General features: G+C 40.5%; 1 long non-coding RNA gene across 1 annotated transcript; it reads left to right on the top strand.

The window, feature by feature from the left end:
- Nucleotides 1–15,537: 15,537 nt before the first annotated feature.
- On the top strand, nt 15,538–41,165 carry LOC149319503 (uncharacterized). The gene is made up of 3 exons (XR_016279870.1): nt 15,538–15,612; nt 21,743–21,862; nt 41,104–41,165. It is a non-coding gene; the product is annotated as an uncharacterized LOC149319503 (long non-coding RNA).
- Nucleotides 41,166–72,089: the final 30,924 nt, after the last annotated feature.

Genomic DNA, 72,089 nt, shown 5'->3' with positions numbered 1-72,089 from the left:
CTATTAAAGTGTTCCTCTGAAAATGATGCACAAATATATGAATGGGATTCTTTTAGTATTACCACCCACACCAAATGCCCCAAGAAGAAGGTGTAGGGTGGATTTAGAAGTGGGGAAAGGAAGAAGCAGATGGAAATATATTTGACATCTCTGCTGATCCTTAGTTAACAGCTTGTGTCCAGGTGTGAATGTAAGCTGGGACTGTTTGAGGAAATGAATGAGAACAGGAGTCTCCACTAAGGTTTCTGGATAACAAACTATGGCTCCTGGGCAGTAGTGTCTAGGGCTTCCATATTACAGGTTTGCACTAAATCTGTTCTGGGGTCCCGCTCCCTAACTGTAAAGGTGCTGGACCAATTGGGTAGATAAATTTAGCACTTTGGATCATTCCCTGAATGTCCAGAATAAAACATAGACAGTAGTACATTCAATGCACTCGTGACATGAAAAGTAATCGCCTACCACTCCTCCCATATAAACATTTCTAACGTAGCAGGAGAGAATAAGCTGATGGATCTCCTTGTCCTGCTTCTTCCTCAGACTCCTACCATACCCAGCAGCCTCCCAAAACTTAAGCAGGACTCCAGTTCCCCGCATTACAGATAAGGGAGACAAAGGATTGCTGGAAAGGCAGGGTTGAGCAGAGCCTGCAATGGCTGCAGTGTGTCCTATTATCTCAGGGGTGAACTCTAAACCTAAGATAATTATTTTGTTTCATTTTTCTAGATGGATAATATTTAACTTTAAAAATGAACAATCAAAGAAGCACACACAGAGTTTAGTTGCTTCAACAATGTATGCATTCTTCAAATACTTCTTAGAGCTTCTTCAGTTTTTCAGCCTGAGGTGAAAATTGCAAGTGTGTCCTCAGCCTCACTTCCATTCTACATAGCAAAAACCAACAAGATGGACAGATGAAGTTTACTCAACATGGGCAACAAGAGAGCATCCCTCACCACCACAGAGGGTATTGGGTACACTCAGGCATTTATCAGACAAGGGAAATTGGAAGTATAATCCAATGGCAATCTGAACGCAATCATGGGGTTTAACGTTATTGCATGATGGACTACCACATGCAATGGCAAGCTATTTTCGGGCAATGGGAAGTCAGTTCGAACACAATTCGAATTCACGTAAATTCGCTGAACTAGCTAATTCACGTGAATGCGTTCTGGCCCCACTTTCTTTTCATTCAAAATTAAGAGAAATTCCTCCGGTGTGATAAACTCCTTAGAGTATGCAGAAAAGGACTTGTCACATTCACAGCTCTTTCCTTCCAAAACCTTATTGATGCTCCTGGTCTCCCAGCTTCTGCTGCCTAATGGCAGGACCAGTCCTCCTTAGTCTACATTCTAATTAACATTCTTCTGCTCACATCTTTAAAGCATGCTTAGATAAATGAGTGTTTTGATAAACTAACTTATTGGTTATGTGTATCAGAACCAAGGCTGTTTTCCAACAATGATCCATAAACGTTTTCCCTTGGCATTTTGAATATGCATCAGAATCATAATTTAAGAGATTGGTGCATGGTTTTTGAAGTGCCTTATCCCTGATGGGATAGAGGCACATTTAATTTAAAGCAGGTTTATTGCATTCACCCATGGCTGGTTGAATACAGCCTGTGTACACCCCAGATGCCAGCAAATGCAGCCTGTATACAGCTTGGAGGCCAGTCGGGCTTATTCTGCAGCTTTTCAAAAACAGATATTTCCCTGTATACAGTCTTCATTCTCCTGGCCATGGTGAATGTGATGAAACCAGTTTGTAACTTTAAATGTGCTTCTATCCCATTAGGAATAAGGTACTTTAAAAAGAGTGCTCTAATCTCCTTAGAAAAACTACTTTTTGTACTATAATTCCCAGAAACTATGCTGTTTCGGGGATTTAGAGGGTTAGAGTCCCAAGGAGGAATTTTTCAAAGACCTGAATTAGCCCTTGCAGAAAAGCAATGATAAAATCAGGATTAGATCTGATGGGGAGGGTATATTCCATCTAGGAATAGCTGATGTTCTCTGCTGCACCTCTTAATTCAAAAAGGAAAAAAAGGCAGGGAGTTCTCATTAATCAATCTTCACAAGTACTACTGGCAGCTTAATTTTCCAGGCACAGTGATTGTAAACAGTACCTGTGCTCACAGATGAAGGAAGGCAACAGAAGCAAATTAATGGTTTCCATGTGTAAGAGCAACTAGTCAGAATGTGATAGAGATGGCAAGTACCTTGAAAAAACATTTTAAAAACTCCTTGATAAGAATAATTAGTAGCTTCCCTTAAGAACAGCTTACTTTTTCAGAAAATCTTGCAAGTATCCCCTGTATGAGTATATGTATGTATATGTGTGTTCTGATCACTGAACATTAGAAGTCTTATTTGTGATTCCCTTTCTCAACAGCACGGAATCCACAGACCTAGACCTGCATTGAAATGGGACAATGATGCCTCCATTATTATCTTGGTTGTTCTCCTTTTTATCTTTCCTTATTAATTTCCTACACGTGTTGTTGTTGTTGTTGTTGTTGTTGTTGTTGTTGTATCAACCTGTACATATCCCTGTGGGTATAGATCAGATAAAACAAACAAACAGCTTCATTTCTATACTGCTTCATACCCAACTAGAAGTGTCTAATCTAATCAAATCCTCACAAGTAACAGTTCTGCCTGGCCTAATGTTCTGAACCCACCATTTGGCTTTAAGTAAATGATTTAGTACTGGCTTGGCTAAAACAAAAGAAAATGGGAAATGGTCCACTGTCGACTCACGTAGCTCTCAAGCAGGCAGGCAAAGGGCTTTACCACATGAGTCCTGTTCTCATACCAATTATGACAGTTAAAAAAAGAAGAATAAGGCCTGTTACAGACTGCCAAAATAAAGCTGCTTCGGGTCTCTTTGGAGGTATGCTGTTTAAATGATGCATGCATCCTAAGAATCCGAAAGCTGCACCAAAACAGCACTCCAGTGCTTAGGAATGGAGTGTGGCTTTGGCGCGACCTCCGGAGTCTTAGGACCCATGCATCATTTAAATAGCATACCTCCAAAGAGACCCGAAGCAGCTTTATTTTGGCAGCCTGTAACAGGCTGAAGAAAAGAAATATACTGTATTCAGAGCCCCAATATTGTACATCCAGTATCATGCAACTGGGGCTGTTGCCACCATTGCACTCTCTTCTTAACTCTCCTTTAACCGTGCCTCCCTGCCTTATGCCTATCCAGCGTGCCTTTTGGGATTTTTGTTTCATTTCCTCCCTTAAAAATAGGTACTTTTTGTTAAACAGCAAGCTAGGTAACGTAATATAGGTAGTTTACCTAGATAAGGTAAATTGCTGGAGCTTTCTAGGGACAGCAATTCATCCACCTTTTTGAGGATGAATGACTGCAGAACGTCCTTGACAGGCTATACTTGCTCACCTGTGTTCTAAATGGTCATATTCCAAATTAAATGTGAATTACTAGAAGACTATGGGGCACATATATGATCTATGGAGATCTTCTACACATCTCCATAAGTGTGCTTAATCCAGTGGAGGTTTGGATGCGTGAGTAAATGCAAATATGTCTGTTTAAACATGTAATTCTCTCTCTCTCTCTCTCTCTCTGTGTGTGTGTGTGTGTGAGAGAGAGAGAGAGAGAGAGAGAGAGAGAGAGAGAGAGAGAGTATGAAGCAGAGAAGAAAGGAAGATGGGAGGGAGGGTGTTGGTTGGTTGTGGGTGTTTGTGTAGGTGTTCTATCATTTACAGCATGTGATGGACCACTGTGCTACATTACATCTAATCAATAAGAGCTGATAGTGGTTGGTGGCATTCATGGCCCTAAACCTGTTCTGGGCTTTAATATGAACTTTAAAGGAGATCCAAAGTGCTAAATCCTAATCCAAAGAAGTTCTGCACTTGGGATCAACCCTTTTAACGTTCAGAAAAACCCTCAGAGTGGATTCACCACTCCACTGGCATGGGAACCAGTGGCTGCCACTTATAACAACTGTAGTCTTCATAGTTATCTCAGGCATCTTCCACATAAGCCCTGTCATCACAAAAATCACACTAGTAAAAATAAAATGAAAACACACTGCTTTTAAGATAGCATCATTGCACTTCCTCTCAACTCTGCAACTGGGCCTCCTGCCCCCACCATGCTCTCTTCTTGACCTTTTCCTTAATCCTGTCTCCCTGCCTTATGCCCTACCCAGCTTGCCTTTAGGGGCTGTTTGTTTTTTTGGTTTGGTTTTGATTTGTTTTTGTTTGTTTTCTGTGCAATTCTGGAGCTCTAATGCTGTGACTGAAGTCTTAAAAAGTAAATGGAGGAGGAGGAGCAGTAGAAGGAGAAGGAAAAAGAAAGAAAGGTAAATAGGATACTTTGATATATTGAGGGGGAGATGGGACAGGGGAAGGAGAGGACAGTCATCCAAGTGACTGGCAATTGCACAACTGCCCCAGGAGTGACTTTCACACTTGAGAACTTCCACAATTTCCAGATCAGTAATGGGTTTCCCTCATCAATGAAAAGGGATGGGTCAGGGAAAGGGCAGCTATGGGTCAGAGGTGGTGATGTGTGATCAATATTGTTAAAGCCACTTCTTTCCCAGTGTATTAGAAGTTTCAGAAGCTGCCTGCAGTAATATGCTAAGAGCAGAAAATATAGTGACAGCACATCACGGAGTTGAAGAGGGAAACAGGAACATGCAGCTGTTCTCCCATGGTCACTCCTTTGCTGTCTTGTCTGCTGATACAGTTTGTTGTTTGGCTAAACCTTTAAGGGATGCAGCATGTTCTGCGCATGTTCTCATTTCCCTAGGGTTGCCATAATTCTCTACTAAAGACTGGGACAAAATGTAGGACAAAATTTAGACAAAAATATAGGACAATTGTAGGATAAAATTTAGCCCAAAATGTAGGACATTTAAGGTCCTCCTTTTTTCTTAAATGTCCTACATTTTGGGCTAAATTTTATCCTACAATTGTCCTATATTTTGGTCTAAATTTTGTCCTACGTTTTGTCCCGGTTTTTAGTAGAGAATTATGGCAACCCTACCAAGAGTATGAAATTACAGTTCCCAGGATGAGTGCTTGAAAAACTCCCAAATCTTTCCACCCCTCCACTGTTGGATGAATATGGGATGGGTTGTTTTCAGTGTCTTGCTGCCCCTGAATTTATAAGTTTGTCTCTCACCACAGTGCTTCCAGTTAGGATTCAACAGAGAGCATGGGAAAGTGCCCTGCAGATATGCTAGGAGAGCAGGCTGATCAGACACTGTTAGATAAAGAAAGCCTTGATGTTTAGAGGCCTCTGCCCAGGGTTTCCATTCTGGCTGTGAACTTCCAAAAGCCCTTGGCCAGCTGCTGAACGAGATGGACATTCATGTTCTAAATTGCACTTTCTGTTCTCCTGGGATTTTCTCTTTGGGATTATTTTTAAAATTAGAACTAGAAATAGCCAGATATCATTTAGTCTAGCTCAGTGTCTATTCATTATCATTTACAGAAGCTTGCTGATTATTTACAAAGGAGGAAACTTGCCTCCTTCATGTATTACAAAAATGGATATCCTGCCTTACTTCCTTGCCAGAGGCAACAGTTCTCAGTTGCAAAGAATAACTACAAGATCTCTCAATGTTTTGAGTAAGAGGGCCAGATTCAAGCTTTTGGGCAGGTAGCCAGGAAAAAGGGAATTCCACAGCTATGAAACAGCTGAAAAATCAAAATTCTTTTTCTATGGGCTGTCTGAACAGCAGGTGTACAGTCAATGAAGTCATCAAAGGGAAACACTGCATAGATCTGAGAGACAGCAAACCACACAGGAGAGGAAATGCTCTAACCTAGTTATTATACCTTTTATGCAAACAGGTAGCTATGAAAAGTGCTGTGGGAACTGGCTCTGAAGCACAGTGTCACAGCAGCATACAGCTAAGCTGGAAGGTATCCTGTAGTCCACGTAGTGCAGCCCCTGATGGATGCAGGAAATCTAGAGCTGGACTATCCCCAGCACATGACTGGCAACTTAAATGCCACATGCAAACTATAGACCTTTATTTTTCAAAGTTACTGGTTTTATTGTCAAACTGAACTTCCAGTTAAAAAAAGAAAAAAACAGCTCTCAGCTCCTTCTGTAATGGAAATATGTTTGATCCAGGTCTATGGCAGAAGAAACCAGGTCTTTTCTCATTTCTTGCCCGCAGATATTTTTTTCCCCTGATGTGGTTGTGGTTTTGTGTGCTTTACTTACATTTGTTTTATATTGCCATCTATTGTTTGTTAGGTAAAATGGATGTGGTGGCTTAGTGGCTAAAATGCCAGTTATGAGATCAGTTGGCAGTTTGAGGCCCGAGTGCTGCATGGTGGGGTGAGCTCCTGTCACTAGTCCCAGCTTCTGCCAACCTAGCAGTTTGAAAGCATGCAAATGCAGGTAGATAAATAGGTACCACTTTGGTGGGAAGGTAACAGCATTCAATGAAGTCATGCCGGCCACATGAACATCAGCTTGCTGTTCGGACAATGCTGGCTCTTTGGCTTAATAACAGAGATGAGCACCACCCCCTACAGTCAGTTACAACTATACATTCATGTCTAGGGACTATATTTACCTTTACCTATATTGTTTGTTAGCTACCTTTGGTGTTATTTTTTGACAGAAAGCCAGGAAATACACACACACACACACACACACACACACAAACAGCTCTTCAGCTATTTGAAGAGTTTTTTCATTTTCTTCTCAGTCTTCTCCAAGCTAAACCCAGTGCCTTCACCCTTTCCTTGCAGGCCTTGTTTTCTATACCACTGGCCTGTATTCATTGCTCTTCTCTTAACTGATTCTAGTTTTACTACATGAGGAGTGGGAAACATCTGACATATAGGCTGCATTCATCACCCTGTGACTCCCAGGTTTCCACAGATTGCCCAAACATTTTAATGGGTGCATGTTAAAATGCCCCCAAAATGTAAATTGCTAATCCCATAGGTCTCCAGGAGCAGCAGTTTTCCTTAAAACAGCCCCCCAAATTCTCAACTCCCTCCCTCCAAAATAAAAAAGTGCCTGTAAACCTACAGTGAAAACTAGAAATAAAAATAGCACCATGTGGGACAAAATTTGGCCCTGGTGGCATTACTGCCCTGTTCACTAAGTTCACTGCCCAGAACTGGATATACCATCTGTTAGGTCTAAATAAAGTGGAACTGTTATTTTTCATGACTTGGGACTTTATCACACCAGGCTGCTATCTCACTGCAATCACATTGGTTTAGGGAAATGGAAACATTCTAGTCGGAGAATATTCATTATCACACCTCTTTGCAATAGCACTAAGGTGTTGCTTTGGTGAGCTCTGGTCCCATGCTCTCTCTTCCACATGGCTTACATAACCCCACCTTCCTACCCTATGCCCTACCTAGCATGCATTTTTGTTTTTATTTTTACAGCAATTATGGTAATGTGATGAAATCAAAAAGTAAAGCAGAAAATAAATAGAAAAGAATAGAAAAACAGGCTGATTGAGAATAGCCAGAGGAAGTGGGAAGAGGGGAAAAAGAGGAGAATCAAGCCCACTGATGCCACATGACTGACAGCATATCAGAACTTCAGTGGAATAGACTTATTATACAAAAAACAGTGATACTATGATGGGTTTTACCCATCAGTGAAAAGGTGCACTTCACCAACAAATGGAATGCAAAGCAGTAGAAGGACAAGCATGATGTCATGTGATAAGTACTGGTCAAAAATGCTTTTAACCTGCTGAAATTGTGCTTTGATAGCCTCATGTGATAAAGTCTTTAGAAACTACCATTCTATTATGCAGTCTAGAATCGCTAAGTTCATTCTTGATTAATTTGGGGAAAATACATGCTATTTTCAACCAATTGCTATGTTACTGTCAAGAGGTTCACATACTGATTCCTTTATGTTATAATATCTGATACTGATACTATGATACTGATAATGAAATCCTGATACTGAAATCAGGTTTACCAGTAAGAGAAAACACAGGCATAACACTAAGGTATGTAACCTGGAATTCTACAACTCTCATTCTACCTTCTTTTATTTCCCCTCTCAATCACTCATGGCCTCTATCATAAAGCTGTTCATCTAAAGAAATATGATAACACTAGAGGGCTTGGAAACTTGACTTTCTGGAATTCAGTGCCCAGAATCTCTGCCAACAAGATCAGTGGCCATGTGGCCGTTTATGGGCACGTTTATGGGCACTGCAATCCAAAAGTGAAGAACCTGACAAAAGATTTGAGTTCTGCCTAAAGAACAGGGAGCAAAGCTTTGGGGAAGCATGGGATGTCTTCCCCTATAGATTAAATGCATTTCACCATCACAATAACCTGTGATGCACTCTTGCTCAGCCTTGCACTGACTAGTAGTGGCTGGTATCTTCTGAGTCAGTGGATTCCAGATATGCCCCAGGTTTCAGTCCAGACTTTACAAAACTATCAAGGCACCGATCTCTAGGCCCCAAAACAGGTTTGGCACTTGAAAGCTTAAACTAAAACCCAATCCAAATTCACTAGCACTCCCACATGGAAGTCACCAGCTACCAAGGAGACTGCCTTACACTGCACATTACAAGCAAAAGAAGAAGGAAACTGAGGCATAACATTCAACCAACTCATAAAGCATATGGGAAGAGACTACAACACTGAAAGAAGCACCAAGTAAGGCTTTGAATGGTAGGGGGTGTGAGTTCAGAAGGAATGGCTGAGAGACTGTCACTGTTGATCCTATCCCAGGGTCTACTCCTTCAGGTTGTTGGCTAATAGTAGAGTTCACCCAGTCAGCAAGGAAAGGGACTGATGCAGCCAAAGAAGTAGTCAAGTAATTGCTAGTAATTGCCACTGCTAGCAAGTGCCAGAAAAGTGCTCTTTCGTGAGTCTAGCAGTCTGGTGGTTCTTATGAATAGGGCTTCAGAAGATGACCTCTGAGTATGGGCAGGATGAACTGGGGAAAGCAATTATGTGAAAATATATGCAGAAGGGAATATCACTCCTATGACATTTGGGCATTAAATTTGGGGGGCATAAGAACAACAACTCTAAGAAGGCAACATTATGTGTCCTGTCCAAGTTGATGCCAGACCCTTCTCCCAGTGTGGAGAATGGAGAAACTGTAAAATTTCACAGCACATCCTTTTGTGCAACTCCCTTTTTGAGCCTGAACAGATTGCCCTGACATTCTCTGAGTGTTCACGTCAGCAGAGCATTCACCGAGGCAATGAAGTGGAGACAGAAAAGCTATAAGTTAAGCAGCAGTTAAAATGGGACCATTAGACCTGCAACCATCACGTCAGCTAAGACGGTGTACTTGAGCTTCCCTAATTGCCTTACAGTCTTTGGAACAAAAATAGATCCATGTAGACCAGTCACTTCTGAATCAAAAATAAAGCATAAGGCTAACTCAGCTGAAATCAGTTATTTTGTTTTCACTGAATCAGAGTTTAATGATGTTACTATAGTGAACCCTTGTTATACGCTGGGGTTTGGTTCCAAGATTCCCTGTGGATAACAAAATCCGTGGATGCTCAAGTCCCATTAAATATAATGACATAGCAAAATGGTGTCCCTTAAAAAAAATGGAAAATCAAGGTTTCATATTTGAAATTTATACTTTTTTTTAACATTTTCAAACCGTGGAAGCTTGAATCCATGTAGAAAAAAATCAGTGTATAAAAAGGGCCGACTGTATTATTTTTTATTGGGTTCTTGGACTTGTTCAACAAAACTAACATTGCCAGTCTCTGCACTTAATGCTACAGGACTGAGTGTTGTATTCTTAGCCTTTGATATTCAAACAAGTTCTTCCAGTTGCTTTGTTCATTCCACCAAGGTATGAAATCCAAATAATAAATTAATTTCAAGTACTGCACAGGTTACTTTTCTGACATTTTGTGTTCTTAGGAAAGTTATGCATGCTGTTGTTAATGTGTCCATGCGTGCTACACTAAGAGGTCAGTCCACTGTTTGAGAAGCTGTCCAAAGTCCAATTTAAAGACAAAGAAGAGAGATCAGGAAGCTTTCTCATTAACACTTAACACATGGAGTTCTTTCACACTCTAAAGTGATAGTGCTAGAATTCCAGTATCCTATGGTTTATGGGGTTTGTAGTTTGGTGAGGCACTGATTAGAGAAGCATAGCTAAGAATCTGAAATGCTCCCACACCCCTAACCCCAATTAACAAGATTCCATAGGATAGAACCATGGCAGTTAAATTGGAATTATAGTGCTGTAACTGTGTAGTGAAATGGTATCCTGGATATCAGGCTGGGCAGGCACACAAGTCACCTGGTCATTGTCCTCCCTACTATAATGAGCTATAGTGTACTTCTATTTATATTACAGTAAATTGAAATATGTATGTGCATTTGTATGCATATATGTTTAAGATACGTGTGAATCTGTGAAACAATTATACTTACAAATTTAAATATGGAAGTGCCCAGCATAGCTCTGACTACTTTCACCCACTTTGGTGGAGGGATGCATTTCTTCTTGGGGGGAATGATGTCTTTAGCAGCTGCAAAATCAACAAAATCTTCATGATGCATCTTTTAAAGGGAAGAGTGTTATTATGCTGTTGTATAAAGAATGTTAAAACTACATGTTTTCAAGGGACATCAAAAAGAAAAATGACAATATCTTGATAAAATTTATTTTTATGAACTTTAAAATAGCTGATTTTGCAAATTTTCTCAGTATTATATACTCTTTGTATGGAATTTGTATATTGCCACTGCGGTGGAATAAAACTTAATAAAGATTAAAAAACAAAAACAAAATAACTACAACATTTATGTAGCAATTAAGATTCATGAAGGAAAAGGACTGTATGGTGTTATGACCCTTGTAAAACTGCCCATATATCAAAAGTGAAACAAAGTATCTGTTAATCTGTGTACAATTTATTTTTGTTGACCTTTTTAAAATTTGCCTTGCAGAAACCATCTCACATCAGCAGTTGATACTTGGATGGTGAACACTAGCTGTGCCAGGACAAGGCCATCCAGCTTGTTTTTTTCTGTTCGCTGCCAGCTGCTGAGATGACTTCTTTATCCAACCTGAGTTCATCCTTCTTCCATGAATGGTAGTAGTGGTGGTTTAAGGTTGCTTTCATTTTATTCTCACAATATCATTGTAAGATCAGGTTGACTGTGAAGTGGTGACTTGCTCAAAGCTACCTAGTAAATTTTATTATTGAGCATATTTTTGAAACTGAAAACGGTACATGGAAATCCTTCCAGTGTACCTCTTTATACCATTAGCATTATCCAGGTTCAAATGTGAAAGTGGAATGAACTAAGAATATATTTTGGTATTGTGAGGAGGAGGGGGGACAGGTATTTTCATCAACTAGCCTCACTAAAATGGCCATGATTATTACATTAAATATTTATAATTTTTATGGGGCAATAGAAATAATTATACACATCTCATGTATCAGGACTAGTCTCAGTTTCATAGTGCTTTTGCTGCTTAGTATAAATACTTATTATAGGACTGGAAATTATTCATAACCTCTTAATGCAAATGGGACACTTTCCAAGATTGACTGTAATTCACTGACTTCCTATTCTAAAAATTCTGATTTTATTTTCAGATTTTGGCTTTTGGGACTGGTGAAAATAGCTTGGGTGAAGGTAGATACGATTAATTATTATTTATTTAAGACCTTCCAAAACAAATTTCTCTAGGTATTATAGAATATGGGGGGTGGGGGGGGGAGTCTATCCAAAGCCCTAACTCACCCATTTTTGCTATCATGAGTTGGTTCTAAAGGTGGTGTTCCATATGAGGAAAAACAGAGGTGGGCAACACCTGGATCCTCCAGATGTATTTGGATTGTGGCTTCCATCATCCCTTGTAGCCTGGGAGGTGCAGTCGAGCAACTTCCAGAAGCTATCCAAATCCATACAAACTTGTTCCATGACAAATGTGAAATTAAATCAAGGAAGTTTTCTCATCATTTTCAAGAGCTTACACACAAGCAGAAGCATGAGAACTGCTGGGAACCCAACCAATTCTAGCAACACATGAACTTGTAGACCAATATAAGTGCAACATCACAAACAGCAGTTTTCATGCCATTCAGAATTCAATGCATACAACCTCCAGATGCCTACATTTCTTCTTGCTTATTTCGATCCATCTATTCATTCTGTATGATTTATTTGTTTATGCATTTGCTAAAACAAGTTTTTTTTTTAAAAAAAAAAAGTCAGGGGAACATGTGTATTTATTATCACTGATAAGAGCCAAAGGAAGTGTTTGTTTGTTTGTTTTTTGCAGGTGACTGTCATATATACTTTTGTGAGTGTAAATGAATAACACAAGCCAATGTCCTCCACATTTTCCAACACTTCTGTCACTCCAGCTATTATGATAAAGCTCCAAGCTATAACAAGACAGAAAACATTACCATGCAGACTGCCCTATATATGTCCCTGGGTGTCCCTCTCCTGTTGCAGGTGCATGATAGAAATAGCCTATATTTGATCCCAGCAGACTTCTTGCCACCTGATATTCTTGTGTCTCTGGACCAAATTCCTAAACTTGATCTGTGTTGTTGGGCTATGCAGGGTAACTGATTTTAGGACACAATGACAGCCAATTCTCCAAGGATCTGGAATGAGGCCTAAGTCTATTTCCAGCACCTTGGGATGAGTTAAGTTCTTTAACACGTTGACTATAGGTCATGAATTAATTAATGTTTTGTGAATTTATTTTTAAGCAGTTTTCCAGTGGGAAAAAATGGCAAAGGTGACCTTGGACAACAAGAACCATAAACAGAATACAAAGACCACAAAATAATTTAATGAAGAGTAAATTGACAATAGCAGATAAAGTTTACCATTGTAGATCAGCTAAAAATGTAAACAGTTTCATAACCAACAGCATTACAAAAGCATCAGGGGAATGGAAGCAAGAACTGATGAGTTTTTAAAGTCCAGTATTATTATTTATTTATTTATTTATTTTATGTCCCATCTTCTTCCCGATGTTGGGATACAGTGGCTCAAACATTAAAATATCTCGATAATACAGATTATAAAACAGACTAAGTTATAAATATTAAATTATGCATTAATTTAAACCATCAGTGAAACTGTCTTAAAGCTCCATATTAATAAAAAAGTTAAAATATTGAACCTCCATATGGCTATTGTTTGAAGGCTTGTTTAGATAGAAAGGCCTTAGCCTATTGCAGAGGGATAACAGGGAAGGGGATAGCCTAATCTCCATCAGAGAAGCATTTTGCAGTTTAGGTGCAGCCACTGAAAAAGCACTCTCCTACATTTCCACCAAATGTGATGGGAGGACCCACCTTATAGATTTCAAAATCTGGACAGGTTCAAATGAAGGTGCTATATGGGATGATGTTGTCCTTCAGATCACCTGATTTGAGCAGTACAGAGGATTATAGATATAACCACCACACTGAATTGTGCCTGCAAATGGGCCTTTCATGTCTCAGTGCATACTTAATTCTATGAATATCAGACTACTACCGAAAATGCATTCACTCTCATTATTGACTCCATAACTGGTCTTAATGATGTACACATGACTCCCAGCCCTGAAAGTAAGTCGAGATATAAGCAAAATACGTATATGTATGTATATATGTATAAGGAAGCATCTGATGCTGATCTCATTTCATGGGCATGTCCATACAGATGAAGTCAGTCTTTAAAATAACCTGCTTCCAAATCATTCAGGTCTTTAAAAAATTAAAACCATCTCTTTAAAAAATTGGACACAAATGTTATAGCAACCAGTGCAGCTAGTGGTATATAGGTGTGATTTGTGCCATTCCTCTAGTTACTACCAATATCTGAGTAGTAGCATTTTGTACCAGTATTTAAAAACAGCCTTACCAAGAGACCGTTCCAGTAGCCATTTCTAGTGTAGGGCTAGGGATGATGGCAATTCTACTCAGACACATTTGAAGGGTACCTGTAGAAGTATACAGTCAGCCCTTCTTATACACTAATTTTTTTATACATGGATTCAAGCATCCACGATTTGAAAATGTTCAAAAAAAAGTATAAATTTCAAATATCAAACCTTGATTTTCCATTTTTTATAAGGGACACCATTTTGCTATGTCATTATATTTAATGGGACTTGAGCATCCACAGATTTTATTATCCACGGGGGATCTTGGAACCAAACCCCAGCATATAACAAGGGTCCACTGTAATACATAACACATCCATTATTTCAGTCTTTCAGTACATTTGTACTCTCATCCACAGGCAAGAAAGAATGATCCAGCCTCTCTTTTACTATGATGAACATTTAATGCAAGCACTGCATACTCAACAACAAACTGAAGTTATAGTACTTAGTGTGCCATTTTTCACATAGCTATTTAGTGAACTAATTAAGTTGGTCTTCAAGCACACAGTTGACCAGAGAAGAAAATTTGTGCTGAAGTAACCCTGGAAAACATTTTTAAGGAGGAAAAAATAGAGTTGATTTAGTTTTAGTATGGTAGTCAGAAAGATAACATTAAATAGCACAATGAATAGCCATGTCAAAGTACCATGCCAAACTATGGCCAATAAGCGGCATACCAGGGCCGATTCTAGGGTTAAGGACCGTGCAGCAACCACACGGTCCTTAACCCTAGAACATAATGGAGGCATAACAATGGCGGCACCCTGTGTACATGGGCCGCCATTGTTACGTAAGCACCATGCAGCATCCGCACATTGCCACACAGAGATTACATAACGAGTGTGCCAGTAGCACACTGGTTATGCTGCCCCTGCAACTTTAAAAGAGACCACTTTTTGTGGGTAGTTTTTCTGCCGGAGGGAAGCCGTGCAGTTTGGTGGCTGCGGCTTCCCTCCAGAGGAAAAGCAGGCGCCAGCAGGCCGCCGTTTTCTGGCAGTCAGTACTGCGCCTATATAAACATTCTTGGTTTTTTTTAAACCACCTTGTCCAGCTTCCATTCATAAAGGTTACACAAAGAATGATGATTTATATTTTAATGATAGTTATACTCATTTGTGTTTTTTAAATGCTCCAAAGCTTCAGGATGTAGAGGGATAAGATGTACTGCACCAGGTCCCATACAAGGAGAAAGGCGAGATATAAATGAATAAATATTCAAGTGACTAGCTGTTTCTTATTTGACTACTTATTTTGACACCTCCACAGTTTCTTGCTGCTGTGTCATGTTGCTATCAGTTGCTTTAACAAATTTAGAAACTTTAGTTATTTCATTATTACTTTGCTGTATTGTGACACTTCGAACACCACAGAGTTCTTGGATCTATACCAGCATCTTGATAAAAGGCAGATGCAGGTAAATATTAATTAGATTGCCCCATATATTTTAGTTTTGTTTGTTCGGTATACTCTAAAACTCTGATCATTATCTACCCTGTGTTGCAAAACCTAACCAGTAAAGAAAGCAAACCTGTACTGAAGTGTCTATAAAATGTTATTGTGTTTTATGTTCAAAAGAGAAGCAACAAGGAGCAGAAAACCATGCATCTCTGAAATTTATTGTGTTTTTCTTATTTCATGAGAGATCTGAAAGCAGAGGTGGGCAACACTTGGATCTGAAAGATTACCTTGCAGGAGCAAGATCTATCACTGAAGGTGAACAAGTATTAAAATTCTGATGCATTTCCATAGTCTCCTGCTGTATGAAGAATCTTTTTAATTCTCTAAATGTTTGCAAGTTGTCTCAAAAATAGTGCCAAGTTTATACAGTCTTGTCATAAACCTTTACTATTTGTGAAGTCTACAGCTCCCATCATCCCCAACTTGTCAAGCGACATGTACTGGGAATATTTAACATGTGAATCTTAGTGAAGTAGCTGAGGACTGCATATGTGGTCATCATGGATTCACTAGATATTCATTTCAGTAAGGCTTGTATTTTTCTGTTATAGCACAAACCTGTCTTGTATTGTTATAGACATTTAACCGGTATATGTACTATTTTATGTTGTTACTGTTGTGCACCTTCAGGTCATTTCTGACTTATGACATCCCTAAGGTGAAACTATCATGGGGTTTTCTTGGCAAGTTTCTTTAGAAGGGGTTTGTCATTGCCATACTCTGAGGCTGAGAGTGTGTGACTCGTCTAAGGTCACCCAGTGGGTTTCCATGGCTGAGCAGAGATTCTAACCCTCGTCTCCAGAGTCACAGTCCAGCACTCAAATCACTACACCACACTGGCTCTTTACTATTTCATACTAATGTCATTTAGTTAATTGGACTGTTGTAAAAAAGTGCATGGCTTGGACTGGCCATGTTGGTTGAAGGATTCTGGGAGTCATAGTCCAAAAAATAACATTTCCAATCTTCTGATTTACTGCCAGAAGTTGGAAAAGGATTACTTTCTTATGTGCCAAAAGAACATGGCTGCTTTTAGTACTACAGTCAGCCCTTCTTATACCCGGATTTTTTATGCACGGATTTAAGTATACACGGTTTGAAAAGGTTCCAAAAAAGTATAAATTTACCTTGATTTTCCATTTTTTATAAGGGACACCATTTTGCTATGTCATTATATGTAATGGGACTTGAGCATACACAGATTTTGTTATACACGGGGGATCTTGGAACCAAACCCCAGCATATAACAAGGCTCCACTGTATGCACTTTTACCTGGGTCACTGGGGAGGAAGTGTGGTGGGGAGGGCAACATTGCTGATTTGTATGAGACAGTAAGAAGTCATAAGCTGACACTGCTAGTCTTTCTGACAAGGCTCTTTGAATTTTGGAGTGGGTTAAAAGTTCATTTGAAGAATGCTCAAGCATGGTATCTTCACAGTAGTAGTCTCCAGTGTATTGCCTTCCATATGTGTTCAACTACAGCTGCCATCATCCCCTACACATGGCAATGGAGTTGTGAGCAGTATAATCCATCATACGTGAAGAGTACCAGGTTGTTAGGGGGAGGCATTTTAAAATTATGAGTTGTCCTTCAACTTTCCAAACCAATGGATTCTTATAGGATAATTTGGGACTGTTTTGGCAAGGTTGGGGTGAGCATTCCAGACTTATCCTTTGGCAGATAAATTAGACAAATGGCTTAACATGTGCATGCCGAAAGGAGCAGTCACCCTGGGCAAAAATAAAACAGCAGCTGGCATGAATTGTCTGCTTGCATTTGCCATGTGTAATTTAAGAATTTGCTGTCTTTGCATTGTAAATCTTACATTTCATATGATGTTATGGTGTTATGTACATTTGTAGTTGTAATAACAGTTCTGACTAGTACTTCTTTAATTTGAATAATCTATTACATCCAGATTATTATGTCCCCATGAACAGGCATATTTTCAGCATGGCACATTGTTATTCTGCTCATTGTCGTATTTGTCATAATAAAGCAGGCATCTTGATATTCTTTAAACAGTCAGTTGTTGCTCCAGCCCCTCCCTTTCACACCTATACATCAGGGTCGGCCCCTCAATCTGGCACCCTCCAGATTTTTTGGACTACAACCTCCATTATCCCTGACCATTGACCATGTGAGGTGGGGACGATGCTAGTTATAGTCCAACAGATCTGGAAGGCATGTAGAGGAAGGCTGCTAAATGCTAAATCCCAATTTGCCACAGTGTGTAATGGGGAGGGCAGGGGGTGGAAGTTTTTCCTGAAATTGTGAAACTAGCTGAACCCAGAATGTTGTGCAGCCATAGTATTCCAGATGTGTGACAGGATGGTCAATGAAAATCATTGACTGTTCCCTAGGGGTACTAGGCTAGTTATTTGCTTTGCCATGATTGTATTTTTACTATGGAGATAAAAAATAGAAGGGCTTGACTGGTGAAATCTTCTCTTAGACCTGCCTCTAAGACAGTGATTCCTAAATTCTGGTCCTCCAAGTGTCTTGAACTTCAGCTGCCGGAAGCCTTGGCCAATGATCTTGGATTCTGGAAGCTGAAATCCAAAACATCTGGAAGGCTAAAGTTTGGGAATCACTGCTCTAGGATATTCTGGCTGATTTAAGGAAGGCTGCTAGAATCCTAAAGGGTGAGAATTAAGTAGCCCTTCTGATGTTGCTGTATTTCAACACCAAGCATTCCTCAACATTGTCTATGCCAGCTAGGGCTACTGGGATCTGCACCCCAAAACTTCTGGTGTGCCACATGATTCCCATCCCAGCCCTAAATAACAGCTATGCTTAATATTTTGGCATGATTACTCACAAGTAAATAATTGGGTTCAATGGCACTTGTTCCCATATAAGTATTATAGTAGGCTTCCACTGACTACTGTCCTTCATATGCATGGTTTACAACTACAATCATCACCAGCCAACACAGCCACATTGTATAGCCTTCAGCTGTTCACAGGCTGCATTCTTAGCCAATTTTTCTCCATTTCTAACAAAAGAGCACTGGGATATGAAATTTTAGATTGATTGATTGATTGATTACCTAGGGTTCTATCCTGTCTTATACACCAGGACATTATGTGTCTGATATGAATTGTGAGGCAAGCTTAATATGAACACATTGCTAGAAATATGAGAAATTCATACAACTCTGATAAGAAAGAATAACAAATTATTTAACAGAAAAACAATCAGCATTTTAATGAATACTGAAATCATCCTTAGATACATCCGAACAGGAGAAGGACTTTGCCTCTTGTATAAAAGGAGGAATATGTGACACTTATGAGCTTTGTAGGGCCTGTTCTGATAATCAGACTGTGAGGGCAAAGACACAGCTTCATAACCCATCTTGCAAAATCAAATATTACCTGTGGGGGGCTCTCTCTCTTGTACAGGTAGATAGTGGGGTCAGGAGGTCAGAGGCAGTCTGGCTGAAATTGCAGAGGTATAAATGGAGTTGAGTAACACATTCCAGAGCTTATCTCAGACACATGGAAACTGCAAATTGCCACATAAGAGCTGTCGCTGGGTGGCCTTGCAGATATATAATTGCTTTCCACTGAAAGACAAAAGTTGTATGCCTTCCTTGTTCTCTTTTTTCCCTTGTTGCACTTTGAATTTTTTTTTGCACACTAAATTATCCATGACCTCCTTTCACACTGGAGGACCCATTGCCTGCTTCTTTTATTTCCATAATATTTCTTTTGTTAGCTTCCTTGGTTAGCTTTGTGTTTACCCCTCCCTCTTTCTTCTTTTCTAGCTTCAGCATCTTCTCAGTCATTTTATTCACTATCTTTTTCATGGCCTTCCTTCAAGTGCAAGGTAATGCTTAAGAGTATGAATGACAGATGCCTCAGATCTTCCAGGGACGTAGCCAAGGGGGGGGGGGGGTTCTTGGGGTCCAGACCCCTCCCCCCATTAGAAAAATGAATGGTGTGTGCTGCTGCGCCGCTGCACCCAAGCCCCATTATAATGGTGGCACTTAGTCTGGACCCACCCTCCCTTCCTAAAATCCTAGCTACGTCCCTGGATCTTCACTTTGTTATGAACTCCATCACTGGCTTTTAGCAAGATTCCCCTCACCTTTGCTCATCACCTGTAATTTGCGCATATACAAGCAGTGATGTAGTGCAGCCTTGATTTCCAGGGTCAAGGCACAGGGACTTTTCATTAGTAGGAACAATGGCATTTTTTTCCTTCCTCCATCTTCCCTCTTCCCTATGATCATAGTTGTGATCCTTATAATAGCATGTAGGAGAAGGAGGGGTGAAATTCCTTCCTTCCTTCCTTCCTTCCTTCCTTCCTTCTTTCCTTTCTTTCTTTCTTTCTTTCCTTCCTTCTTTATTTTTCTTGCTTCTTTCTTTCTTCCCATCCTCCTTTCTTCCTTTCCCTGCCCCCTCCCTCCCTTCTTTATTTCCTAGCTTCTCTTTTCTCCCTTCCTCCTTTCTTCCTTTCCCTGCTTCCTTCTTCCTCCCTCCCTCCCCTCTTTTTCTTTCTTTTCTTCCTTCTTTATGCCCACCGTATTGTCCTCATCTGCCAAGCCGTTCGTCTTTGAGCAGCAAGGCTGCCTGCCTGGCAAAAACCCCAGGCCACTCAAATGACATGGCAGAGAACGAGGAGGACAATGTGGTGGATGAGATGCCTTGTCTCTACCCCCCTCCTCTGCCAAGACACTCACCTTTGAGCGGCCGTGCCCCTTACCTTAATGAGCCAAACCCCTGCCCTCTCTTGCTCTTTTGATCTCTCTCTGCCCTCCCAGCTCTATTCTGCCACTTGCCCTGCAAAAAGCTCCTCCCTCTAGGCCTCAATCCCTCTGGGGTGAGAGGAGCTGTAAGCCTGCCCCCAGCAAAAGCTCTCCTGGGAAGTCTGGAAGAAGAGTCCATTGCTCCCATCCTCCAAAGCCCTGTGTGATCAGGGAGGACTCTGGGAGCCAGGACATCCTCCTCCTCCTATCTGGCCCTGGGCCTCCAGAAATCCTTTGGCAGGCCACATGCAGCCCTCGAGCCACAATTTGTGCACCCCTATTATATACCCTTCAGCTGTCCTGATCTGGCAGGGACAGTCCCAATTAATCCTGTGTCATTCCACCTTTTCATCTGCTTTTTAAATATCTCAGTTTATCTCTCCACCTCTCACTTCTCCCTTTTGCCCTTAGCTTACTTCCTTTATTGCAATCTGAGATAAAGTGCAAAAGTAATTTGCACACAATTAACTCAGCAGGAGAGAATAGGAGGGGTTAGAAACTTGCTCTTCCCAGGAGGCTCATGCAAAAGCAAACTACTGCAATGTCTCCTTGCTTAGATGTTCTTCCTCATCAATATTTTTTTATTATTTTGAGTACATTCTGATGTTGCTTGACCATTTTTGTCTCTGTTTCCATCTGTGAAACGTAGGAAGGTATGCTTCAGCGTGAACTGGGACATAACTAGAGGCAGGGAATAGTCATTTCTGCATTGCACAGAAGCAGCTTTTAAAAGAGGGCATTTTGGGAACTGTAAAAAATGATAAAGTAACTTTACTTAGCTCTGATAAAAATGGTTGAGGCATTATTTCTGAGAGTTATGACAGAACTATTATGGTGTTTTGCTTAGAATGCTGGACTAGTTCTAGCCAGGTTTCGGTTCCCGTGCAGCTACAAAGCTCACTGCATGACTGTGAGCCAGTCTGTCTCTCCCAGCCTCACATTATTCCCCAGGAGGCCAGTGGTTACAGAGAGCCATGTAGGTTTATGTCACTACAGGTACTATTATTATGTCTGTAATATTATGCTCTAATGAGAGACTTCTGCATCACTCAAATAATTTAACAGTGGCAGGTGCATGATGCTAGGTATTTAAATTTTAAGCATTTATGAGCGGCAGCATCTCCAGTATTCAGCATCCAATCTACCTTTTTGTTCCCTGTCATTAGACTTTTTAGAACTCCCTTGCGTAAGTCACAATGTATAATGTTGGTTTACTCACAGCTACCCTGCTGGTTTCGTGGCTGGGTGGAACTTTAAATCTTGGTCAAACACAGCCTTTCTCAACTTAGTGCCCTATAGATGTGTTGGATTACAACTCCCATAGTCCCCAGCTATGCATTGAGGGGTGATGGCAATTGTATTCCAGCACACTGGATTAGGGAAGACTGGTCTCTCCCATCCAGTTTCATTGTGCAGCACTGACTCTGAATTGCCTACAAGGCCTTGTTGGAAACCATTCCTCTTGCATCACTTTTCTAATAGTTCAGAATTTGAGTGTAATGGGAGGAAACAATTTGCTGAAGTATACTTTGCCTTTCTCTTTCAGTAGGAGGCAATTCATCATCAGTGCAGAAAAAGGCTTTTGTGCCTAAGCACCTTAATCATTTTTTCCTTCTTTTTCTCACAGAGGCGTTGGCCCAGAAGAAAACAACAGCAGTTCATCCAAACGTCTGCATAGAGAAAACTCTTGAGAAGTCAGAAGGAGCAGTCATTTAAGCAATAGTGAATGCCTGAATTGAACTGAATGGTCAGTGGACTCCCCACCCTCCACAAAATTATATCTCAGATCAACATGTGCACATCATATTTGATTTTATTTTTACTCTCTGTACATAGGCTTTCAAAAGAGCCAATGTAAGATAACTTCCTTTCTTTCCAGCTGCCTTTAAAATATGTGATCTTGTTGGTTTTCAAATTTATTAATTATATATACTGAGAACCAAGACAGAGATAAACATATTTGTAAAGCTTGAGAAAACCAGCCCTTTCCTCTCACATCACTTGTGGAGCTTCACTCAGAAACAGTTTACTTCTATGTTTTGTTCAGGATAGAAAATATTCAAGTGGATTTTTAAAATCACGACAGACTTCCAGCCCAACAGGGTGATCAGTAGCAAAAACAATGACAATAACCCTTATCAGGCTCGGTGTAGATTAATATCTTAAGCAACAATGTACTAGATAGGCAGCAGAGGTCTGAGAATTGACAAGCAAGAGAAAGATTTGCATATCTCCTTTCACTATTTAGATGACAAAAATATTGGCCATGTCGCAGTATGTTATCAGGATTCCAGTGATCCACACAATGCTGTGATGAAATTAAGATCTTGTGTCTCAGCAGGCCCTGACTAGCAACCTGAGTACTGATCACCTGTATAAAAGCTCCAGTAACTAAAACAGTTGAAGAGTCTTGTGGCACATGCCTTCAAATGCCTTATGGCAGAAGCTTTGTTTTTTAAGATCCAACTAACAGTTGCATTTGGTGAGACAACATGGCCAACACTTAGACATTGCCAAAAAGGAAGAAATCAATCCTCCTCCCCTCTCCCCTCGAGGAACAACAACAACACTGACCGGCATAATATCTACTGTTCATACCCTGGCAAAATCCTGCCTCAAGATATGCAGTATAAAGTTCCAACCAAGCAAAACTATACTACAACTCTCTTCCTGCAATACTCGCCTCCCTGCTGTAGTGGCCACCACTTCACAGCCATTTAGTGGCCATTGGGCAAGAAGCATCAGAGAAACATCTGACCAGACATCTCTAGTCAGATGTACAACAGTGATGTCATTGTCGAGGATCTCTAGAAGACATTCAGAAGGTCACACAGCATGCCTCTGCCATTCTCCACCTAGCTACAAAGACATAGCCAGACACTTCTCCAATACCTTCCATTCCCCAACAGCCATTAAATGGCTGTGGAGTGGAGTCCCCACAGGAAGTAGGTGATTCTTCAGCAGTGGTAGTTGTTGTGTGAGAGAGGTAGTGAATTCCTCCCTCCATAACAACCATAAAAAGACATACACAGACATAAACTGGACATCTGCCTGTGTATGTCACATCCAGGATAACAGCTGTTAGTTCATATGTATAGGTGCATATTTAATATAATCACTATAATTTAAACAGATATATGATGCATTTCACCATAGCTGGGAAGACTTTGTTCAGATGACTAGTGACCTTTATATGTTCAGAAGGCTGTCAAAAGGCTAACTGTTGATGGGCCCAAGACCCCTGATGTCTCTCTTCATGGTGCTTGATATGCCAGTTGGGCCCAGTTATGCTCCTCGGATAGGATTACTTCAAACAGACAATTGCTTTTTAACAGCCTTTCAAACAGTGGCAGGGCTGATCAAGATATGCCGAGGCTGCTTGCAAGTTACCCAAAAATGAAGACATGAATGTCCAAAAAATGAGGGCAGAAGAGGCAACCAATTTGCATTGAATTGCATATGATACTGTACATGTACAGATGCAAAATTAGAAATTCTTTTTTTTCAATTTAATTTTTATTAACAGACAATAAACAGACACTTAACATACAAAGTAAAATCTTTACATTTTACAAACATCTTGTTGTTACTTCTTCTTTCTCTTCATACTTCCTTAGGACCGCTTCTTCTACCTTCCTTATTGGCAACATACTCAAACAAGCTCTTCACTTTCTAATAACTATACTCTATATATTCACCATAAGAAATAATCTACCACTTAAATAAGCACTACATCAATAATTACCCCTGGTTCAGAGATCTACTATTCCCCTCTCGTCCGGAGTTTCTATACCAATATTACTCTTCCTATCAATTCCCCTCAAACTATAAATCCCTTATTAGCCCCATATTTAATCCATGGGTCCCATTCCTTATTAAATTCCTCTAAAGGTTCTTTTCCAATCAGGTTCGTTAATTTTTCCATTTCAAAATATTCCGTCACCTTTAATTGCCAATCCTCGATTGAAGGTATTTCTTCCGTCTTCCACTTCTTAGCAATCTCAGCCCTCGCGGCCACAATCATATAAAATAGTATTTTTTCTTTATAAGATTCTTCTTTACATAGGTCAGTGATGTTTAGAAGATACATTGTGGGGTTTGGTTTTTCTCTTATTTTCACCATTTCTTTAATTTCTTTTTGTATCTTTTTCCAAAACCTACTTACTTCAGGGCAGCTCCACCAACAGTGAAAGTATGTTCCTACTTCTTTTTTACATTTCCAACAAACACTACTTTGATTGAACATTTTAGAGAGTTTAAAAGGGGTCAAATACCACCTAAATAATGATTTGTATACATTTTCTTTAACTTCTACGCTGGGTGTTATTTTTAATCTCCCATTCCACACTTTTTCCCATTGCCTTAGTTGGATCTTTTCTTTTAAATCATTGGGCCATTTAATCATATAATCCTTTATAATTTCTGTTTCCAATTCATTCTCTCTGATATAATTATAGAGTTTCGCAATTCGCTTCTTCGGATTTGATATAATCTTCTCTACTTGTGAATCTCCCACCCCTACATCATCTAATTTTTTATCCATTATAAATCTTTCTTTAAATTGTCTATATGAAAACCAATCACATTTCAGTCCCTCCATTTCCAATTCCTCTTGTGTTTTTATCCTTCTCCCTCCTTCTGACATGATTGTTAAATGTTTATATGTTATCCAACAGTTTTCCCTTATAACCACTCGATTAAAAAAAGCTTCATTGGGGGAGGTCCACAATGGTATCACTGGACACCATCTTCTTTTATATCTACTCCAAACCCTAAACAGAGATTTTCTTATAATATGATCGTTGAAACATCTGTCCAATTTATTCTTCCCATATATCAAGTAGGCGTGGAGACCAAATTTTAAATCCGTTTTCTCTAAATTTACCACCCTTCTATTATCCAGTCTAATCCAATCTATTAGCCAATCAAAAACTGCAGCATAATAATACCACTTCAAATTCGGGACTGCCATACCACCTTTATTCACTGCATCTTGCATTGTTCTTGCTTTAACCCTTGCCTTCTTATTTTTCCAAATAAATTTATTTAACTCTTTTCCCCATTTCACAAATGGTTTATCATTTATTATTATCGGGAGTGTTTGAAAATAATACATCATTTTTGGCAGGACCATCATCTTAATTGTGGCAATCCTCCCCATCCATGACAAATTCAATCTGTCCCATCTTTCTAATTCTTTTTTAATCATGGCCCAAATTTTATCATAATTATTTCTAAAAAGGTCCGGGTTTTTTGCTGTCAACACACAACCTAAATATGTAATCTTTTTCTCAACCCTAAAGTTCGTCCTCTGTTCTAAAGACTTCTTTTCTTCTGATGTTAAATTCAAAGCTAAGATTTTAGTCTTTTCCACATTAACTCGATAGCCCGAAACCCTTCCAAATTTCTTCAAAATTTTCAATAATTGATCGCAACTCTCCGTAGGGTTCGCTATTGTTAATACCACATCATCAGTGAAGGCTCTGAGTTTATATTCCTCTCCTTTATATTTATAGCCTTCGATTGCTTGATTTTCTCTAATTTTCATTAACAAAGGTTCCAAAGCCAAAATAAATAAAAGTGGGGACAGGGGACACCCTTGTCTGACCCCTTTCTTTATCTCACATGATCTGGTCCTCTCATCATTGACTATAATTCTGGTCTCTTGTTTTGTATATATTGTTCGGATCATCTTTATAAATACAGGTCCCGCTTTTATCCTTGCCAAAACCCCAAACATGTACTTCCAATCGATATTGTCGAAGGCCTTTTCGGCGTCAATAAAATACATAGCCATCTTCTTCTCTATTTTTTTCTCATGAATCTCGACCAAATTAACAATATTCCTAATATTATCCTTAATTTTTCTATTTGGAAGAAATCCATTCTGATCAGGATGTATCCAATCTTTTAAAATCGTTTTTAGTCTCTCTGTCAATATTGAAACAAATAGTTTGTAGTCCGAATTTAATAATGAAATTGGCCTATAATTTTGGGAACTTGATAAATCCTTCCCTTCTTTCGGTATCAATATCATATTGGATTGGGTCCATGTTTGGGGTATCTTATCCATTCTAACCTCATTCATCACTTCCAACAATGGTTGTTTAATTTGGTCTATACAAACTTTATAAAATTCACTTGAAAAGCCGTCCGGACCTGGCGATTTCCCAGATTTACTGGAAGCGATTGCCTAAGCTAACTCTTGTTCATTAATCGGTCCTTTTAGTCTATCTCTCTGTTCCTCCGTAAATTCAGTCAAATCTATCTTTCCCAGATATTTAGATATCTCTACCTCCTCTACATGACCTTCCCTATACAAATCCTTATAATATTTCAAAAATGCTGCTTTTATTTTTTTCTGATCAGATATGACTTCACTTCCCTTTTTAAGGGTTGTTATTGTTCTCTTAGCTTTTTCTTTTTTCAATTGATAAGCCAAAAATTTTCCCGATTTATTTGTTCCTTCAAAGTATCTCTGTTTCACGTATTTAATTTTTCTTGCCATATCCTCTACTAAGTATCCTCTAACTTGGGCTTGCAAAAATTTCAGATCATACTGAATTTTCTTATTATTTGGGTCATTCTGTAGTAACAGTTCCTTCTTTTTCAACTCTTCATTGATCTTATTCAATTTTTCCTCTCTGATTTTCTTTTTTTCAGATGATTTTTTAATTAACCATCCTCTTACTACAGCCTTCATTGCGTCCCAAGTCGTTTGTATTGACGTCTCACCATTAAGATTTTCCTTAAAGTACCATTCAATATTTTGCTTCAGTTCCTTTACAATTTTATCATCTTTCAGTAAACCTGTATTTAATTGCCAGTTATAATCCCTTTTCCCTAATTGTAAATCCAGTTGGACTGGACAATGATCCGACCATACTTTTGGAATTATTTTCACCTTTCCAATATTTTTACCTAGATGCAACGAGGTTAGAATAGTATCAATCCTAGACCATGTCTTATGAGGGCTAGAATAAAATGTGAAATCTTTATTATCCCCATTTTTTATTCTCCACATATCCCCTATTGAATGTGTTTTCATTAAGTCGAAAAATTCTTGCGGCAATTTTCCTTGATTTATTTTTATTTTTTTTCCCGAAAATCTATCCATTAAAGGGTTTATCACTCCATTAAAGTCACCAAGTATTATTATATTCTCTGCTGTTAAATTGTTTAGTTTATCCTTTAGCTTTTTATAAAATTTGTTTTTGTTTTCCAATGGACCATACACCCCCACCAAAAGAAAATTTTGCTCCTTATATGATAATTCCACCATTATAACATGACCCTCATTGTCGTTATACACTGCCCTGGATTTGTACTTGTTATTTATATATATAACCACTCCTTTTTTCTTTACTTTAGAGGCCGATATAAATTCCTGACCTAATTTTGCACAAATTAAATATTTTTATCCTTATCTTTTATTCTCGTTTCTTGAAGGCATATTACATCTAGTTTTAGTTTTTGTAGGTAGTAAAAAACTTTCTTTCTCTTCTGGGGAGTGTTTAAACCCTGGACATTCCAAGTTATTATATTTAATTTCTCCATTATAACCCCAATGTATCGTCTAACACACACCAACTCGTCAGTTGAAATTATCAAGTTAAATTTTATTAAGGCACTGGAAATAAGTAAAATATAAGTCAAGGGTTTAACCTTTCAAATAGGCACACCCAGGACAGCAATGGTTAGTTCTCCAACAATTCTTCTCTATCTTGTTCATTTCTTTCTTCCCTTCTTAATCTCTCTTCCTCTTCAAGGAGTTCTTGCAAATTTAATTGCCCCGCACTACCTTCTGGGTTTTCTTGAAATTCTTGTCTCCCTTCATCATTTTGTCTTTGTCGGTTAATATCTTCCTCTTCCTTGTCGTCTTCTCTCCTTTGTTCATCCACTCTTCTCAAAAAAATTCTCGCTTGATCGGGGGAGCCAATTTTAATTCTCTTTTTACGCCACCAAAAAGTTAACCCCTCAGGCAAATCCCACCGATATGAGATACCTTCTCTTCTTAGGACTGCCGTTAAAGCACTGTACTCCCTTCTTTTTCACAGAATACGCCCTGGGATATCTTTTAATATTTTCAATTCCACCCCCTTAAATTTGAAGGGAGAATCGTTATGTTTAGCTAAAAATAGATCCCTGGTCCGTTTCCTTACGAAATATAAAATCACGTCCCTCGGGAGCCCTCTCTGTTTAGCAACTTGCGAGTTCACTCTGTACAAATTGTCAATTTCATCCTCAAAGAAAACCGGGTCTTTTTCTAAGTATTTTGCTATTTCTTCAATTAGAGTCTCTTCTAATTTCTCGTCTTTGTCTTCTGGGATCCCTCTTATTTTTACACATTTCTCTTTCAGCTTCTGTTCCCAAAGCGCTCTTTCATCCAAGTCTTCATCTCTCTTGTTTAGTAGTTTTCCATAATCTGTTTCTAATTTCTCACTTCTGAATTCTAAAATGTCTACTCTTTGTTTAATTCCTTGAATTTCTGTCGTTAAATTATCGACAGTTTTTTTAATCTCTTTCAAATCCGCCCTAATTTCCTTCAGATCCGACCTTATCTCTTGTTTAATTTCTTTTTTAAAATTGTTCAATTCCTTGGCCTAATTAGCAGATAGACTTGCCGACAAATTTTCTATTTTATCTAGAATTAATTGATTCATATCCGGCGTGTAAATTTTTTCAGTTGAATTTCTTCTTGGATTTTGGGCCTGAGGTTGCGCTTTCAGGGTTTGATGCCTAGTGTTCATATTCCCTTTATATCTTTAGATGTTCAAATCAATCTTCTTTCTCTATTAATTAATGACAAACCCCACCAAACAATTGTAATAGTTAAAGCTAAGCCCCACTTTCTATAATTCAATCGTTATTCAGTACAAAATTTTTCCCCCTTTACACCCTCCTTCTTCACTTTAATCTAAATTAATTCCTACTTCTCTACTGCGAGTATATCTACCCTTTACCTCTATTCATAGAGCTCTCCAACCCTTCACATCTATAATTTTTTTCTAAACTTAATATTATATATTTAGTTCCAAACAATCCTATTAATTCACAATTCAATTAATTAACCCTTCATAATTCATCCCTTTCCCCCCTATACCAAACCAGACTTCTGTGCCCTGAGGGTGGCACCAAAAAAAGAAAAGCAAGAAATAAAAAACGACAGAAAATCCTCCAGAATAAATACTTCTCCAAAATCCCCCAATATATCTAAATAAGCCTTTGTATTCCCCACGTTTTTTTTGTTTGTTTTTTAACTAAACTTTCTCAAGATATTCTCTTATTATATAAACAGCCTCTTTTGTCTATATTTTATTTATTCTGTCCTCCCACCCACAGTCAGCACTCTTACTCTTACTCAATATATTTCAGTTTCAAAATGTCCTTAATCAAATCTTACGTTTCCTATAGTCCTTTTTCTTTTTTTTAGTCCTGGTCCTCCAATGAGCCTTTCTGGCGCCTTCTCCTCTATGATGTTATCACCACTGTATACTTCTGTTGTCGTCCCTTCCGGCGGGTTGTTCCACTTCCTCTTCGCCCTTCTGTACTTCACCTCTATGGTCTGTCTTCTCTTCTTTCTCCTCCCCTCTCACAGCAGCCTCCGGACTCCTCTCCCTCTGAACTCCCCCACGCGCCGCCGCTCTAACTGTTGCCCCTCCTCTCCAAATCAAACCGGACCATCAAGCACAGGTGGGTTTCCCAAGGCCATTTCTTATTGTTTATCTTTCCAAAGTCCTTATTAGTATCTTCTCTCTCCTCCTTCCTCCTCTCTCCGCACTTGTCACCACACTTAACTCTTTAAGATTTTTACAGCTTAGGGTCCATTCCGCCTTCTTTATACAGTCCGCCCTGGGCGCACCGTTTAAAAACCAGGGTCTAAGTTCAGTCCACAGTATTTGCTACTCAATCTACAGTGTTTAGGAAGTCCAAGACTGTTTCAAAAAACCTTCAAGATCTTTTCTCCTCCCTTAACGCTCCAGCAAACTTCCTCTGCTCCCCACTCACTTATAGATCCGGCTATTCAAATGGGCTATTTTGTTAAAGGGCTAGTCACCTTCTCCGGAGTTATTTAACAAAACACAGCATTACTTTCAATTCACTCTTCTGAACTCAGGGCAGCTACAAATATTACCAATCTTATGGGGTTTACTCCCAGTTGTTACTCTTCAGGAGAAGCGCGATCCCAGCCGCTTCCCTCATTGGTATCCCCTTTTTTAAAAAAAGATTGGCGGTCGTCCCTGTGGCCGAGGCCCCTGGACTGAGCGGGCGTGGGTTGCTCTACAGACCTCCTGTCTCCTATGGCTTCTGTCCTACCTCACTTAGCGACTTACTGCTGATTCCTCAGCTCCAGAGACGGTACTGGGGTCTTGCGCCGAGCCCCCTCGGATTCTTCTTTCTTTAAGAAGAATTTTCCTGGTAGATAGGGACTCCTAGCACCAGGAATTCCTACTCAGTCAAGACGTCTCCCCGGAGCCCTCACGGAGATCGTCTTAGCGGGACGCCATTCCAACCCGGAAGTCCAGAAATTCTTTTTAAATGTCAAACAGAATTATAACATAGCTCACTTGAACGAAGAGGTCTGTGACCAGGCTGACCTTGTGTGACTGCAGACTGTTGATAGGCCACTTCAGCATTCTTGATCTCTTCATCACTCTTTATTTTTAAAAGAGACTTCTGAGTTTATCGCATGGGGCTTGGGGAACACAACTGGAGCGGAATGAAAGGGGGCTGGAAGGGAATGGAATCGGGGAAAGGATGCTTAATACCACATGGGAGAATGTCGCCGATGCTGCCGGAAGTCCCCAATCTGTTATCCATCCATCCCACAGCAGCCAATTTTCAAGAACTGTTCAGAATCGTTTTTGAAAATCAGCTGCAGTGGGATGGATGGGGACTTCCAGCGGCATCAGTGGCATTCTCCCATGTGGTAATATGCATCCTCTCCCCATTCTGTTCCCTTCCCACTTCCTTTCATTCCTCTCCAGGCACGTTCCCCAAGCCCCATGTGATAAACTCCTTGGATTCAACAACCTTTCAAATGGAGGACACTTTCAAAAAGATGCTTGTCCTCTGGCAGCCCATAAAATAAACAATTTTTCATCTGAGCACCCAATCATTTCAAGTTGAAGGGGCCTTATAGCATTGCCCCAATGGGTATTTTTCTGATGATTTTATTACACTTGCCTGCCTGCCCCCCTGTATCTAGAAATCTTTCATGATCTGAAGCCCTATGCTTGCTTAAATGGTGCATAAATCTGGCACTAAATAGAGAGTTTCCCTCAGTTACAGAGTCCACGTGACCACTCTACGAAGAAGGTTCTTGCCTGTGCAGGCTTTGCCACAGACTCTGTGGTACCACCAGATTCTGTGTCAGCCTCTTAACACATCTGCTGCTGTTGACTATAGCACAGTGTGAGATGCTTTCGTTATCAAACCATGAACTGGCTTTCATATAAGTTCTGTCTATTGTATGTCATGCTTCCTTACTGGTAGATGAGTTCTAGAGCACATGGAAAGAAAGAAATCAGTCATACTAAATGAAGAACAAGGCAGGCATCTGTGACATGGAAATCCTGATTTCACTGGAACATTCTCAGTCACAGAGCAGCATTTCTTATTTATTTGCCAAGTACATCCTCTCTTGGCATCATGTTGGTCTCCGCTTGTTGTTAACTCTTTGGCAGTGCACCAGGTTCCAGCTGGCAGCTGTTAATTGCAGTCAGCAGGTAAGAAACCAACTTCTCGGAACTGAAATTGCCTTTTGCTAAGAAAGACAATCTGGGGAGGAGGGAGCAGAGAATTTGTGATGAGATATTTAAAGTCATGGAAAGTTTAAATTTATGGAAAGAAACAAAGACACCAGTTCATTACATAACACTGCCTTCCTCCCCATGGAGCCTACATTGCAAATCACAGTCTTTTGAGAGTGATTCCAAAGGAGTAGTTAAATATTGTTATGGCTTCTGTGTGACCATCCTTTGGTAAGATGATTGCTTACTGATCCTTAGAGATCACTGACTGGTGTTTCCACTGACTTCAACCCACACAGCCATGCATCTGCCATTTGGGAGGTGGTATACCTTCTGTTCACTTGAAATTGGATTTGCTTCTATCATCCCAACCAGAAACAGAGTGATCCACACTCTCTCCTGAAGTAATAATAATAATAATAATAATAATAATTTATTTACTTCCTACCCACTTGTCCCCAAGGTTTTTTTAAAAAAATCTTTATTGAGGTTTAAGACAGTTACAATAAAAGGGCATAGTGGGAAGGGGGGAGGGGGAAGGGGAGGGAAAGCGATGTATATATATTTATCAAATTAAACTTGTCTCTTTGTATAACAACATTGATCTGCTGTATAACATATACAAAAAAAACCAGTTTAGTCATATGCTTTTCCACAATATCTATGTCTGTAAGGATACAAATAGCTGGTAGGTCCCCAAGGTTTGAGGTGGGCTGCAACATAGATTAAAACACATAAAATCATTTAAATACATAAGTTAAATTACATAAACATAGGATATATTGAAATCATCCAACATAAAACTTAAAACATACCAATTTAAAATTCATAGTTTTTAATCGACTGGGTATTCCTGCCAGAAGAGATAGGTCTTTAATACTATTTTAAATTCAGACAGCATGTTTAGCTGTTCAGTCTGTCCTGACAGGTCATTCCATAGTCTAGGAATGGCTGATGAAAATGTCCTCTCAGGTTATAACCTTAGTTTTGGACGGATGAAGTAAAGGTTCCCCAAAGGACCCAAGTATATAGGATGGATTATACGGGAGGAGGGGATTCCATTGGTAACCTGGACCTAAATCTTGTAGGGCTTTAAAGGTGCTAGTGGATGAATGCTGGTGCACTGCTTAATATACTCCTCTGCTGGTGTTTTGCAGTTTTAACAGGGGAAATTCACATCATTGGGGAAAGCAGAAAGCATTTCGGAAAGTGGATAAGCTCTGAAGCTTGGCTTTTAGATTTATCCCCAATATTTTTCAAATGTCTCCAGACCCAATTAAATATTATTGCCATTCAAACAATTAGCAACTGTAAACAATGTATGGTTTTACAAAAGAAAACAGCCACCATAGGATCTAGACCTGCACTCAGCTTGGGCATAAGGGTCATTGCCACTTCACTGTGGAAATCATTCCCCAGAGATATACAGAAGGCTCCATCTGTAACTGGTTTGAAAAGGGCTTTTAAAATGTGCCCATTTTCTCTGGCATTTAACTTAAAACATTTTCATTTGTTTTGAAATTGTATTTTACTTTAATTGGCTTATTTGTAAAACATTTACATTTTAAAAATGGAGTACTATAATCCATCATAATCAGAAAAATAAATCTTCATTTATTACATTTTGGCATGCAAAAACATTTTTTAAAAATGTTTCCTCCTCACTAGATGAAATTGTATGAGTTTTGTGCATTTTTAAAACGTTTTTGTTTTTGTTTTTGCATTGTGGGGATTTCTTTGAGCTAACTGGACAAAATGTTTTCTTTGTCAGATACTCTTTTTACATACGTATATGCAAAATGAAACTTTCCCCCCAAATTTAGTAATGTTTGTATACAACATGTCTTTTTAAAAATGCCTGTTTTGTAAAATGCACATCTGTATAAATCACTTTTTTGCAAAATGGAACATGTTTGCTCCCAAAACAATGTTTTGCACAAAATATAGTGGGTTTTGTACAAGATGCCATTGCTAATGTTGGGGGGGGGGGGGGGTACTTGAAAGCGGTGAAAAAATTTCCTGACAGTTGACTTTCCCCCCCTTCTTTCCCATTGAGGGAACAGACATTTGCAAACATTATTTCCCTAATTAGAACCAGAGGAAGAAGGAAAGTGTTAAGCACCCCAAAAGTACTCCCATCAGGCTTCCTTAGCCAACATGTTTTCCTGTCTAGATCTGCTTTCTTTTTTTCTTTTTTCTTTTTCTTTTTGCTATCTCCCCCCCCCAAAAAAAAAAAATACAATTCACACCAAATGCTGATTGCCTGAATGGCACCAAGAATGTTCAAGAGTCACTAATTGCTCTGTAACTACTATGTGAATTTAACATTATTCTGTGGATAATGTTCTATGGATAACTGTACATCTATGGGGAACTCAATACAGAATATTTCCACCAAGTTAAAATGAAGCTCTCGTCTTTGTTTTGTGACAGCTGTCTGATGGCATAATGTTTCGCAAATAAGTTTTGGATCGTAGGCCATTTCCTGGCATATAAATTTCCTGACATTAACTGGGAATAGGAGGATGGATGGAAAGAATTATATCACTTAGCCTAAAGCCTACAGGTCAAGGCTGTGTCATGTGAACTCTGAAACCTGAAGAGTTGCAATCCAAGATAAGGCTGTTGTGCAGATGAAATTTAAGGAGACTTCCTCGTCAAGCAAATAAATGTGATACTTTGTGATAGCAGTGAATGTGGATTTCAAAATACTGTTATGAACAGATTAAGGACCCAGAGTGACATTTTCCAAAAAATATATTCCTAAAAAAGGGGAGTCCATACACCTTGGTGCATTATTTGGGGGGGGGGGGAAATAATGAAGTAATAATAATAATAATAATAATAATAATAATAATAAATTGTTTTATTTATATACCGCTATTCCAAAGATCATAGCGGTGAACAGCAAGTAAGCTCATTAGCAAGTAAGCTAATTTGCCCCCAACAGTCTGGGTACTCATTTTAGCGACCTCGGAAGGATGCAAGCCTGAGTCAAGCTTGGGCCCTTTTGCTGGTCTTGAACTCACAACCTTGCGGTTTTGAGTGAATGGCTGCAGTACAGGCATTTAACCACTGCACCACCAGGGCTCCTATCCATTTCTTATCACACAATCCACAAATGTGATCCATTTCTTATCACACAATCCACAAATCAGAACATTTTAGGAATACTTCACAAAATGTGAAACAATTATATTTTCATTCAGGAATTACAGTGAAATCCACATGCAAAACATGATGGTTTAAATATAATGTCTAATTCCAACTGACGTACAGAAAGAATTGCTGAAGTCACCATTTGTGTACAGTCCGTCCTCGCCTTACGCGGGGGATCCATTCCAGATCCCTCCGCGTAAGGCGAATTCCGCCTATGCTCGAGCCCCATTGGAAACAATGGGGCTCGTGCGCGGCGGTGCGGAGGTGCGGGCGCCCCCATTCAATTGAATGGGACGTGCCGCCCCTTCCGCCCCGCGCGCGCACCGCCACTTCAGCACGTACGTTCAAGTCCGCGTATGGTGCGCCCGCGTATGGCGCGGGCGCACTGTAAATCCTATTGCTTCAATGGGATTATACTAGTTGGGACCAGTTTGAGGCTCATATATGACAGCTACATGTATGGATTTGTCTCTTCAAGTACATAAGGAAATGTATGTGTTAGCAAGTCAAAGTACAGCACAGTGAAAACCAGTATGTATGATCTTGAAATGAGGCTATGAAAACTTTATACCAGTATTTACTAGACTTGATCCCCTTCCCCATTGCCATTCCCTTCCCCTTTTGTGTCATGTCTTTTTAGATTGTAAACCTGAAGACAGGAAACTATCAAATTAACTATTTGTAAAGTGCTCTGAGAGCATTTCTGAAGAGTGGGGTATAAATACAATTAAAAAGTAAAATAATGAAATAATACTGGTTTATGCATACATGCAAGCTACTAAAGTCTCTGTGTATGTTACACTCCAGTCCAAAGGGATTCAAATATATTCAGCTTTATGAAGTAACATCTACTATACCACAACATTTCACAAATGAAATTGGGATGCATGTGGGCAAGCAACATCAGAGAGTAATCAACATGGCAAAAAGTATTAATAAGGAAGAATATACACACTAGGAGAGGCTTTTATTTTTGCTTTTACTTCAGCCAACTGGGAAATGTCCCTGCTAGACTGGGATTCTGCTCATTCAACCCCCCCCCCTTCCTCCTAGTGAGTTAATTGAGTGAAAGCAACTTTTTCACTGTGAACTCAATTTGTAGCAATTGAAGTACAATGATATTTGGGACAGTGAGCTACAGATGGGGCAGTTAGAGGATATAAGTTACTCAACAACTCAAAAAAGTTTTTAAAGAATTGCCAAAGTTTCAGGAAAAAACTCAACCCCAACTGACTGGGAATCTGCATTTGCCCTCCCTTTCCCCAGGTTTTTATTCAACATCTCTCATTTAATTCTTATACCTTATTTACTTATTTATTAAAATATGTATAGTATTTTTCCTGTGTGATGGGGCTCTCATGGTAGTGTAATTTAAAACAACGAAAATCATTGAAAGAGGCTTAAATACATTTTTAAAATAATAACAAATTAAAACACTGTTAAAAGGTTAAAATTTAAAACTTTGCCAATGTATATATTTGGATTACATTAAATTAATTAGGTCCCAAAGAGGGTTGCTAGATCAGTAGATTTCCAGGCGCTGAGATTTCATGGTCAAAACTGGACACCTGTGCACAGAGCCTGGTGATTTCACAGGGAGCGGGGCCTTGTGATTTCATTAAATGTGATATATTAAGCATCAGCTGTAGTTGCTGCTAGCATGCCATTCAAATAAAAGGCATCAGTCAAACAAACAAGACACAGATTGAGAGAAGGTGATGAGGATTTTAGAAAGTCTACAGGAGCTACTCCAAAGCAACTTGTGGCAACAGAAGCCCGCTATGTGCAATTTTTTAAAATGTTTATTTTCAGGGCAGTTCTCTCCTCGCCCTGAAGCCTGGAAAAGAGGGACCGGACCATGAGATCTAGGAACCCTAGCCACAAAGTCTTTAATAAAAAGTCATGTTTTAACTAGGTGCCATGTTAGCACAAGTTGGGCATCCAAAGGGAGGCCATTCCACAACTGGGAAGCCACAGCAGAGATTTCCCTCTCTTCAGCAGTGTCTCCGGGGAGTGCAGGGGGCATGGGTCACACCAGGTGACACCCTAAGGGAGGGTGACACCACTGCACCCCAAACATCTGCCTTTTGACAGACCTTGCTGTTCTCCTGTGTTCCTTTAAAACACTGAAGAGATTGTGTGAGTGGCACAAGGCTCAGTGGGAGGAGAGGCCCCATTAAATTTTAAATTATTATTTTTTAATTTTAGTTTTAATTTTATATATATATATATATATATATATATATATATATTCTTTTTTAAAAAAAATCACGTTACCAAATTTTCACTTTAACCACATGAAACTCTGTACATGTAAATACATTGTAGCTGTGCATATGACATTGTAATTAAAGTGATAATTTTAATTTTGCTAGTTATTTGTGTCAGAACTATTACCATTACATTCAGGGATATACAGGAATTATGATTTATGAGTAACATCAGTACAAAAAAATTACTAAGAATTCTCTATAGTGTGGTATGGGAGGAAGTCAATGCGGGGAGGGGGGGTGACACCATGAGTTACTGTATTAGATGATGCCAACTCTACAGATGCCACTGCCTCCTCTGTGTCCTCCTGCAATCAGTAGCTCCCACTGTTGGGAAAGATATTATTATTATTATTATTATTATTATTATTATTATTATTATTACTACTACTAACCTTTATTTATAAAGCGCTGTAAATTTACACAGCGCTGTACATACAATCTTTTTGATTAGACAGTTCCCTGCCCTCAAGCTTACAATCTAAAAAGACACGACACAAAAGGAGAAGAGAGTGGTGGCAGGGAAGGGGATGAGGGCGAGCAGTTCTACTCTACCTCCGAGGTCTGAACCAAGGGAGATGGACTGGAGGGAGGGCTTGGCTTTATAATGGATGGTTAATCTTCTTCCAGGGAGGCCTGTTGGAGCTAGCCTGCCTTTCTAGTAGGATAATACATATAAAGTACATAGCAATACAGGAAATGGTTTGATAAAACAGGCACCAAAAGAACATCAAGTAGCAAGTGACAATTATGCAATGCCTGGGAAAGCTTCTCTGAACAGGATGGTCTTCAACTCCATTTTGAAACTGGTTAAGAAAGTGATGGCCCTTGTTCGTGGGGGAAGAAGGTTCCAGGAGTGAGGGGCAGCGAGTGAAAAGGGGCGAATCCGAGATGGGGCAGAGGAAATCCTGGGCTGGGACAGCAGACCTCGACTACCAGAACGGAGGGCCCGAGTGGGAAAGTGAGGAGAAATAAGGTCTGATAAGTAAGGAGGGGCCAGCCCATGGAGGGCTTTAAACATCGGCAGCAGGAGCTTGTACTGAATGCAGAAAGGGAGTGGGAGCCAGTGAAGGGATGTCAACACAGGAGAGATGTAGTCAGAGTGGTGGGCGGATGTGATAATGCATGCAGCTGAATGCTGGACAGAGATTAAAGGACGGAGGTGAGAAAGAGGAAGCCCAGCCAGGAGGACATTACAGTAATCAAGTCGTGAGATCACTAGGGCATGGACCAGGATCTTGGCAGTAGAGGCAGAGAGATAAGGTCAGATTTTGGCAATATTGAACAAAAAGAATCTACAAGCCTTGGCTGTGGTCTGGATCTGAGGGATACACATATTAGGTCCCTTTCACCAAATCTCAATCCTCAGGCAGCCATATATAGGAAGAATTGTTACTTCAATTACTGAGATATCCAGAATATTTAGGACTTTGACTGCCATTACCAGCACCTTCATTTCAGATGGGAAGTGTATTGACAGCCCTTGCAATACCTTTAAAACCCATGTTATGTGACGTTCATATGGTGTTCTGGAATGCCTAATGGAGGATTCTGAAAGGGAGGGTCCAAAAAAGTGGTTTGTTGGTTTGTTTCTTTGTTTGTCTACCACACTCTCATGCAAAAACACAGTATTTTCTCTCTTGTGAGGTGGAATCAACTGCAGTGTTTTTTTCTTTGTACATTGAGCAGTCTGTGGTTGGCATACCCAGCAGTTATGGATCTGGCATGACAAGAAATAGGAGGGGATATAGTGATGTAGCAATAAATCGATATAGTGAAATAGAAGTAATTTGATGTGGTGAAATAGCACTACACTCTTACCTCGGGATACGAATGCGCCGGGATACGAAAATTTCGGGTTACGAAAAAAAAAAAAAAATATTTCCGGGTTACGAAGGTTATTCCGGGTTACGAATAACCTTTTGGTGCTTTTCGGCGCTATTTCGCACCAAATCGCGGCTTCTCTCCATTAGCGCCTATGGCTTTCTCGGCTTACGAAGACTTCCGGGTTACGAAAATGGCGGCGGAACGGATTAATTTCGTAACCCGAGGTAAGAGTGTATAGTTAACTAGAGAGAAGTACGAAGGGAGGGAGGCAAGAAATGGAGGGGGAATATGCTTGGGACAAATTGGAAAGGGGGCTGTTATCTGAATAAAATCCAAAGCAGAGACAAATGGCCAATGGCAGAGGAGAGTCATAGTTTATGGCCCTGTTGGTTTCCTGAGGGAAGAATTGATGGTAAACAAAACAATACTTGTTTCCTGGGAGAGATGGATCAATACAGGAAATGGGGGAGTTGGAGGAAAAGCGGCAGGTTTAAAGAACGCTTTGATGTGGGGGGAAATGTGCAGGACTCTGGGATGTGAAAGGGGGGGAGAGAGAACCCTTAAATGTTGGCTGATTTGAGGACAATTCAGATTTGACACTACCATGTCTGTGGCGAACCACTATCTTGGATTCCTGAAATAAAACATTAGCTAATTTACACTAATATGCTGCCCAGGTTCTTCAGGTTTGGGTCTGATCATGAAAGTGGTCTAAATTTTACCTGTCTGAACCACTGGAAGGAGACCTGTGGAATTTCAGTGGGATCCTACCAAGGCAAAATGGGCAGCAGAGCAGCAAATTACAGAGAAGTACATTTGTAAAATTTCACACCTGGAAACTGGGACACATGTGTCTAAGCAACACTAGTGTGTGGTCAAGATGGCAAAAATTATTAATGAGGTAGGACACACAAGCTAGAAGAGGCTTCAAGAGTTTGCTTTTGCCCCAGCCTAATGGGAAGGGCAAGATTCCACTTCTTCTGGTCTCCTCCCCTGCTGAGTTACTTGAGCGTAAACTATTTTTCCACTTTGAACTCAGTTTGCTCAATGGAAATAAGCTGAGTGGAAAGGAGGAAAGTGTGGGGGTGGGGTGGGGGGTTGAGACATTTAAAAAGCAGCTGAAAAAGTAGGGCAACAGAGTATTAATCAGGATTGTCTGTGTTTGTGCCTTCAAGTCACCTGTTGGCATATGGTGACTCCATTAATTTCACAGGGTTTTCTTAGACAAGGAATACTCAGAGGTGGCTCTGTCAGTCCGTTCCTCTGAAATATAGCCTATAGCACCTGGTATTCATTGGTGATCTCCCATCCAAGTATTAGCCAGGGCTGACCCTACTTAACTTCTCTGTCAAATCAGAAAGTCAGAGGGTATGCAGGTAGCTCTAATTCCTTTTCATTGACATTGCTGGAAAAGGATGAGAAAAACTCTGATTACACTGTCAGAGTTTGCTAGCCTGGCTACTACAAACAATTTGACAATGCTGCAGAACTGATGACTGGCAGGAGTGGGACAAAGGTATTTCTTGACTGGGATGCCATTTATCTGAGTGACAACCCTGCAGATATGGTCGCAGGGAAGACAAGAAACAAGGTCTAAAAGTGAACAGCTGCCTCCTTCGGAATAATAGAACCGTGGGACACTGAGTTGCATAATGGACTATTAGCAAAGTGGCTAATTCCATTCCAAGGCTCTTTTATTCTTTAGCCAGGAACCTCTTTCCCGACTGTCACCTAGACAACCACTTTTCTATGTATACCTTTTGGAAGCCAGGACCAAGGATGCCCTTATTGGAGAGAGCCTTCCAAATATGTCAGGTCCTTTAATACACAGAACTATTTCTTGCTTCCCAGTAATGGAACCCATGATATAATGTGTTTGCCTCTTGTCTATTTGACTTTCCCATCGATCATTGCCAAGAATAACCTTGAAATTATTCCCTGCCTCTCTCTGACTTCCAATTCTTTCTCTTCTCCTAAAGGTAGAAAGCAGACATTTGTAATAGGAAGATGAAGAAGAGAAGAGATGGGAAAACCCGGCTTCATTTTTAAGAAAGAATCAAAGGGGAAACAGACTTTCCAGTTTGTAGCCACTGACCTATTTTTCCAAAGCAAGCCTAGTAAATGCCTTTACTGACACACTTTTCACTCAGTAGCACCGTAACATATATTGTTAGAACGCAACTTGGAAAAGTGTGTGTATGTGTGTGTGTGAATGACAACTCCCAGAATCCTCCCGCTACAATGGCCACTAGCTATGCTGGTGGAAGACTGCAGGAACTGTACAAAAAGAATGACTTTTCCAACTTTGTGTGAGAGATAGCTTTAACTAGAAGCAAAAGTGAAGTAGAAGCCCCTTGGTTTAAAATCAGAGCAAATCTTTATTTTAAATGCACTCAGAAGCCTTAACACAAGAGTAGGAATTGTGAAACTTTCCAGATGTTGTTGGATTGTAACTCCCAATAGCCCTTACCCGCATATCCAATGTTGAGGAAAGCTGGGGGTTGCAGTATGTTGTATACATGCACTGATTTTTTTCAAAAGGAGATCTGAGCTAAGAGCATCCTTAAACTCTGGGCAAATTTGTTCTATATTTGTGGTGGTAGCATTGAACGTAGAACAATGGTGTTGAGGAGATCTAGACTGACCCCCAAAGTTGGAGTCACACAAGGAGGACAGGAAAATGGTAGAGGTGGGAATCAGGGAGAGCTGTCACATTGAAGTTTTGCAATGAACACTGTTGAAGACTTCATGTTGAGTGGTTTAAGAGTAAAACAACAACAAACAAACAAACAGTGGTGTTATTGTCTGAGGTAAACCAAAAAAAACCCACATCTGTTGTATACACTAATGGGATAAAAGGTGGAAACCCACAACTGATGTAGGCAATAGTGGGATATAGTGGAATATAAGCTTGAAATAGTTCGTTCCACTATCGAACAGCCCTTACTGTCTGTCAGGAAGTTCCTCCTAATGTTGAGGTGGAATCTCTTTACTTTAGATGGTGAAATGTCTTGAGATGGTGCCAAGTTTATGATTGGATTTGGGATCACAGGCTCTTGCAGTTACATTGAAATGGGGTGGGTATGAGTCCTTCTTTACTGACACTCTTCTATCTGATGAGCTTCCAAAGATAGCTCTTCCTATGCTTTAAGGTATGTTTTTCATGGGACACATATCTCTTCTCTTCACAGCTAATATCTGCACCTTGAGCACAAGCTAGACAAGGTATATATTAAAGTTAATGTAAGACGTGCTGAATGCTATTGAGATATTTGCATTGTTTTTCCGAAATAATATGTCCCCAGAAAAAGTGTGGAGGGCAATATCTAGAAACGTGGAGGAGTGCACTAAATTTAGAGAGCTTTCACAGGGGCTTGTTCTTAAATATGAGGTAACCAGGATGCTTTTATTCTCGCCTCCCATCTTGCTTTGCTTCTGTTTAAAACAACAACAGTGTTGCCACTACTACTCCAAGTGGTAGTCTGGCTAGCCAGAGAGATCTAGACAGTGTTCTTGGGGACAGAATGCTCCTGAGAATTATTCTAAATTCTTGAGGAAGAAAAGATGGCTGTTTTTACTGCAAATCATTGGCTGAAATTCTGCATCAGGAGACATATGTCTGGCATGTAGCTATGTTTCCCAGTGCTGCTCCCCAAAACCTACCTTTTAAGAGATGCAGTCCCACATCACCAACACAGCCATTTCCATGTTTTAGGAGACCAAGAATATTAGCAAATGACATCAAGAACAACAACCAGGAAAATAGCTGGATGCATTTCCACTGATCCCTCTACTGACCAACAACGTTGAACTGGCTGTGTTGGGGGAGCTGCATCGCTTGAAAGGTGGGCTTGAGGGGATGGTTTTGGTCATTGTGCCATAGTGTTGGTGAATAATTCTGGCCTCATCAGTGACCAAAGAATGGGTTAGCACAACATAGGTTGGACCCAGTGGCATCACTAGGGGGGGTACAGAAAGCATGGGGTGCACCAAGTGACACCCTAAAGGGAGGAGGGACATCACTGCTCCTTTGGCAGAAACAGACATTCACCTGTGTTCCTTTAAAATGCTGAAGAGATGGAGTGAGTGGGATGAGTCTTAGTGGGAGGAGAAAAGAGATACCCCATTTTTTAATTGTAACATACATTTTACCAAATTTTCATTTCAACCACATGAAACTATGTATATGTATATATAAATACATTTAGGCTGTGTGTACTATATTGTAATTTAAAGGTATAATGTTAATGTTGCTAGTTGTTTATGTCACTATCATTACATTCAGTAATATGCAAGAATTGCAATTAATTACAATTAATGAGTAACATTAGTACAAAAAAAAACATTACAAAGAATTCTGTATGGGGTAGTATGAAAGAGGTCAATGGGGGGGGGGGGGGGTACTGCACTGGGTGACACCAAACCTAGTGATGCCACTGATTGGTGTGATCTGCTGTTGTAGCTCACTAACATTAAAAAGAAAAAGAAAAGATAGGGAGATAAATCCTTCCCGTACACTCCGATCCTCCGGGAAAAACCTCTTACAATCTAGAAAGACCAGACTGGCGGTGACCTCCCAGAGCTCCTTCTCTGTCACCGCTCCAAAAACTTGGAATGACCTGCCGGAAGAGATTCACCAATTATCCTCACTTGAGGCTTTTAAAAAAGCAACAAAAACCTTTCTTTTCTGGCAGGCCTTCCCCGACTGATAATGTCCAGAACCAATTGAATCCCCCTCCTTTTATTATTTTTCTTATTTGTGTTTTTTTTTTTTAATTTTGATGTATTGTTATGTACTTTTTAACCATCTCTTACTGTTTAATTTTATAGTTGGGAAGGAGGGTTGGGTTGGGGTCTTGTGGGGCTTGTTTTTATTGTTGTATATTGTATTAACTTTGGTGTTACCCGCCTCGATCCTCAAAGCAGAAGAAGCGGGATATAAATAAATATTTTATTTATTTATTATTATTATTATTATTATTATTAACTATCTCTTACTTAAAAGAGACACCCCTTTCTCCATGAAAAATGATAGAAATTTTGCTCGTCCCCCTCCTAAAAGTCAATCATTCTTAGGAAAGTATTTTTCGCCCCAGCCCCTGAACAATGCAAAAATATCTAGGCCAAATACTTTAGCCTAGTTTCAATTTTCTTTCTATCTTACCTGTCATTCATGTGGTTTAGACCTGTGTAAGTCTATAAGATACACACTCTGTGCTTCTGCTCATAATTCTAGGCCAGCTCTTCACACTTCAGCATTCCTTTACTGACAAATGTAGCAACCTAGCCTGGAATTGTCTTTAATAGCATGTATTAAGGACTCCAACAGCAAGTTCTGGACAGCTGTTAGATTTTCCTGTAGTAGCTCTGGGGCACGTTGAGTACATTCCCTGTTGTAATTCCCATGGTATAGGCCCCATACAGACAGGCCAAAATAAAGCTGCTTCAGGTCACTTTGGAGGTATGCTGTTTAAGTGATGCATGCGCCTTAAGAGACTGGAAGCCATGCCAAAGCCACACTCCCGTCCTAAAGACTGGAGTGTGGCTTTGGTGTGGCTTCCGGACTCTTAGGACACATGCATCATTTAAACAGCATACCTCCAAAATGATCTGAAGCAGCTTTATTTTGGCGTGTCTGTATGGGCCCATAGCTACAGAAAAGATGTATATCTCAAAACACCCAAGTATGCAACTCTCCCCTTTAATTAGCACATTTACGTCCATGTTTAATTGACAGAGACCAGTTCTTCTCCATAAACAAACACCAGCAGCTTCTAAACCAGTGATTAAGAGGAGACCTTTTGTTTAGATATTTTCTTACCTTTGGAACTTTGTTTTAGGAAAATTACTTGGTTATGTAAAAAAAAAAAAAAAGCCACCAGCTTCACTTAAGCCAAAACTGTGCTTTGAAGCCTGGTGTGCCCTTACTAGAAACAAGGTACTCAATCCCACTGAGTGCTACATGAACCAGGTGATGCCTTGGAGCCATAGAGCACCAGGTTCAGGATTACTCCAGATATCATGGGTGGCAGGCCGTTCAGTTGCAGAAATATATAAGAGGTTTTCTACACTATTAACAAAAAACCAACCCTCACTCACTTTGAATTGGCAGCAATGCAGACACATGAGGTACTGATAAATTCATGGAGGGTGCAAGGTTTTTAGGGACCTGAGAGAATAGTGGGAAAAAAGAATCTTGATTTTCTCTTAATTTTCCTGGAAAATTTGGATAAGTGAATGTGTGAACAGCAGTTTGGCATTGGCACCAGAGGGGGGAATTTGTGGTTGGGATGGGACAGAAAGAGTCTGACAGCAGTCACAAGAGCATTCCCACCAAAAAGTTACAATTCTTACAAGATGGGAAGTTTGAGCAGTTTGCATTCCATTTTAAAAGGCTGCTACATTTGTACATGTAACTGGGTACCAGTATATCTACTTGATATTTATTTATATCTGTATCTGTGCATCTCTGATTAACTACTTGGCGTAGCTTTAATGATGGCTGCAGATCAATCCTCCTGTGGTAAAAAAGGAGGCAGAAGAATGTCCTGGACCAAGGTGGAAATGTGTTCATATATTTGAGACTAGGGGAGAATTAAGTGCAGCAGCGACAAACATGTGGCTGAAAATTATTTGTGGAAACTAGCTTGTGAACTGCATTTAACAACAAAGCAACCTCATAATGAGGGAACATGTGGGCATTTAAGCTGAATTTGCTGCTATTTGCCTTGAAGTCTGTAGTAATAGTGTAGACAAGTCCAGGGTCACTGGGAATCTGGAAAACCTGGGGCCCATCTGGATTTTATGCTAAGTGTAAACTTGCCCTAATGTCAGGCTGCCAAGTGGCTGGTTGTCTAACAACACCTCAGGGCTATAGGTGAAGCTGTTCAGGCAAAGTAGCCAAGGAAAGATAACGAACAGCAGAATAAAGGTGAGGAAGAAAGAAGTTCAGAAGTAGCTGCTGTAGTCCCTGCACCAGACTGAGTAGCTTCTTCTACTGCAGTCCCAGGCAAGATATCTTTCCAAGGAGATGACTGAGAGGTGTGGAATGGCAGTCCCAGCAGCAAAACCAGAAAGGGAACACCAGCTCTTGGTCTTCTATAACCAAGAAGAAGCCAGTTCTGCTACACCTCACCAAATCTGGGCCTCAGCTCCTGAAAGTACTGACGAGTCCAAGGGATATGATCCAGGCATAACCTACAAACATCAGGGGCTGAACCCAAGGGATCAGCACTACCAGCCAGACCATGATCCTGCACTTATTTGCCTCATTTGGTATCTAGGTCATTTGAGATCCAGACCAGAGTCACTCTGTTATCTCCACAGGCCGGATCATGAACAGATACCTTCCCCGGTGTCAAATCCTGCAGACAATAATCTTCAACTCCAGTAGCAATCCACCTGGCAGTGATGTACTTCTGGCTCCATGAGCTGAAATCTGGAACACTCCAGTGGGGCAAATCCAGTTACTTCTATAAAGCTTAATAAAGAAATTTGGCAGCCAAGACCTTATCCCACTACTAGGGCAAGAATAACATGTTCATCACCTTTCCCCAATCTGGTGCCCTCCAGATGTATTAGACTATAAACATTAGCCATAATGACTGGAGATAGAATTCATGAGCACCAGGGTTGAACAAAGTATGACACACAAGCCACAGATAAGTGCTCAATGTCACTTCTGAGGCCCTAAGGGTCCTCAGTATCCCCATTGAAAAAAACCTGTGAGGGGTAGGCGGATTACTAATAATGTTTCCCAAACCCTAGGCATGGGGGCAATTTTGTGATGTTGGGAAGGCCCTGGCCTATTTTAGGTCCATAGAGGCCTTTTGAAGCCACAAAATTAGCTAGACATTGATCTTCAGTTTACTTTGTGGTTTTGGAAAGAGTTCTTCTGGGCCTAAAAGAGCTGGAGATGGGCATATCAAAATCTGCTGCCCTACAATCTCAAGAGGGAGGGCACTGGCATTCAAAAATAAAAATTTAAAAATCCAGTGGAGATGCTGCAGGGGGAAGGTTGCCACATTTCAAGATGCTATAGGGGGCCAACATGCCCACCACGAAACCTGGCAGTTGTGCACCCCAGGCTACACCTTGTGGGTTGCCAACTCTACCATGTGGCCTATATACTATGGAATGGAAGTGACAACACTATGCAGAGAACTCACTATGACCAATAGAAAATAGAACACAGAGACTTTCCAAACAGCTTACAAAACTACAATTATGTAATAAATAATTAAAGTACTAATGGGAAACCTTCTGACAGATTTTGTTGCAGATCAGAGGACTGAGCAGAAAATGGATTAGAAAGTCTTAATATGGCACACAAAAACAGACCATGGGAAGCACGCCTTTCCTAACAGCATGAAATTTGCCCACCCAAAGAACCAGGCTAAATCTTCCCTCATACCTACCCTGAACCATTTGACTGAACCATCCTTCAGAAGAAAATGGCCTTGATATGTGTTTGGGAGGAGGAGCTCAAGACTAACACAGCACACAACAAAGGGCTACCATCCTGGCCCCCAAGATGGTGTGTGTCTATTATATTTGTTCATATACTGGAATTCCAATCATAAAACTGGAAAAGACTCAAGGAAACTGTGGGGTATTTGTAAGTGACTGTTTATTATTTTTAATGGTATCTATACCACTGGGCTATACTGTGGCAGCCCATTTATGAAGGTTTTTTGCGTTGAAAAGCAGGATGTAAATAACTGCACCTCTTCTGCAACAAAAGACATTGGTACTGTCAATGTCAGTTGTTTTTTTAAGGAGCATGCCAGCCGACAAAGAGAAAATATCTCTGCAGTATTAACATAACCTCTTTAACCAAATGTATACCCAGTGCTATAATTAGATATGACTCTGCTGTTCTGATTAACTAATAAATAGCTTAAGGACATTTCCTGTTTATGTGACAGAAACTATGATGAAGACACTAGGAAGATTTGGGGAAGTCATTTAACTGAATGTATAGAGCAACTAAGGGAATCTCTATGAGTTTAGGGGAGACTTTGGATTAAGTCCACTTTTATAGTAAGGAACTGTGGCCTTATATATCATAGACAAATTATGGATCACCAGAGTAACACAGAATTATGGAGCTTGAAGGCACCCTAAGAATCAGCTGGTCTAATCTCTGTCGATTCAGGAATCCTCAGCCTCACTGGCAGATGGCCATCCAAACTCTGTTTAAAAACTTCCAATGACTGAGAGACCTGAGGTACTCCTGAGGTAGTCCACTCCATTGTGAACAGGTCTTACCACAAAGAAGTACAGTGCACCTGTGTTATACGCGGGTGTGACTTATATGGCTTTCAGCATACTCTGAAAGCTGCACTAGAAAAAGGCTCAGCACACCCCAGAAGGGGTAGTGGCATGCGCACAAGCTTGTTCCATCTTTCCTGTGATAACCCTCCCATCTCCTTCAACCAGTTATCATAGAGTTTGGTTTCTGTCTTTTCACAATTTGGTCATCCACTGTGGACATATTTCAGTTTGTCAGGGCCTTGACAGATCACCCCAAAGGGGCAGTGTGATGCCATCTCTTTCCTAGACAGATCGGGGCCATGGCAATCGCACACTGCGGCCCCAATCCAGCCTTTCCAAGGCACTATAGCTGCGCTGCCGTGGCTTGGCGGCACTCTTTCAGCACTGCATCATATGGATGCAGCACCTGAGGAGCGTTATGATGCCATGCGCCATGTGGAGCAGCATGAGGTATCATGGTACCCTGGGGACAGAATCAGGGAGTGTGTCATCTGGATGTGATGTCCTGACTCCGCTCCCAGGCCAGCCTTAAGGGCCTGAAGAGGGTCTCAATGTCCTTCTTAAATGGTGGTTCCTAGTCAGAACAAGATGCGGTACTCCAAATAGAGAAGTGGGTTAGGGAGCTTGATATGTTTAGTCTGGAGAAGAGAATGTTAAGAGATGATAGCCATGTTTAAATATTTGAAAGAGTGTGATACTGAAGATGAAGCAAGTTTGTTGCTTCAGAGATTAATACATGGAAAAATAGATTCAAACTACAGTGGGCCCTTGGTTTCTGCTGGGGTTTGGTTCCAGGACCCTGAATGGATACCAAAATCCATGGATGCTCAAGTCACATTGAATACAGTGGTATACTAAAATGTTGTCCCTTATATCAAATGGCAAAATGGCAAAATCAAGGATTGCTTTTTGGAATTTATATATATATTTTAAAATATAGTCAAGCTTTGAATAACTGAATCCATGCAAAAAGAATCTGGGGATATGAAGGCTCACTGTACAGGAAAACAGATTACACCTAAATATTAGGAAGAATGGAATATGATGCTTTGGAGGGTAGCGGAGTCTCCTTCTTTGGAGATTTTTAAAAAGAGGCTGGATGATCATCTCTCAGGAGTGCTTTGATTGTGAATTCTCACATGGCAGGGGTTTGACTGGATGGCCCTTGTGGTCGCTTCCAACTCTATGATTTTATCATTCTATTACATTCTTTTGGCTTCAGTTGGTCAACTAGTTACAAATCCACCTAAGAGTAGCATAATCAAGTCCATATTTTACCAGCTTCTTTGCAGGTTATCAGTTGAAGGCCTTCATGAAATTAAGAAACACTACCTCCACAGCTTTCCCCTGGTCTACCAAGCATCAAACTCTATTAAAGAGAGAGAGAGAGAGAGAGAGAGAGAGATTAGTCAGGTATTACTTGTTTACACAAAGCAGGACCCATGCACTCTGTCCAAAAACTTGGCAGCTATCAAACTCTGCTATTCCTTCTTACCAAAGGGAAGAAGAAGGAGACCATGACAATCCAGATGCTCTGAGCACCTTGGGAAGGAAAAGGCAAATGCACTCCATTTGAAAGTACACATTCATTTTTCTACACACCAGCTAAGCTGAGACCAGCTGCTTCTTCACAGTCTGAATCATCTTCCCCATCCCTTCCCATCAGTGAGAAACAATAGTAATGGCAGCTCCTCAGGTTTGAAAGTGTCTGGGTTGGAGAAGAAGGCAGAAGTTCATATTCTCCCTGAATCTCCCACAAGCGAATCCGAGGCTTCCACACCCGTTTCAGGGCAAATGCCCCTTAGCGCGGGTCATTTGGAAATGGGGTAAAAGCTGTATCTTTTTTTTTTTTTAAATGGTTCAGTGAATATGAACTTGCCCCTGATCATGATTGGGGCAAGTTCAGGGGAGGGATTTAGGTTAGAGGGAGGGCAGAGGGTGGAACCGGAGAAAGGGTGGCAAGAGTGACGGAGGAGGAGGAGGAGGAGGAGGAGGAGGGAGCCAGGGGGGGAAGAAGGGGGCCATGGAGGAAAATCTGGGTAAAGGAGCAGGAGCAGGAGGAGAAGGAAGGAGCAGGACGAAGGGTCAAGTTCAGGATAGGTCAGAGGGAGGGCACAGGATGGAGTAAGCCTCTGCTCTCACACCAGGCAGCTTTCTCTCTCTCTTTTTATTTTTTTAAATTATTTTTGACAGACTATATGCATGTTTTTTGCTACAGGCAGATATATAGATAGAATGTAGCTGTCTGCCTGTTCACTTTCCCTTTCATTTCCTTGCTTCCAGCAGCACTGCACTTTGCAGGAGGCTTTTTTTTCTTTGCGAATGCTACAGTGCAAATGTTACAAACGTTTCTCTTTCCAATTTGGCAAATTGATACAGAATGCTTTTGCTACTGTCTGTAAGGAATTCAGGGAAAGCAAAGGATGTATGGCATACTTTTCTGGCATTCCAAGGTGAGGAATTAATTAATTAATTAATTAATTAATTAATACATGTGTATGAGACATTCTGGGGTGGAAAAGAGGGAGGATGCAAGTTGCAGAGATAGCATTCGATTGTATTTTGGGGTTGAAAACGGGGCCAAGGGAAGATCCATAACCTGCAGTGATCCAAATACCCACAAAACACACACACACACACACACACACACACACAGAGGAGGTTTTTTAATTTGATAAAATATGCACATACTGGTGCCTGATTGTTTGTTTGTTTGTTTTTAAAGGAAGGGGGGAAAGGGGGAAATCACCCATCCGGTTTTCCAATCGCTGTAAGAAACGTCACCTTGACGAAAGCGGGAAAGAATTTGATTGACAGCAAAGGAGCCTTTTTTAAAACCGGTTCAGCACATGAGAACTCTCCCTGGAGCTGCATGGCATTCAGGGTTAAATTACCCTGAGGTAAATAGTGGGCACTTGCTTCTGGAGAGATTCGGGGGGGAGGGCATCCGGATCTACCCAGTTCCATCCAGCACAAATAACTCAGTATGAATGGGGCCTACGGTATTTTTGCAGAATGAGAGTAGGCATCATATGACATGTATGGTGTGTGTGAGAGAGAGTGGGGAAGGGGTATTTGACAGTCTGAAGACTGGGCTCGCCTCTCATGTGGGACACCATAAATGTTTAACATAAAAATGAAGCTGCCAATGGCTAGTTAATCACACCTACCATCATCACTGTGAGGAGAAGCATGAGAGATATGACTAATCTGTGTTGTGGGAGATTGACCAATATGGCCATGATGGTCAGGATTCAGAGGGTTGTGAAACTGAGGGGAGATGTGCAAATGTGCACCATAGCAACATTAGTCACATTTTACAAAATTCCTCATATATCTTTCTGATGGAAATAATCACAGTGTAACAATTTCTCTATCATTTATTCTTGGCCGCCCAGCCAAACATAACAGGAAGCATAAGGAGGAATTGTCCCAAGACCTCTTTTTTAAAAACTGGAGAAATTATGTATTAAACTTGACACAGAAAGAAAAAAACAATAATGCTTTATTTTAGAAATGCTGTAGAACAGCTGCAGACTGATTGTAACATGATCTGGAAAATGGAAGACAATTTGCTCTAATGCAATATACCATGGTGGGAATCATGTGGCCCTGCAACTTCCCACAGCCCTAGACGGCATATCCAATTATGAAGAAAGCTCAGAACCATAATCCAATAACATCTGTCAGGCTGTGGGTTGGACTATTGGCTTCTCACCCCTGCAGTAGAAGGTAAGGGCAACCTCTGACTCAAGATTTAGCTCCCAGGGCATATTTTAAATGAACCTCCTGTGAATCATAAGATGCGGCACAACTGCACAGCTATACACTAGTACAGACTCTGGCTGTTTGGCTGTGAAATTCCTATCAACATTTGGGTCTAGACAGGGTTGGTGAATATCTAACAGAGCCAGTGTGATGTACTGGTATGAACATGGCTCTGGAGACCAGGGTTCAAATCACAACTCAGTAAATCCACTGGATGACCTTGGGCAAGTTAAACTCTCAGCCTCAGGGGATGGCATTGGCAAACCCTCTCTGAAGGAACTTGCCAAGAAATCTCCATGATAGGTTTTCCTCAGGGTTGCCCTAAGTCAGAAATGACTTGAAGGCACAACAACAACAACAACAACAACAACAACAGGATTGGTCCTACATGAAAAAGCATCCTGAGTGAGAAACGTCTTCTGTGTCAGTTTTGCAGCACAGCACATTCAGAATTAGAGCCAGTGGGTTGCAGTGATCTGAAATGTGAACTAGGACTCTAGAAGACCAGGGTTCAAATTCCTGTTCAGCCATGAACCCCCAGGAGGTGATCTTTGGAAATTCACATTATGTCAGCCTCAAAGGAGGGCAATGACACACTTTCTCTGAATCAATCTTGCCAAGCAAACCCTATGATAAGTTCACCTTAGGATCCGATAAGTTAGAAATGGCTTGAAGGCAGACAGCAACAATAAATATCAAGAATTACATCCAGGGAAAAAGAGTTTGTGTGTGAGAGAGAGAGGGGGGGGGGAGGGCGCAATGGGGAAAAAACAAACTAAGCCAAGAGAGAAACAAGTGGCTGTATTTATTAAATAACCACAGTAATAACCATAGTCACTTGGAAACTTTGTTTTCCTCCTTGGCTTTGTTATGTGGAATTGCAAGAGCTGGGAAAGTAGAGCCAGGTCTCAACTAGAACAAATGACACTGAAGTGAATACTGAAACAGAAATGTTGTAAATCTAATGGCTGGAGATTCATTGTGGCATTTAGTACTCAAACAATACAATTCTGAATGGCTCAGCATAGCATATTAGCATATTAGTTCAGCATGTAGACCATATTTACCACTCCCGAGACCTACCAAAAGAGGCAGTGTAGTGTGCATTCTCGAGATCAGGGTTTGAATCTCTGCTTAGCCAAGTAAAACCTTGAGCAAGTCACACTGTCTCAGCCTCAGATTAAGGCAATGGCAAACCCACTTTGAACAAGGGAAATCCCATGAGAGGTTTGCTTTAGGATCATCATAGGTTGGAAATGACTTGAAGACACAAAACAAGGACCTGCCTTAATGCCACTGCTACATGGCCATCTGTGTTTGCTGTTGACAAAAAGTAGGTGAGAAATCCCTCTGAACCCCTCATCCCACATGTAAATTGTTACACAAGGTAAACTTTTTGTTGTTAACTGCCCTCGAGTCGACCTTTATTCATGAAGACCCCATGGATGAGACATCTCCAAGATCACCTGTCCTCAATTCCTGTGCTCTGGTCTTGCAGACTCAAGACCATGATTGAGTCTAGTTATCTGGTGTGTGATCTTCTCTTTCTGCTGTCCTTTATCTTTCCCAGCATCATTGTCTATTGTAATGATTTATAGGTTCCTATGATGTGTCCAAAGTACAGTAGTCTCAATGTAGTCATTCTAGCTTCCAGAGAGAGTTCAGGTTTGATCTGTTCTAAGACCCCTTTGTTTGTCTTCTTGGCCACCTATGGTATCCTGAGCACTCTTTTCCAGTACCACATTTCAAATGAGTTGATTTTCTTTTTATCAACTTTCTTCACTGTGCATGGTGACGGGGAATACAATGGCTTGAACTAGCATCATTTTAGTGTTCAGAGTTATATCTTTCCACTCTAGGATCTTGACTAGTTCTTTTGTAGCTATCCTTTCCCAGTCTTATCCTTCTAATTTCTTGACCGAAATCTCTGTTCTGATCCATGTTCAATCCAAGATATGAGAATTCTTTGTCTGTTTCAATTTTCTCATTATCTAGGTTAAATTCTTGTAGGTCTTCTATGGTCATTATTTTTATTTTCTTAATGTTCAACATTAAGCACTTTCCTCCTTGACCTTCTTCAGTAATTGCTCCAGGTCTTTGCTGATTTCTGTTTCGTCTGCATATCTTAGGTTGCTAGTGTTCCTAAGGTAAACTACACAAGCATCAAAAGCTCTGGTGTACTGGGTTTTAAAAAATCTTGCCTTCTTTGTTGTTTAAGTTTCTGATCCCTATTTGACTCATGCTTTAGGAAAGCAAAGCTTACTATGGTTGTCAGGATCCTGGTGATATGCATAACAGGAACTGTGTGTTCCTTCCCTACATGTGACAATCAATCTACAGGGTTACAACTTTTCCAGTGGAGATGTGCTTCTCATACAGGAACAGTGAGATGTACAAAGCAGGCCTAAAATGAGATCCTACTGGCAGCACAGCATCTACTCAATCAACTTGACTACTCTGCCACATGTCTTTTATTGGTGTGATATTGGAATGACAACTATCTGCTCTCGGGGCAAAGGAAGAGAACTGCCACATTATCATCTGTGAGGGGGGGAAATCAGAGTATGGTAATTCAAGAAAAAATACAAGCATACTTTTAAAAATAAAGCCAGTATGGTATACTTGTTTAAGTGTTGGTATAGAACTCTAGAAGACCAGAGTTTGAATCTCTACCCAGACATGGAAACCCAGATGGTGACCTTGGGAAAGTTATATTCTCTCAGTCCTAATTAACAAGACACTACATGGTTGGATACTCCCTTGCTTTAATTCCCCCTTCTTTGGGAGCAGAAAACGCCCTACAATTTCTTGTCTGGGATAAGGGTAGACTGTGCCACCTCCATTTAAAATAACTGAATTGCACAGTACATTTTCCCATCTGGAGAAGGAAGAAACAGCAACAGGCAGTGAGTAGGGAAAGAAATCTGTCAAGTGTGCCTGTAGGCACATTTGACAGAACATGGACTTTTTGCAGACTGCATCCCCTTAGCTAGTACTACCAGGAGTCTTGCTGTCTGGTTTATTGTGGGAATTGAAATCTAAAAAGTGACCTTCCCAAACAATGTACCTGACTCTTCACTATTGTTGTAGCTTCCTCTTCCTCAGCGCTAACCCAAAAAACTTTGCTGCCTGAGGTGAAGAATAAGATGGTACCCACCTGCTCAGTCCTTGTGAAAAAACAACTGGACAAGCAGTCAGATCTTTTGTCAGCAGGGGTGGTCTATTTTCTTGAAACCAACAAGACAGCTTAAGAGGTGCATGGCATGCTACATGCCACACAGCTCTCCAGTAACTTTCTCTGCTTACCACCTTTTGCCACTGCAGGCAGCTATCCACTCTGCCTACTGATAGGGCTAGACCATCACCTCTTCCTTTTGGAAAAACAAAACAAAACACCAGCCATAATAACAGAAGCCACAACTGCTAGCAATCAGCTTTTGAGGTGTGTGTGTGTGTGTGTGTGTGTGTGTTGTGAAAGAGAGAGCACCAATGGATCAGCCAATCCATGTTGATCACATATAACAGCTTTAGATTTGCTTTCAAGTGTCTAGTAGTAATCCATTCAACAATCATGTATGGTAAATCATTACTGTTATCCCATATTGCAAATGTGGAAGGGGGAACTGAGGCAGCAAGAGGTGAAAGGCTTTCTTAAAACCTGCTATTAAATGGAGAGATTGAAACTAAGGATTTCCTGATTTGTGTAGCTATGTGCTTAGCCATTATTCTATACCAGCTGTTTCTTCCTCTTCCTCTCCCCCCACAAAAAAAAAAAAAAAAAAAAAACCCACACACACACTTAGTGGGTATGAACATAGATACAGATTGCAGTACCTTTAGAACAGGCTGCATATTAAATTATAAATTGCTACTAATGATTATTTATTATGAGCCTCAAGAGCATTCTCACTGCAGTTCACAGCAATTAAGTTTTGGCTTTGAGGAATTTGCTGTCTCGTTCCCCCTAGAACATATTCCATTGCAAGGAGTGGAGTGGGTAGAAACTTGCTGTTGCTTTCAACAACCTACTCTCCTCCTCCTCCTCCCCCCACCACCATTAGCTAAAATGAGCTCTAAAGAGAATTCTGAATAATTTCTGAGGGGAGGAAAGCAGAAGTCAACCACAATTACTGAGTTTGAAACTTGAATTCCTTCCCTTACCTTCTGTTCCTTTTCTATGAGAGCAGTGTGCCAAGCACTGCGAAATCCCATGTATCTTTACTCATAACTGTGGCAGTTGCTCTCTCTTTTTTCATTGCAGATGTGAATCCACTCTTGGCTTTCATTTGCATTCTAAAGGAACTATAGGAAGAAGTAAAACCATACCCTGAGGTGAGATATGGCTCAGTCCTTTTAAAGTTTGGATTTCCACTTGAAGTAGATTCACCATCCCATTGGCACTGGATTTAGAGCTTCATCCCAGTGAATTCAAGGGGCTTACTCCCAAGTAATATATAATTAAATAGCAAAGTCCATGCCATAGTTACTTCTGATTTCTGAATCATCAATGCCATAGTATTTCTGATTGCTATGTACGGGTGTAAAGGCCGACAATGAAGAAAAGTGATAGGAAGAAAATTAGCTCATTTGAAATGTGGTGCTGGAGGAGAGTTCTGTGGATATCCATGGGATCCAGACATTTTGAACTTCAGCTCCCAGAACTTCCGTTTGGCGGTTTACAGACCGCCCTTTTGGAGCGGCCTGTTCCCACCCCTTTCCCCACCAGATTGGGGCCTCAGCTGCCACAGCGGCAGCCTCTGAGGGCCTAATCTGCTGCTTTCCAGGCCACGGAGAAGTGGCAAAAAGCTGCTTCCCCGTGGCCTGGAAAGGGGTGTCCTTGGGGCTTCATGCCCCAAGGACATCCAACACTGGCGGGGACGAAGAGAAAGGGGCCACTCGGCCCTTTCTCTTTTGTGTCGCTAGCACAGCTGTGTAAAGGCTTTGCTAGCGACAAAAACCTGGAAGGAGCTTCGTTTCAGAGCTCCTTCCGGCGCCGTGGAAAGGGCGCCCCAGGCGCCCTCGCGCGGTGCCAGGATGTCACTTCCGCGCCACTCCATTTGGAGGTGGCATGGTTGTGACGTCCCAATGGTGGCGCCCATGTAGAATGGGCGCTGCCATTTTTTACGTACTAGGTACGTACTAGGGTTAGGGCATCTGGAAAGGATGCCCTTTCCTAACCCTAGTACGTATCTAGTACGTTCTTTTTGTGTGTCTGGGATGCGCCATTGTCGACTAAAATGGCTATGGCTTTTGAGAGTTGAATCACATCAGGGTGGCACAAATCATATTGTAACACCACTCCTCAAAAAGTTAAAAATAAAAAGGCAAGAGCACTCTTGGCAGGGGGAAGATGCCACTCACCAATCTATCCCACCCTCCAATGCCACACCAATCCAGCAGGACACACATTTCAAAAAACAAGGGAAATTTCCTGGAAATTACAGATCAAAAATGAGATTTTCTAATCACATTAAACCTAAATAAAATGCTTTTACTGTGAAAACAGTTGTACCTCATGTCTTCCAACAGCACTGGAATTGAAGTGGGTATGGATTTTATTCCTAGTGGAGATCCAGCCCAAGATGTCTAAATCAAGGCTGTTGTACTTTGGACATATCATGAGATGACATGACTCACTAGAAAATATAATGACCAGTGGAATGGAAAGGCAGTAGGAAAAGAAGACTTCGCTACAGATGGATTGATTCAATCAAGGAAGCCACGACTCTGAGTTTGCAAGACCTGAGCAGGGCTCAGTTGATGACCAGGACTCTTGGAGGTCTCTAATTTATAGGGGCACAGGCCCTCTCCAGTGCGTCCACGACGTGCTAGGGTTGCCTTGGGGTGGCGCGTGCACACGCCCCGCAACCCTAGCACGTTGTGCACATGCCGCCGTTAGGCAGCACCTTACACACGGCGTGTGTAACCGTTACGTTGCAGCTGCACAGCTTCCATATGAAGCTGCACAGCTGTGACATATATGCGCCGTCCTTGGCGCTTTGCGGCACAGCAAAAAAGAGCCACTTTTTTTAGTTCCTTTTCTGCTGTGCAGCTGTGCTGCACAATCTGTATGTTGTGGCACAGCTGTGCAGCAGAGAGAGGTGCCAAGGAGGCACCTCTTCTGGGCAGTCTGTACCCCGCCTAAGTTGACTATATGGGAAATAACAAGAATTTTTTTAGAGAAATGTAGTCACCACTCTTCAGAAGATTTTCCCAGGTCTGTAGACTTAGGGCCCGAACAGACAGACCAAAATAAAGCTGCTTCGGGTCACTTTGGAGGTATGCTGTTTAAATGATGCATGCATCCTAAGAGGCCAGAAGCCGCACCAAAGCCATGTTCCAGTCCTTAGGACTTTACAGATGATTTAGCTCCATTTCAGGGATGGTAAGGCTCCATGTGACAATCACCAACACTCAAAACACTAAACCATGCTACTTAACCAATCTGAAGAAGCAGAAGATTATTTATATCAGCAGGAGCTCAAATGCTTGCGTTGTGGTAACAATGAACAAAAATAAAAATCTTTTTTATACCTGAGACTTAAAAAGTCTGTAAATCTCTCTCTGTCTATTCTTGTTAGTGCCTAACCATTGTCAATGTGAAATTGGAAACAGAGGGAGGCCTTTTGTAATGCAAATGAGCATTCTGGCCAAGGGAGGGTTTACATTTACATGACAAACCAACTGAAGGAAGAGCTGCTCTAAACCTTAAATTTAATCATAGCCACTTAAAGCCATACCAAATGTAAAGTTTGTCACACGATGTGGCCTTGTGTAACTACTTTTTCTTTAACAAACCGCATATTATGTCTATGTGTGTGGAGTGTGTGAAGTGGAGAGAAGGCAGGGATGTTTGAATGACACTGGAATTATGCTGTAGCATTTGTACCTGCCAACCTCCTGACTAATATCAATGTCTCTGTGTCTACTATTCATAACTGGAGAAAAGAGCCAACTCTTTGTAATGGGAGCTTTCCTCCTTTTCAAATTCTGATCAGATAAGTGGTGGGGTGGGATGCAGTCAAAGGGTTAAAAAAAAACCTTCCAATCACAATAGAGTCCTGATTCACTTCAGCTCCCTCTGTGTTGGTTTTAAAACAGAGGCTGGCAAAATGTGGACCTGGGCCACATGCCCCCAAGGCTGCTTTTGTAGCCTTAGCCTCCCTCTAAACTGCTCCCCCCCTCCCATATGCACACACTGTGAATTGCTTTTCTTGGAAGCCTTTAGGAATGGCAAATCACTTTTCAGTTAAGCAGCAGGGCTCCTATTCACTGTTAACATTTTAAAAATTTTGAAAAAACATGGCTGGATGACCATCTATTGGGGGTGCTTTGATTGTGAGTTCTTGCATGGCAGGGAGTTGGGCTGGATGGCCCTTGGGGTCTCTTCCAACTCTATGATTCTATGATTCTATGTTTGTTTTTCAAAAACAGAAATGGACTTCTGGACATGTTTTGAGCCTGAGGTTTGCTTGGCATTTTTGACAGCCTATATATTCCTCAGAGGCTTCAGAATGCTAAAAATACTAGTGTATTGGTAGTTGGAAAGTCATAATATGAAATTAGTATAGGATTTGAATGAGATGAAGATGATGGAGAGAAAATAGTAAGAGGGATGGCTTAGAACATCTAAATAGGTAGGGATAAGGTGAGAGTAAGTGAAGGGAGGTAGGAAGGAGTGTGAAGAGGAGCAAGTGAAGGTGTGGATGAAGGGGAGGATAAGGGATGGGATGGGATGGGATGGGATGGGATGGGAGGGAGGGAAGGAAGGAAGGAAGGAAGGAAGGAAGGAAGGAAGGAAGGAGGAAGAGGAGAGAAAGGGGAAAGGCTGGAAGAGGAGAGGAAGGATATGGAATGGAAGACATGGAATGTGGGTTAAGTGTGGAGGGGGGAGAATGAAGAAGAGAGATAGAGGGGATGAAAAATTGGGAATTAGATATTAGATATTAAGTATGCAAGGAGGTGATTTCATTTATTTGGTGTATCTTTTTAAATGCTATCTATTTTCTGCAACAACAACAACAACAACAACAACACAGACATACAAGCTTTTACAACAGGGGTAGGCAACCTGCGGCCCGCAGGCCGGATGCGGCCCGGCGAGGCCTTAGGACCGGCCCCAGCCTGGTCCTGCCGCCGATTGCCGCCAGAGCCTTTGGGGGGCAATTGTCTATAGAAGCCTCAGAAACATGCATTTATATTAACATTTTTTAAAAAATCAGTAATTTTTTTTTGCGTGTCCTCCATCTTTTCCCCAAAAGTGTCCTCCATTTGAAAATTTTGTCCTACATTTGTCCCGGGATATTTATATATTTAATTTTTTAAAAATTAATTAATTATTTATTTTTTGGCTTCGGCCCCCGAGTTGTCTGAGGGACAGCAACCCGGCCCCCGGCTCAAAAAGATTGCCTACCCTTGTTTTACAATGTGACTGTATGTGCTGGTCTATGACTGTAGTAAAGATTCTATTCTATTCTAATATGACTGTATGTTACATTTAGCTTGGCTTTCAGGCTAGAAAAACAATATTCACAGCTATGATAGGAGATCTCAAGGGGGGTGGAGTTAGGGTTTTTTGATTCACTTTGAGTTAACAAGTGAATTTTATGTTTGTTTGGGTCAGGAATTAATTTTAAGTTACTCTTTTTTTCTTTTATTTTCTTTTTTACTTTCCCATATCACCAGCAGAGCTGGCTAATGTCTACATTTCCCATCATTCGTATGATGAATAATGGCTTTGGAGGCCTGGAAAAATTCAGGTATTTTGGAATCATGGAACTTGGAAAAGTTACTTTTTGTACAGTTGAATATTCCATGTCTGGATTGCTGAAATCTGAAATACTCCAAAATCTGAAATTGTCCACATGGGTGACTGAGATAATGAGATAATTTACGCTTTTTGATGGTTCATTGTACACAAACTTTGTTTCATGATCAAAACTGTTTAAAAAATTTTGTATAAAACTACAGGCTAAGTGTACAAGGTATATATGAAACATAAATGAAATTTGTGTTTAGACTTGGGTACCATCTCCAAGATATCTCAGCATGTACAGTATACACAAATATTCCAAAATCCAAAACACTTCTTGTCCCAAGCATTTCAGATAAGGGATACTCATCCTGTACTAGTTTGGATAGTTGTATTATTATTATTATTATTATTATTATTATTATTATTATTATTAACCTTTATTTATAAAGCGCTGTAAATTTACACAGCGCTGTACATACAATCTTTTTAATTGGACGGTTCCCTGCCCTCAGGCTTACAATCTAAAAAGACACGACACAAAGGGAGTGGTAGTGGGGAAGGGGCCTCTCTAGTAGGATAATGTATATAAAATACATAGCAATACAGGAAATGATTCAATAAAACAGGCAACAAAAGAACATCAAATAGCAAGTGACAATTATGCAATGCCTGGGAACGCTGAAAAAATAACTTTTCCAAGTTCTGCATATTTAGCATCAATAATGTAGAGTCTTAATAAGTATATATGTCCTACAATGCTTGTGGAGTCACCTATAAAACTCCGCTCACCCCCGCAAAGAGATACCTTCAAGGTTGTTTCAATATAAAAAGAAGGGTGGAGAGAGGACCCATTGCACTACTAAGGCTCTATTCAAATATTGTTGTATTTTTAGCACAACTATCCAAATAATCTCACTAATGCATTCCAGTTTTGTTGTTTACACTATTTTTTATATATTGGAATTGCATCTCTGCGCATCTCTGCAAGTTCTGTTGCTCACACATGTCACCACTTGGACTTGATGATGCAGATGTATTGAAAGCACATTGAAGTCATGCAGAGTTTTAACCTAGTTTATCCTGGGTTTATTTGCATTGGTTATTCACACAGCTGGCAATATAAATCTTTTAGGAAAACCCTGAAAGAACCAAGATTGATTATCCTGGTTTAAGTAGGTTTTTGGGAACCCTCCCCATATTTAATCAGATGCATTCAAAATGAATGTGAACAACAAACATTCAACCAACATAGCTTCTTGTGGGTTTTTCAGACCATGTGGCCATGTTCTAGAAAAATTTATTCCTGACATTTCACTTGCATCTGTGGCTGGTATCTTCAGACAATGGTGGCATGGAGGTGTGTGGGGTATATATACCTCCATGCCAGCATTCTCTGGAGATGCCAGCTACAGATGCAGGTGAAATTCTTCCAGAACACAGCCACATAGCCCTAAAAAACCACAAAACCTACAGATACCAGCCATGAAAGCCTTCAACTTCACATTCCACCAACATTCAACCAGGAGTATATTCACCATTTAAATAACTCCTAAAACAGATTTATTTTAGCATGAGTTTTTGTGGTTTATAACCTACTTTCTCAGATGCATTGATGCAATTTAATATTCCAGATTCAGTCCCATATGCAATGTTACATGGGGGGAGAGGGCGGGAAATTTCTTACATTTTTTATAAATAGTAAAAGGACTGGTTTAGCATAATTCTCCAGCCTTCGGCAAGGTATGCAAGTCTGCTAAATTGTCTGAGGTATTAAGGCAATGCATTCTGCTTTTAGGAAAGCAGTTTTACTTTCTTTGTCCCACAACAGCCATTCTGAGATCAGTGACAGAGGGTATATTCAAACTTAGGCATCTTGAAAGGACATACAGTCGGCCCTTCTTATACACTGATTTTTTATACACGGATTCAAGCATCCACGGTTTGAAAATGTTCCAAAAAAGTATAAATTTACCTTGATTTTCCATTTTTTATAAGGGACACCATTTTGCTTTGTCATTATACTTAATGGGACTTGAGCATACACGGATTTTGTTATACACGGAGGATCTTGGAACCAAACCCCAGCGTATAACAAGGGTCCACTGTATGCATGAAACATGTTTCAAGAATTGTGTACACCCATCCAGACACCCTACAAGAGATGGGGGGGGGGGGCAATGCCTGAGACAGTGAGTAAACCAGTGACCAGGTTTGTGTATTTGAAGTAGTAGGTACAAGGTATTTGGTCAAAGCTGTGTCCATGTGCATGTTGTCCTATCTGCGCTATGGGGAATTCTTTCAATTAATTGTGTAGTCTTCAGTGGGGAGAGGGTCTATGGATAAGGGGCCTATACAATGGATAATTGTCTCTCAGTTGCTTGTATGTGATCCAACTTATTCACTATGGCAAAAGCACCTCCTTTGTCAGCCCTTTTAATAAAAATGTTTGGAGTTATTTGGGAGCCTGCTAATCACATCACATTCCATACTACTGAGATGGAGATAAATTACACCTTTTGTTGATTACCTATAAAACATGTGAAGTCTGATCCAGAAAACTACAGATCCATTGCCCAAATTTCTATATCAGCTCAATTGGTGGAAATTCTTCTTGAAGTTGAAAGATTTCAGCATAGCCTTCCTGAGGACAACCAGCATAGCCCTTCAAAAGGGAAGCATTGACTCATCAATGTTTTGGAATTTTTGAACTTGTGGACAAATGTTTGAAACCAAGCAGACAATGTATACGTGAGCTTTATGAACACTTCTGGCAAAGTCCTTCCCCAGAACTTCATAAGATATTCATGGGGAAAGAGAGGACAGCTTACCTTATGAAGTGGGAAAGAACAGGAAATGATGAGATCTGTTTCACAATGAGAGGCTTGTTTCATAATGAATAGAAGGAAGCCATAGTACGCTTATAAAATATAGTGGTTTCTACTACACAATATAATGCATTGCACTTTTTAAAAAAAGCTAAAATGCTCATAATGGAAATGTGCAGCAGGATGCTTGTTGGGAAGCTCGGCAAGAAATTATTTTGGATGTCAGAATTTTGTTAATTTGAAGGTGATTAAGACCAACAACAGGTTTGGGTGGTTTTTTTTAGCTGTGTGGCCTCCAGAGAGAGCCTGGGACAGAAAATTGCCTTTGCCCACTACTGCCTTGAAGTAAGGCACCCTCAGTTACCTTCAGTTAACAATATGTTGACCATACACTGGACCTCCCCATTAGTCCTAATACAATGAGATGTGCTAGGATCAAAAAGGGTTCATGGTTGATTGTATCCCTGCAAATCTCTTGTCTGGTCCATGGGCTTATCTACATTATTTATAAGCCTTAAATTCCCTCCAAGCTTGCTGTGTGCTGTTTACATTATGCAGGACCAAAACTCTGAATCAGGTCCAGGCTGTTTTCACAACACCTAGATCCAATTCTGGGTTTCCACCCCTTGTCCTGCATTAAAAAGGAAACCAGGAACAAAACATGGCAACAATGGCTGGCTTCCCTCCCAAGCAGTCCCTGTGAGTGTCGCTGCCAAGATGCTCTGTGAGCATGAATTGCTCGGAGGTCAGAACCTGGTACTACCTTGCCCCATCCACCATCATCTCAGAGCCTCAAAAGGCAATGGAGGACTCAGCTGGAGGTTGATTGTTTTGATTGTTTGACTGATGGTTTTAATTATTTATTTTAGTTTTTGTCACTGTTATATCTGAAGTTTTTGTTGTATATTTGAAGCAGGGGGGAGGGGAATTATGTGTATTGTGTTATATTGTATTAGAGTTGTATTGCATTGTATTATTGTATTGCATTCCATTAGAGTTGCATTTGCTATTATTATATAATTTCTTTTTACTTGTTTTGCTCTGTTAATTGTTATGTATTTTGCTTTGTTAATTTTATTGTTATAATTGCTATGTATTTTTGTTATTTATTGCTATTGTTAATCACTATCTTATTTTATTGTTATTGTTTAATGCATTGCTATGTTTCATTTGTTTTTTTAATTCATATTTATTGTTACTGCCTTGTATTATCCCCTCTGTTGTAAGCCACACAGATTCCCAGTGATTGGGTGGCACATATTATTATTATTATTATTATTATTATTATTATTATTATTATTACTCAGCATTGATAACTTGGCTGGGTGCCTCATTCTGATAGAGCGATTTGCACCTGTTGTGGCGCTGGCCAGTTTACAGGGACCACATAGGAAGGCAGCTGTCTATCGTTCACCAAAAACCTACAACAAGTAAGGGGGGAATCAGAGGGAATTCAGAGCCAGAATCATCAGACTGTAACAGTGGAAGAAGAAGAGTCTCTGAATTCACTGCTGGTGTTGGCAAAAGTTCTTCTCATTCTTTTCACATGTGGAAAATTGTATAGAGATTGGCTGAAATCTTCACCAAGGTTGATTAGAACATAATATTTGTTGAATCAAGAGTTGTGCAGAATAACCCTAAGCATGTTTGTGCTGAAGTAAGTTCCTTTCCATTCCCTGAGTCCCTAGTAAGTATCTTTAGGATTCCAGTGTAAATGTCAATTGTTGCATAATTGTTGCAAATAACCCCCTGCATTTGCCTCACATGGTAATAACCTACCCCCTGCATTTGCTAAACACCTCTTCCTTCTGAGAAAATCTGAAAACCAAACAAAAACAAAATAGACATGGGACCAGTTACAGAGGTCATGTTTTAAGACAACTAGGTTAAAACTATTTGATCTCTGATATCTGTGTAAGAAGTGCCTTTCCACTTGGATAATAACACAGTTATCTTCCAGTGTTAAGAGCTAAATACAACTCTTGAAAGAGGGGAGGAGTCCCAGATTTCCCATCCTTGAGCTATTTGAATCTGGCACGGTATGTCTAGCATAAACTGTTAACACATTACTGAACCTCCCAATGAAAATCCTGGGTAACCTTTTGTACCAAGTACAAAAACTCAGCTCAATCAGCTGTGTTAACTACAACCATTCTTTCATAACAACAATAAAAATGGTGCTTTCTTCACTGTCCAGCTTTCACAGTCATACAGAGAAATGGGAAATACAATGACATGGAAATCCTAACTTTAGTATTCAGCTATATATCTTGACACTTCAGGTTCTTGTCTAGTTCCTTCATAGCTGCCCTTCCAAGCCCCAATCTTTTTCTGATTTCTTGATTGCCGTCTCTATTTTGATTAATGCTTGAGTCACGTTAAGGAAAATATTGAACTATTTCAATGTCTTCATCATCTGCTTTACATAAAATATCTGTGATTATTATTTTTGTTTTCTTAATATTCAATTGTAAACTTTCCTTTGCACCTTCTTCCCTTCAGTAATTGTTCCTTGTTATTTTCTGCTTCTAGTATAGTATCATCTGCATATTTTAAAATGTTGCTGTTCCTTCCTCCAATTTTTATGCCTCTGCCATCCAAATTTAATCCTGCTTTACACTCCTAGCCAATGCCTGTGTTAGCTGGGGATGACAGGACATGTAGTCCAACATAGCTGAAATGCCACAAGTTGGGGAAGGCTGTTTCCCGGTGAAGTGTGGGGGTGGGGGGAGAACAGTGAGTCCTTGGTATCCTTTGGGGTTTGGTTCCAGGATCCTCCATAAATAACAAAATCTGTGGATGCTCAATTCTCACTAAATATAGTGGTGTAGTGAAATTGTGTCCCTTACATAAAAGAGGACAATCAAGGTTTGCTTTTTGGAATTTATTTTTGAATATTTCCAAGTCATGGATGGTTACATCCATGGATAAAGAATCCATGAATATGGTGGGCCAACTGTAAAATGAAATTCCTTTCTCATGAATTTTATCTAAATTTGGTTGTGGGAAGGAACTGGTGGAAGACAGAATGAAGAGGGAAAGCGGAGCAAATGTAATAGGATGAATGACAGCAACTGTTGTTCCAATTCTTCAGAATGTAGGCTATAGTAAAATTTGTCTCTAGGCAACTGAAATACATTTCCTTCCTTATTCTGATTTAAATTTGTAATTAATTTTACAGAGCTGCCTCTTTCATCAGAGTCTGCTTTGCACTCTCATCCTGACCTTATATTTCTCAAATCATCCAGAGAAGAAGCCTGGGAGTAATGTGTGTGTATGTGTGTGTGAAAGACAGAGAGAGAGAGCAATGTTTTATTGCCAAGAGTGTAGAAAGCAATGTCTACTAAAGCAATTTCAAACTAAGAGGGGAAATACAGGGTTTTTCCTTCACATTTGAAAAGGCTTTCCTGTGTATACTATTCCTCTGATGACTGTATGGAAAACAGCATTTTCTCTGGAAGCATGAGACAAGATTCAAAAAAGTCGGAAGTGAAGGCCAAGAAATCCACAATGATTTATCCAAAAAGCCCCCTCTCCTGTTGAGAAGCAATGGTCATTAACAAAAGAGTGCCATTTTCTCCTCTTAACTACATTTTATGGACATGTAATCTGCAGGGTGTGTGAAGAATGTGTACAGCCAGATGTGAATCTCCCTTTTATTCTTTCAGATTACCATTTTTATGTCGATGTAGTATCCTCCAAACTGAAGCCTTTTGTTCAGTTCTCTCACATCCTGCCTGTTTCTCAGCTGATATGTCCCCTTACAATTATCCTCCCACATCTTGTTGCAAATTACACATGGCCACTGACAATATATTTCAGAGGAATGAACTGGCAAAAGCACCTCTGAATATTCTTTGCCTAAGAAAACCCTGTGGAATTCATGGAGCCACCATAAATTGACAGTTGACATACTCATTGACATTATATCTTCCTTGTCTTTATTCTTTGTTTTTATAAGGGTAAGTTAGAAAGGGAATATCTGAGGAGCTTATCACATGAATTTTAAAACCATCTCAAGCCCCCTGGGCTGTAGCCGGGATGTGAGATGGAGGTGGGGATTATCACATGCTAAATCTCTGTTTAATCACCACCTGCCATCAGCCTGGGTCCCAGCCACACTCCACTAGCATTTTTTAGAAGTCAGAAAGCTTCCGGCTTCTAAAAAGTGCTGGCAGAGCATGACTGGGACCCGGCTTGTACCCAGGCTGATGGTGGGCAGTATTTATGTGGTAATTTAACATGTGATAATCCCCACATCCCAGCTGCAGCCCAGGAGGCTGGAGCCAGTTTTAAAGTCCATGTGACACCAAGCCTAGAAACTCCACTGGGTACAACCTCTCCTTTATTGTGGAATGAGGAGTAGAATCCCATACACAGAGTCCCATATATTGTATATCCTGGCTCCAGATGAATTCTTGGTCCTTGACCAAGCTAGATTTCTTAAGATTCTTTGGAGACTGCCAAGGAAATTAAACTAGCATAGAGCAGACATACATTTAAGTATCCGAAGTGTCCTAAAGCTGTATTGTTTGGATACAACTTTTCCCCTTTACAAAAGCCTAACACACTGCTATGGTGTTTTCTTGAAAGATCAGTAAGTTTGGAACAGCTGTTGAAAATGCAGAAGACATGCAGTGCACCCTCTTGCTCCTCCAGATTTAGTCATTACATTTTGAATTCAAGAGGACTCCATCTAACATCTGGATCAGAGAGAGAAATGTGCCTATGTCCATGTGTATGCTTGTTTCCCTGTTCTACTAAGGCATGTGTCTTTAAATGTTTGCTTCCATCCATCCATGCTTCTAATGCATATATGGAAACAGGAAACCAATGAGCATTTGCACCATTAGGGACCTATATGGAACTTGAAATGCTGCCAAAGTGAGAGAGACCACCCTAACAGTGACAAAACATAAAGCTTGCTTTACTTCTGTTTTTGTTTCATATGAAATACATATGAAACAAGCAATAGTGTCTATAAGGTTGATTTACTTTACCTTAATAATAAAAAAGCTTTATTTTTATGGGATTAGTTCTGGAGTAATGAATAGCACTCGACTCAGAGACAGACTCTGTGCATATGTAAAAGCCATGTTGTGCATAGCTTACACATTTGTGTTCCTCTTGTGGAAGTGTCACATAGGGCACTATTCTTGTGCCCTTTGTGCCTCATTTAAAACCTCCTTCACAGCTGTTACATTTTATTAGCTGCTGGTGGTTCCTTTAATGGTGGGGAGGGAAGACAACTCAAGCAAGAGGTAACAACAGATCTTCATTTTGAGGGGAAGGAAAAAAGAAGGTGCACTCCCTCTGGGATTGCAGACTCATTTCTTCACTCTACAAGTCCAGATCAGTTGCATCTTCCTCCTTTGAACTGCTCCCACTCCCCTCTCCACTGGAAAGGAGTAGCCTCAGTGCCCTTGCAGGGCCTGACAACTAACAGGGCAGAGGGAGGACATGTAACTGCAAGGGTGCAGTGTTATGCCACATTTACTTTATGTAAAATCTTGCCTACAGTGTTTGGCAAACAGGAAGTTTACAATCATTTTTAAAGAAGAAAAAACCCAACCCACCCCAAACTCTAATACAGCTGTCTTCAAGAGTCCCAGAGCTAGAAAATCTTGAATTCGAGTAAATCCAGCAGAATTTCTAGAGATTTCATCTAGGTCCTTATTCTTGGTGTTTATTAAATCCTATTCCTATAGCCTTATCCATGACACTCTTGTTTTCTAATAACCTTGGAAATCAAAACATGAGTTTACTTAATTTTAAACTCATTGTGATCAGAAGTCACAATGAACAAATTAGTGGACACCAACTGGAAGATAAACCTGAAAGAAACTAAAGTCACAAATGCAATTACTTGTCCCAAGTAGAGTAGAATCATTTGAAAGAATGGAATATACATGACTGTTAATGTACCATTCAGTAGTTGATTCAGTGGGGGTGCTCTAGCTGGAATTAGCAATTGGACTTAGGCCATGGAATCTGTCAGTGAATGTATGGTGTGATTATGTGTGAAATATCATTGTAGCTATAAAGTTGACTAAGCAGATAATGGCACAAAGACTAATGGAAGAATAAAAATGGGTTCTTTGAAAATTGGTATTGTTTTACTGAATTTGTTAATGAACAAAATTTTCAAAGAGATTCACTATCATTATCTGGAAAGCTGCAGATGATGATGACTTACAAAGATTTATGAATAACCTTTGATGACTTCTCACTGAAATTCAATGAAAGCTGAATAATCTTCAGTGCATTGAAATCCTCTGTGATTATTGTTGGTTGTGCTAGACCTTCTGTGAGTTGATTCAGTTTTCTTGTATATATACATGTTTTTCAAGTCAATTAACTGCTAACATTCAGCAAGCCTTTAGAAACACATAGACACCCCTTTCGGGGGATGGAGGAGAGAGAAATGTGAAAAACTAATGTGTCATTGCAATTAGTTAAAACAATGTCCAAACAGTGTTCAGAAAACACAAGGTATGTTTGGTTTCCAACATTGATATGAATGCATTGTAACAACACAAACTGAAACCATTTTGTAGAGTCCTTGGGGTATTCTAATCTTAGACAAATACTGTATTTTATTCAAAGGCCTTGATGTTTGTTGAAGGAGTCACCTAAAGATTGCTATGGAGAGAAAAGGTTTGCTGAAGCTATCTGAAACTAAATGAAAGTTAAATGAAGGATTGGGCATTTCCTATTGGCAGATCAATTATGACATCAGCTCACAGCTGAACCTGGAATTTTTATAATTAAATTATAATTAAAATTGCTGAAATTATCTGAAACAAAATTAATGCTAAAGGAAGGGAGCCTAAAAACGCTAAAGGCATCAGAGGTCCCCTCTGATCTTGGAAGAAGAGCATGGTCAGCCCTAGTTAGTATTCATGTGGGAGACTGCCAAGGAATACCAGGTGCTGTATGCAGACTATGGTGGGATACAGATGGGCAAAAAGGGGTGTGTTCATGACGTCATGAAGGTAGAGCCTTCAGACGGCCCTTACCTGAATGCCGCCATGAACACGCTGCCCGCACGCCCCAAGCGGGAAGAAGCGGCATTAAAAAGGTGCTGCTTTTCCCTGCTTCTTTTCTGCCAGCCGGCAAAAGAAAAAAAAAGCCCCGTTTTTGGCCGCCCGTGAGGAAGCTGCCTCTCTCTTTGCAGCGTCCTCCGTGGCGGCGGTTTGGAAACTGCGGGTCAGAAACGGCCCCAGGTGAGGCGTCTTCACTGCCCCCCATGTGGAAGCCCCATCACCTGAGCCATGCCCCCGGGGCGGGCGGTCTGGAGGCTCCGTATTCAGCAGAATACACCTCCAAGACGTCTTCCCCTGCCCGTCTGTATCCTGCCTCTATTTCTGAGGAAGGAACTGGCAAAACCACTTCTGAGCATTCTTTGCCTAAGAAAATCCTATGAAATTCATGGGGTTGCCATAAGTCAAGAGGCTACTTGATATCACATGCGCACGCACATTTCCTTTCAATAGAATTTATAAATTAGGGAATCAAGTATGACTGGAAATAGTACTTAATTCTCAGCAGCAGTTCAGCTGAGGGCAGTTCAGCCACTTCTGAGACTCAAGGCGGTGGATCTAAATTCTCCAAACAAACCAAAAAACAAGAAAACTCAGAAAAGATTATGCTGAAATAAATTACTTTTCAAAATGAGCCACAAGACTCCCTCTATCTCCTTCTGCCTGAGATGGGAATTGAAGCACCATACCTTACTGGGATGCTCCCATTGTGTGTGTGCATGCACATACATGCACACTCATAAACTCATTATTGTTGTGTATGGCAGCACAGTCAAATCATTGTAGCTGGAGTTTAAGATACCAGCCCCTCACTGTCAAAGAATGAAAGGATGAGAAACATGACAACAGCAGTGGCAACAGTGCTTTGCTGATTGCACCAAAAGAGAGAGAGAGAGAGAGAGAGAGAGAGAGGAGGTGCAAAGCTGTGGCACAGAGACTGGCTCAAAGGCACAGTGGGAATGGTAACAGGCAGTTTTCCCAATCAGCCTTTCCACAACATCTTGGCCCCAGGCATTCAAAAAATAATAAAAAAGCAAACTGTGCTTTGTGTCACTGCAGACTCCTCTTTGCTGACATCCAAGAGATGCTAAATCCACCATCATGCAAGTCACTTCATATCCTTTCCCATCATATAAGAGGGTGTGTGTGTTACAGGATATGAAGTGACTTGCACTGTAGGCAGTGTGTAGCTTATCCGGCTGGCTGGCTGGCCCTGTCATGCACACCAGTCAACACTGTGTGTGCATGGATCAGGAGGTGGCTGGCTGGCTGTGTTCATTCATGGGTGGTGCTGCTCA

Source organism: Sceloporus occidentalis, unplaced genomic scaffold (assembly GCF_023333645.1).
Source record: "Sceloporus occidentalis isolate IW3139 unplaced genomic scaffold, rSceOcc1.0.p SCAF_2, whole genome shotgun sequence".
Classification (NCBI taxonomy): Eukaryota; Metazoa; Chordata; class Lepidosauria; order Squamata; family Phrynosomatidae; genus Sceloporus; species Sceloporus occidentalis.
This window is presented reverse-complemented; position numbering and strand designations above follow the sequence as displayed.